At 43.4% G+C, this 72,089-nt stretch overlaps 2 protein-coding genes across 8 annotated transcripts; one reads left to right on the forward strand and one right to left on the reverse strand.

Moving 5' to 3' along the window:
* The first annotated feature begins 4,767 nt into the window (after nucleotides 1-4,767).
* Nucleotides 4,768-7,259, forward strand: LOC117193440. 2 transcript variants are annotated; one of them, XM_033398190.1, is made up of 6 exons: nucleotides 4,768-4,873; nucleotides 4,992-5,083; nucleotides 5,152-5,309; nucleotides 5,372-6,701; nucleotides 6,766-7,039; nucleotides 7,114-7,259. In XM_033398190.1, the coding sequence occupies exons 1-6, from the start codon at nucleotides 4,849-4,851 to the stop codon at nucleotides 7,116-7,118; spliced, it is 1,884 nt and encodes a 627-aa protein (XP_033254081.1). In that variant the 5' UTR covers nucleotides 4,768-4,848; the 3' UTR covers nucleotides 7,119-7,259. The 2 variants fall into 2 exon arrangements, with proteins under 2 accessions (XP_033254081.1, XP_033254082.1); XM_033398191.1 differs by lacking the exon at nucleotides 7,114-7,259 and having other exon boundaries at nucleotides 5,372-6,697; nucleotides 6,766-6,902.
* A 2,340-nt stretch (nucleotides 7,260-9,599) lies between these two features.
* On the reverse strand, nucleotides 9,600-59,717 carry LOC117193439 (putative uncharacterized protein DDB_G0271606). 6 transcript variants are annotated; one of them, XM_033398189.1, is made up of 6 exons: nucleotides 59,364-59,717; nucleotides 19,770-21,492; nucleotides 11,012-11,215; nucleotides 10,419-10,952; nucleotides 9,799-9,852; nucleotides 9,600-9,708 (listed from the first exon to the last, which is right to left on the reverse strand). In XM_033398189.1, exons 2-6 carry the CDS (start codon nucleotides 21,460-21,462, stop codon nucleotides 9,680-9,682), a joined length of 2,514 nt encoding a protein of 837 aa, XP_033254080.1. In that variant the 5' UTR covers nucleotides 21,463-21,492; nucleotides 59,364-59,717; the 3' UTR covers nucleotides 9,600-9,679. The 6 variants fall into 6 exon arrangements, with proteins under 6 accessions (XP_033254080.1, XP_033254077.1, XP_033254078.1 ...); XM_033398186.1 differs by lacking the exons at nucleotides 9,600-9,708; nucleotides 9,799-9,852 and having other exon boundaries at nucleotides 9,961-10,952; nucleotides 59,524-59,716; XM_033398187.1 differs by lacking the exons at nucleotides 9,600-9,708; nucleotides 9,799-9,852 and having other exon boundaries at nucleotides 9,961-10,952; nucleotides 59,499-59,716.
* Nucleotides 59,718-72,089: the final 12,372 nt, after the last annotated feature.

Raw genomic sequence — 72,089 nt, forward strand, 5'->3', positions numbered from 1 at the left:
CACCATTAAACAACCGGGAGCTGTCATGTAATGTGTTCACGTTAATATTTTTCTCTGCACGCGGTCTTGTTATGTCTGCATAGGAGAACCCACTCCTCACATTGGCATTTGAGATGACTTGCGATCCGACTGGGTGATTTTTATTTTTGCTACTGGCAGGCATTCCATCTTCTGGTAGTCTGGCTGTCGGCTTAAGCTTCTTGCTGAGTTCAATTCGGACTGAACAACTTTTATAGCTAGATAGGTGATCTTCGCCGCAGTTTGCACAAATGGATTTGTTACTAAGACTTAGTTCGCACGATTTTGATCCAGTATAGTGGTCGCCAGAGCATTTTCCACAGACTGGCTTTTTAAGGCAGTAGTTTCGCGTATGTCCAAAATCTTGGCATCTAAAGCACTGCACCAATTCTTTACTGTGCTTTGCCTTAATTACTGTTACTCTGTGCCTTCCAATTTGAGTAATCTTAAGTGCCTCTGCAATATTTGGTGTTTTCTTTAGGTTCACGTAGAACATACTCTGTCTTGTTTTTAAGTTATTTATTTCATGATCATCCTCTTCATTTATTTCAATATTACGCCAGTTTGGCTTCCTGGGGCAGTAGATGTTCATGACTGTGAAACCCTTGTCGGTGAAAGTGTGCTCAATTAAGTGTTTTGGTACATTTGGATGGATATCTCGAATAATCAATCTGTACGGCGTATCCTCTCTCAACTGATGGTGCCAGAATTCACAGTTTTGCTTCGTCAGCATATCAATAACTGTTCGAAAAGCTTGGGAATTTTTTGCATATATCCGCGAAACTCCAAATCTGGATGTGCGAACATTGTAGAGCTGCAACTGTTTTTTCATAGCATTCATCGGACCTAAAACCCCGTTTTTTAAATCTTGGGTCTAGTACGGTGCTCTCTGCATACAAAATATTATTTTCCAAATCGCCAAAACGTACGGTCAACTGCTCTTTGAGTTTTTCTTGGAATAGCTTTGGCTATGGATTGATGCAGCAATGTGGCCATTATAATAACATTTGATAAGGTGACATTTTTCTCTGCTGAAATTTCAGTTGTTATTTCAGAAAATGGCTTCAGCACTGGCAATACACCATCAATAATTTCCCATTCTGCCTGGGTCAGTACTAGTTCAGGGCGTAGAAGGGAAATGACCACCATAACTCCATCTTTTAAAATAGACAAGCGCTGAAACATTTTGTATGTTGAGTTCCAACGTGTAGGCACATCTTGTGTCAGCTTAAGGTCGGGAAGATTTAATTGGCTATTAATTTCTTTGAGCTTCTTGAATCCGGATGAGCTGCGATTAAAAAATTCTACAATTGCCCCTGCTTTGACCCTTACACTGTCAATTGGTCCCAGTGCTTTCTGTACAAGGATGTTCAAAGTGTGGGCAAAGCATGGAATATGGCGCCAATTTCCCAATTTTATCGCTGATACGATATTGGCAGCATTGTCTGATGCAATTGCAGTAATTTTATCTTCAATTTTCCAATCAGCTGCAACACTCTGAAGAAAAGAGCAAAGATTGAGGCTTGTGTGCGCTTCACAAGCTAGCATATGCGAAGATAGTTCCATATTCGTCTTGTCTATGAAGTGTGCGGTTACAGCTATGTAACTCTCATTGGTGAGCGATGTCCATCCATCAGTTGTGAGACAAACTCCAGATGCAGATGCTATCTTCTCTTTCACATTGGCAATTAACTCACTGTGTATATTTGGAAGTAGCACAATAGACAGCGTTTTACGTGTGGGCAACTTATATCCAGGGCAATTTGATACGTCCTCTATCAGCTTCTTAAAATCCGGCCCCTCCACGATCCGGAGAGCATAATGGCCTTTGGAAATCATTCGCACTAACTGTTTGTCTAATTGCTCACTTTTACACGCTGTCGGTGGCTTCTGAACAAATGCAGCTATTTCTTGCTGCGATGTTGTGGCGGCAGAATAACTGGCTTCAGTACTTCCTTGTCGTTCAATTTCATCGAGAGAAGCTGGGTGTTTCAACTTCAACTTCCGTGTTAAATTGCTCTGTGAACCTCCGGCTATACTCAAATCCGACTTGCAGTACTTGCACTTTGCCTTTTTGTCATCTATAGCATCGAAGTGATTCCATAAAGCACTAATTTTACGTTTAAGCGACATTTCAAAAAAGTTTAAATTTCTTTTCAACTTTCTTGCCAGAGTCCGCCACAACAAAATGTGAAAAGAGCTGCCATACCAACTCGAAAATAGCGAACAAAACGAAATGAGCAAAACAAAAAGAGCTGCCATACCAGCTCAAACATAGCGAACATGAGGAACAAAAACGAACGATGAACAAAAAAGAACGACAGATGAACAAAAAAGAACGATGAACAAAAAAGAACGAACGGAAAAGAACGATGAACAAAAAAGAACGATGAACGAAAAAGAACGAATAAGATGAACTTATTCAGTTCGTTCACATCCATGAATAGTTCATTTTTGTTCGTTCGTTCATGAACGACCCAACACTACTGTTAAGGGTTAATCAACATCAACATATACCGTCTCACTCACACTCACTATACCATGTGCTCTTCACTCGCACTTATTGCTAGCATACGTTAAGGGACTAACTTTTGCCGACGAGACCACCTTGTATAATTGCATCATGCCGTAGGGCAGCGTGGTCGCTGATGTCTTTGGCGCGGCACAGTGGACTCAGCCGAAATAGTCAAAAAATTATATGAGTGCTTTAGATAAATTTAATGTACGCATCTAATAGAGAATTTTCCAATCGAATTTTCAAGATAGTTTTAGTTTAGGAGATATAAGCACTCAAAGTTTAACATTTTTTCAGTGAGCAAATATTTATGGAACTCATATTCACTAACTAATTTAGCAAGCTGAGACGGCCAATTGTCCCACTGTGCCGCTCCAAAGACATCGGCGATCCGCGACCACCGCTTCGACGGTGCTGAGGCTCGAGAGTCCAGAATTATTTCGTTGCTGGTGAAGACATTGCCGAACAGACGAAACCGATGGGTAGCGGGGTCGCGGTAGAGACGAAGTACAGGCGAAAAGGGAATTGAAACATATAAATGAAAATAAAAAATAAGCAAAATATAATAAACTTATACAAGATAAATTTTTATATTAATAAATTCAACGTATTGAGTTTTCTTGCGGACGAAGTCCGTGTTCTTTATTTGACGAATAATTAAAGACTACTTTTCAATATATTTTGAGGCCCTATTCTTACTGTGGGTTCGCGACCGCGGAATGTTGCAGCGATGCAACGACAGCAGTTCAGCCGTGGCGAGGTATTTCTCGGAATCCCTCGCCGTTGGCGGATATCGTCCAGACGCTGATCCAGCAGTTTTGGCGATCTGGAGCGGCTCGTGTCGGTTGCTGGTGTTGTGGCAACTTTGTCGTTAACTTACATACATTTTATAAAATGAAATAAAAAATCCTACTACCGCAAAATTTTTGAGCTTCTTCTCGTGTGATTTTGCATTTTGATTCCCTATCATCCTATCTGTTAACCATTTACAATTTTTTCTAATCAAAATCAATACCAACTCATTAAGCAGATGATTTCGGTGTACAAAGCACGGATCGGAAAATTTAAACCAGTCTGCATATTTATCTATTTTTGACGTTAAAATTATAAATTTTTGGACTATGCTTCTTTTTAAATTGAATTTGTGAGACTTTGTCTCGAAATGCCGACTAAATATATCAAAATAAAATATACGAATGTAATAAACTTTAATATTTATGTACATATGTATGTACATAAGATATTTTATAATTGAATTAGAAAATTTATGGGTATTGTCCATGAGAGTATTCAAGGTGCGACCGGCATCTAAATTTTGCTTTGCAGATTCCCGTCGGAAAGCGCGCGATTGACAATTGATTTGAAATATATCTAAAACCAATTCCATTTATATTTATGCATATTTATTTAAGTATATATATATTTTTTCTTATATTGTATATTTAGATACATCATTGTTTTAGTTATAATAAACAAAAAAGTCGAGAACCGACGGCGTTTGCATAATTTTTATAATTTATAATAAACCTGTTTAAAATAAGGAAATAAATGTGTAAATATATTATTGTAAGATTTTATATTTTGTGGTATAAATCAAACAAATAACAGCTTTTATTTCATTTCCCGCGCCCTAGTGTACCATACCCCCACCCCCTGCCCATTCTTCATTTATTTTGTGGCGGTAGGTCAGTCCATCAAAAGAACCAAAACAAGAACCAAACTCAAATTTCAGTTCTAGCGGCCAGCAATACTAAACACACACACGCAAAGTACGTGAGAATGCATGTGCACCCATACACTAAAACATGCTGGTGGCAAAACAGAACCAGACCTGAGAGAGTTCAATAAATCTGAAAAAGCATACAATCACATATTTTTGTCGAAACATATTGCGTGTGTACTAACACATGCAAAGATGTTCTATCTGCGCTCTCTCTCTCATGATGACGTCACTCTGGGGTACTGAACGCGCTAGCCAGTGTGTGACGCTTTCGTTGTATGAACTGGCACATCTACATATATACTGTATGGTTAGTGCTTTACGTTAACACTTAAACGTAAACAAAACAAGGCACAATTTAATAAAGTAAATGAAAATATTTGAATCTCTATTCATTTTTGGTGGTGGTCCTGGGCCGTTTTTGCTGATGTCAATACCCTATTTTCCCTCCCATTATGTAGCAAATATGTAGTTACCGTGTAGTTGTAGAAGCCAGGTAATGTTAAATGTAAACTTATACAAACTAACATTGATTCAAATAAATCGAGTCTCGGACTAACTTTTTGTATAAAATTGGACTAAAATCTGTGAAAATATGGCCCATTTTGTCATCAATCCATGTAAGTCGTAGAAAGTATGCAGTTATCCGATGCAAGTCCGCACAAACGCACTCCTATTCATTGTTGCCAAATTCTTGCACACATTGCACGCACTTCGGTTTTGCCATTGTCATTGCAGCGGAACAGAACTATTACTTCAAGAATGGTATTGCCTACACAGAAGACCACATTCCAGTGCTGAAGCTGTATTTATACAAGATCCCACCGGATGTAAGTGTCCGCGTCCCCCTTTTGTCAAGCTTTACTCTGAAATAATACACTGTCCTGTCTCATCGCAGCTAAATCAATCTACGCTGCATTCGCACTTTTCAAACAATGGACGCGTTTTGCAAATGAATCTCTTTCGTGGTGGTGGTAGACGTGCTACTGGCAGATCAAATCGCTTTTCCCACCAGACTGGCTGTGTGTTTTATGAGAATCCCAAGGATGCAGCAAAGTGAGTATGCCAGCCGCACTACTGTGAGTGTGAGAACATCCACTGATATTCTGCATTTTTAGAGCCTTGCACAGCCGGATACACCATGTAAACGGTCGGCGATTCAATGTGCAGGCCAGCGATAGCTGGCATCAGCCAGATGCCTACGGAACGGACGACCAGGAGGAAGCAAATCAACTGTGTCCTTTCATTTTGAATGTCAACGATCTCTGCTTAGAGATGATTATGAAGCATCTCCCAATGCACGACCAGACGGTCTTCGCTCGGACATGCCTTCGCTTCCGCGCTATCTATCAGCAGGCCACGGCCAGACTGCACAAATCAATTGATTTGTACGATTTTGAGAATATGACTGTCTGGGACCTCCGAGAATTTTTCAATTTGTCCGGTCCTTATGTTCAGCACATTACCGGCGTGATTCCGCCGATGCGCTTTCAGCGCTTGTGCGACTTTCTTTCGACCAATTGTTTGAATTTAAAGTCCTTGAAGCTGCACAGCAGCCCGTTGACTTCGCGAAATATGCACAAGATCTTCGCCAAGATGACCAAGCTGGAGGAGCTGGAGCTGCCGCAGAATCAGCTGACTGATGAGTGCAACTCGGCCCTCAGGAACTGTCGGACTCTGCAGGTGCTCAATATTGCCGGCAACCCAATTACCGGTGTAACACTACACGAGCTCTCCCCTTCCATCCAAACTCTCACTCTGTCCGGATGCCCTCGTTTTCAAGGCCAATGTCTGTCCAAGATTTGCAAGGTGTTAACCAACCTAAAAACCCTAAACGTGAAGAGAGTTGACACAATGAATTCTCACGTCTTTGAAACGATGATCAAGGAGAACTCTGGCGCTTCTTTGGAGGTGCTTTGTATAAGCGCCTTCCCAAGGGAGACATACGAGTACGTGGCCCAGCTGCCAAGCCTCAAGAGCTTGAGCATCTATATCGGATTGCCAGGCCGCACTATACGCTCCGAACTCTTTCAGGAACTGGCCGAGCATAAGGCCGAACAGCTGGAGTGCCTAGAGGTTTATGGGGGCTCCAGTATGTCCGCCGAATTGCTTGTCCAAATTTCCAAACTAAGAGGTCTGCGCAGTCTTGTCCTACCCCAAGTGTTTGCTATGACAGACAGTTCACTCTCAGTGTTTTCGAGCCTCAAAAAACTAGAGCAGATAAACCTAAAGTGCAACAGACTGCATGACTCCTCGATTTTGTTTGTGTTCGAATCTTGCCCCAAGCTGCATAGCCTAGGCCTAGAGGATTGCGAAGGAATAAGCGAGAAATTGGTACATGGAATCATAAAAAAACTGCGCTTGGACATTTCGAGGAAGGAGAATCAACGAAACTTGCCAGTACAGCTCTGTGTGTCGGGCACTCAAGTCAACAGTCTCATCGAGTATGTGAGTTCAGTTCTGGACGATATTGTGGACTCGTTATTTTACTGATAATCTTTTCGTGAAATAGCATCCTGATGTCGCCCCCAAGGATATCATCGAGATGAAGCACTTTTGCTTTTGGAACTATGATGGCATGTATCCAAACTTTCCCAACCTTGTCTTCGACGACTTTGACTTCGAGCCGGACGATCTAGAGGATGATTTGGACAGCGATGATGAGTCCGACTACTACGGCGATGACATGTTCGATTTCGGTTTCCTAAGTGCTGACGACGACGAAGACTCTGATTTCGAGATTGGCCACCATGGCCACCATCACCCATGGCCCTTCATGTCTTTAGGTATGTGATATACAAGAAAAATGCTGATTTTTATGCCATCTGATACTTTAATATTACTTCTCCCCACCGTTTAGATTAATCTGCCGCATCGTTTCATCGATTATTTGATTATTTTTAACTCACATTTATTAACCCAGAAAAAATTTGTAGTTTCCCACTGTTGAATTACAAAATGGATTATGTACAAATAAAGAAGTTCGGAATGGATGAGCCTCTAAAAGAAAGCCTATTTATTTAAGATCCTACAGAAGATCAGATGAAAATCATTTCTGCTTTAATTATAGTATATTTTCATTTATTTCATAATTTTTAGGTGTGTGTTTAAAATTCACTTCTAGACGCATTTCATATTACAATTTTAATTTGTTATTTGTTTGTTGAAAACCTAAAAATCATCGTTGTTCACTTTGTGTTTGTTGTATTGTACGATCTGCCTTGGCATTTTTCAGTTTATTTGCATTAATTAAGCGCTAATTGGTGTTTCTTTTTATACCCGATACTCAAAATGAGTATTGGGGTATATTAGATTTGTGGTAAAAGTGGATGTGTGTAACGTCCAGAAGGAATCGTTTCCGACCCCATAAAGTATATATATTCTTGATCAGCATCAATAGCCGAGTCGATTGAGCCATGTCTGTCTGTCCGTCTGTCCGTCCGTCCGTCTGTCCGTCCCCTTCAGCGCCTAATGCTCAAAGACTATAAGAGCTAGAGTAACAATGTTTTGGATCCAGACTTCTGTGATATGTCACTGCTACAAAAATATTTCAAAACTTCTCCCCGCCCACTTCCGCTCCCACAAAGGACGAAAATCTGTGGCATCCACATTTTTAAAGATACGATAAAACCAAAAACGCAGAATCGTAGAGGATATCTTCTACAGTGCAAAATCTGAACCAGATCGTATAATGATTATAGCCAGAATCAAGAAAACAATTTCATTCTTTCTCGCTCTGTCTCTCTCTAACACAAAGGTTTCATGGTCGGTTTTGTCAATTGCAAAATATGAGTTCAAGGATCTCAGAACCTATAAGAGCCAGAGCAACCAAATTTGGTATCCACACTCCTGTGATATCGGACCTTGACCGTTTTGTGTCCAAATTTCGCCCCACCCCCTTCCGCCCCCGCAAAGGACGAAAATCTGGGGCATCCACAAATCTCAAAGACTATTAAGGCTAGAGTAACCAAATTTGGTATCCGCACTTCTGTTAGATGTCACTATAAAACGTATATCTCAGAATTTCGCCCCACCCCCTTCCGCCCCCACAAAGGACGAAAATCTGTTGCATCCACAATATTGAGGATACAAGAAAACTAAAAAGGCAGAATCATAGATAATGATCATATCTATCAAGTTGCTGAATCTGGATCAGATCAGATCATTTTTATAGCCAATAGGAACAAATCAATTTGCAGTGGCTACGCAGCGCCCGACGTCACGCTCAGACTGATTTTCTGTCTCTCTCGCACGCACTCTTTGTCGTGTCGTTTAATATTAGCGGCGTCTGCCGAAAGAGAGCCATACTGACTTAGTATCGGGGATAACCGTAGAGTTGCGGTGTCCGCAGCAACTCACAACGTTCCCCGTCGTTATATATACCAATTCAGTATATTTCTCCTGTTTTTGCCTGATGTCCATACCCCATTCTGTAGCCAATTCAAAATTACGACTCATGTTGTCTTTGCAGGAGAGAGCTGGCTTGAAATCAGTGATGACAACTGATGGGCTAGAGTACAGCGCCTAAGAGATTTGTTTTATTTGCTATTTTAATAGATTGATAAAATTGATAAAATATACCAAGATATTATTTTAGACTGTCGAAAATATTCAAATGGTGCGGATATTTTCTTCTGTTGACTCAGTTTCCGTTATATTTATCACTGTATACAGTATATATACTGTATTGTTAGTGATCAGATATACCCGCGACTTTTGACTATACATATCGATAAGCAAGATAAATATCGGCGGTAAAATATTATTTTACTAATAATATATGTAATTATTTTGAAAATAAATAGAACAATCAAAACGATCGATCGTTCAAAATACCATTTTTTAAATCAAGCATTCATTCAAAACATGAGGAAAAATCTATGGTTTTCCAGTTGAAGCGAGCAAGTCAAAGAAATGGTTGAAAATAATAAATAAATAAAAGCATCAACTCTTTTTCCAATATTTCCAAATCACGAAACAAGTTTTTTCAACTTGCATTTTAATTTCGTTAAATATGCGGCCTTTGATAAGCTTACAAAAGATTATTAGCTTGTTGGGTGTTTCTGTGTTTTTTGTTTTCTTATAGAAAACCCCAACTGAGTTATTTTTCTCCAGGTAATTACCTACCAAATGTACATGTATTCCATTTCGAAAATTATTTCCTAGTTTCAGATGCGACACGTTACTAAAAGTCTTTTCTTATAGAATCAAGGTATGATAATGGCCTAGCTAGTATAGAAATACAGATAATTGCTGCCAGCAGCATTTGACTAAATATTCTGTATTGTATTATATACAAATTTTTTTACCAATAAGTTACCAAAAGAGCAAATTAGATAATAAAATATACGTAGAGTAGATTGACGAACTACAAATAAATATCTCTGGATTTGTCTGGGTGATTATGGTGAGCGTTTGGCCAATTGTCATGATAGTATCCAGGAGTGTATAATACCTGCACAAGAGAGAGAGAGAGAGAGAGAGGATTCAGTTCACTCTAAAATTCTGGGATCTCGTGGGTTCTACTCCACCAAGTTCTACTCACGATTTTCGCCTGGCGAGAGCGTTATATGTATATCCTCACGACTCAGCACTGGGGCTAAAAGTAGAGAGTGGGCCACAAAATAAAATATACATACATACATATATTCTGCGCTCAACCAACGAGCGTGAACAACATGTGAAGCGACATGTAAGGCGAAGCGTGTTTAAATATTTAAATAACGTTCTTTATTGATCAAGTTGCTAAAAATAATAAACTTTGTTTCGTTTCATTGCTTAGAGCTATGCAACTGTTGCTGTTAAATCTATCGTTAACGTAATGCTGTTGCTGAGGCACTTGCAATATAAATAAATCATAAATTGAAGGGGCTGGCTAGGACATGTCTTTCAGGTTGAGAGCCCCAATTTATCGAGCCGGGCCCAGGGCCAGGGCCACACGATACTAATTTAAATGCTATCACAGTATCAAAGTCCACCATTATCAGCGGGACACATTCAGGCTGTTGGGTAAGCAATCAAAAGCGAGCGCATGCATGTTAGGAGAACTTTGCATTCCGTTTCTGGATGGGTTATGTATGCAAGGCATATGGCTCCCAGTGGAGGTGCCAGCAGCTCCACCAGCAGCTCCAGGGCAACTTCCGCTAGGTACAATGCGTATCATACCCGGCTGGATCCTAACGTTCTCACAGGCCTCGCAAATATTCAATTGCGGATGATTGCGGAATGTACACATATTGCAGGCCCACATGTCAAGTGGCTCCTCATCCTCGTCCACGTCCGAGTCTGATAGGTATTGGCACTGCATCTGCTGTTGTTGCTGCTGCGCCTGCTGCTGCTGTTGCAGTTGAAATTGTTGGAGCTTCTGCTGTCGCTGCTGCTGCAGATATTGCTGGAACTGGTAGTACTGGGCATACGTAGGCGGCGGCTCCTGTTGCAGCTGGAGTTGCTGCTGCTGCTGGGGCGTCAGGCACGCCGACGTCGGAGCACTGCTGTGGTGCTGCACAAAATCAGGGCCCGGCTGGGCCGTTGTATGGGCCGGCACAGAGTGCAGACGCAACGAGCTGGGCGGCGCCTGGGAGCGACCAGCCTGTCGTTGGCGTGGGAATGGCTGTGGCTGCTGCTGGTTATTGTTGGCTGGGGCCGAGTGCTGACGATTCATGGAATTTGGCGCAGGATTAGACCCATTCGCTTGCGGTTCCACAAAATAAATATTGATTAGTATTAGCTTTGTCTAGGGAACCGCACTCGGGACTCACCGTTGATCAAATTGAGCAGCCGCTGGCAGTCCTCAGTCAGTTTCTTGATATCTCTATCCAGTCTTTCAGATTCGCCCACCGGTACGGGCTCGGTCAGTATGTTGATCTCCTGCTCCAGGACCAGCAGTCGCTTCTTGTTGTCCCGCAAAACATTGTCCAGCTTATCGCGCCGCTGCTTCTGCCGCTCAATGGTCGCTGCTCGAGCTGAAAGCAAGAATGAAAAAATAGAAAAAAAGTGTTTAAAAAATGGTTAATCGATCAATTATGGAATTGCCTGGCAACAAAAATTGTGTTTGCGATTTCGCAATGCCGAATGTTGGCCGAAAGTTATTTTTACTGGCCAATACCTCACATTTTATTACTCTGTTTTGCAGCTAAAAATACTCTCGTGCCTCTGCTTGCCCTGCCTGCCGCAGGGAAGGAGAAGGTTCGGAAGATCGAAAGATAAATTTAGTGAAAATGCGTAAGCAGAGCATGGGAAGAGCCACAGCACAACCGAAAATCAATCTAATAATAATTTATGACTACGAAAGAAAATCGGTAACAAAAAAATTATGTATATTATTTTGCTCAATATAACGGAATTAACGAAAGGTATGCGACGAATATGCATTATTTTTCTAATAAAATTTGTTTTGGAAAAAGTTTAAAATTTAGTAGCGTATATGTAAATAATCATAATATCATTCTTTAATAAAATGGAAATAATTCACACATCTCTACAAAGCTGTATTTAAATATTATTTCGAGCGCAAGTATAAATTGGAGAGGGGGTAGAGTGGGTGGGGCTTGTCATTGATTGATAGCATCAAAGACTATACAATACCAAGATGTTGCATGAGCGACCAAAAAGCTGTTCTATGGCGGGGCCTAACATTAGGACCCAAAAGGCACGAGGGAGCGCGCGGGGTTTCAATTCCCTTTTCGCCTGTACCATGATGCAATTATTACTTGCTGTTATACCCATTTTCTATGTGAAAAATGTACAATTATTTTTGTTTGTTATTAAAAAAATTGATATTGAATTTCTTTATGCCTTTTTGTTTTGTACTTATTAACAGCTACCCAAATAAAAATATAAAATAAATCAAGAAAACACGTGTTGAAAAAAAAGTCATTCAAAGCAATGCACATATAGCCATTTTACTAAGGTATAGGGAAGAAAAAGTTGAAAAGCGAAACTATTCCAACTTTGAACTTAGAAATTGAACTGGAAAATAATTCTGTTGAATTTATTGAGCCCGAAATTGATGCAGAAAAAGAAGTATCTATTTGCGAAAAATGTAAAAAAAATTCTTGTATAAAAAGAAATGCAACAGGCTTCTGGCAGAAATAAAAAAGTTAAAAAAAGAACTTAAATCTAAACGAGGGGGAACGTTGTGAGTTGCTGCGGACACCGCAACTCTACAGTTATACCCGATACTAAGTCAGTATGGCTCTCCTCCGGCAGACGCCGCTAATATTAATCGACACGACAAAGAGTGCGTGCGAGAGAGACAGAAAATCAGTCTGAGCGTGACGTCGGGCGCTGCGTAGCCACTGCAAATTGATTTGTTCCTATTGGCTATAAAAATGATCTGATCTGATCCAGATTCAGCAATCTGATAGATATGGTCGTTATCTATGATTCTGCGTTTTTAGTTTTCTCGAATGTGCAATATTGTGGATACAACAGATTTTCGTCCTTTGTGGGGGCGGAAGGGGGTGGGGCGAAATTCTGAGATATACGTTTTATAGTGGAATCTAACAGAAGTGCGGATACCAAATTTGGTTACTCTAGCCTTAATAGTCTCTGAGATTTGTGGATGCCCCAGATTTTCGTCCTTTGCGGGGGCGGAAGGGGGTGTGGCGAAATTTGGACACGAAACGGTCAAGGTCCGATATCACAGGAGTGTGGATACCAAATTTGGTTGCTCTGGCTCTTATAGGTTCTGAGATCCTTGAACTCATATTTTGCAATTGGCAAAACCGACCATGAAACCTGTGTGTTAGAGAGAGACAGAGCGAGAAAGAATGAAATTGTTTTCTTGATTCTGGCTATAATAATTATACGATCTGGTTGAGATCTTACATTCTAAAACATATAGTCATCCTCTTCGATTCTGCGTTTTTGGTTTTATCGTATCTTTAAAAATGTGGATGCCACAGATTTTCGTCCTTTGTGGGGGCGGAAGTGGGCGGGGCGAAGTTTTGAAATATTTTTGTAGCAGTGACATATCACAGAAGTCTGGATACAAAACATCGTTGCTCTAGCTCTTATAGTCTTTGAGCACTAGGCGCTGAAGGGGACGGACAGACGGACGGACGGACAGACGGACAGACAGACATGGCTCAATCGACTCGGCTATTGATGCTGATCAAGAATATATATACTTTATGGGGTCGGAAACGATTCCTTCTGGACGTTACACACATCCACTTTTACCACAAATCTAATATACCCCAATACTCATTTTGAGTATCGGGTATAAAAAATCGGACCATCCAAATTCAAGTCGAGCATCAATGTGCTGAGTCATTCCAGATGGTTTTTCTGGCACACTGGTTTGATAGCCATTTGTTTTAAAATATTATTTGATTCTAATTTTGTTCAAATTTCTTATTATGGAGTTTTCTGTTGTATGTGCCAAAAAATCATGCAATAAGCAGATCACCCACGATCAGCCGATTATCCCCTGCTGGCTCTGCGACAGCGTAGTGCACGCAAAATGCGCTGGATTTTCTGGCCTTGTGAGTGATGCCATTTCAAAACGTAATGGTTTGCACTACAGTTGCGAGGCATGCCGTGCGGTGGAGAAAGACATGGTGGCTTTCATGAGGCAGACGCGGAAGGGCTTTAAGGAGCTGACCGTTGGCTTTAAAAAGCAATACGATCGGCTCCTAGCCATGGAGTCTCAATTTGGCAGTCTGCAACTGCTGATTGAGTCTCCGAGGCGTAAAAAGGTCACTCCGCGGGATCTGCAAGTGCCAACCGTCACTCAGCCGTGCGCCGCCGAAAAACTGACTCCGAGCACTCCAAGGGTGCAGCAGTTGATCTCGTTTGCCACTCCAAGGGCAACGACAGCTGCTGGCGATGCAGATTCGGTAGCCGAATTCATCGCCTCGGAGAATGTGCAGCCAAGTACGTCTGCAGCGTCCGTGTCCGTGGTGTCCGCAAGTTCGCTAGTTGTCCCGTCCATCCCGATCCCACCAGTAAATAGACTTTCCGGACCTCCGGATATTGCCACCACAGGTACTAGGCCTGTGGTGCCCAAACCACTGGTGGGAGTCCCACCAAAATGACAAGTTGTTGTTTCACGGCTGGCCCCTGACCTCACATCTAATGATGTAATTGCTTTCATTCAAAGCAAAATAAAAGCCGTGGGTTTAAAGGTGGAGAAATTCAACTTCTCTTATGCCAGGGAGATAGCCTCGTTTAAGATAAGCATCTCCCCAACTCAATTTGACACCATTTGCTCCGCCAAATTTTGGCCGGAGCATTTGGTGGGGAAGGAGTTTAAGGCTAAGAAGAAGAATAGGCCCCCCATATCCCTTACAAATCTTTCCAGTGTGCCACCCTCAACCTCAACTTCCTCTTCCTCAACTTCCCGTCTTGCTTCCACTTTTCCAAAAAACTAACTTCTCTTTTAGTAACCTATCAGAATGTAAGAGGCTTGCGTAGTAAGCTCAGCATTCTTTTCCGGGATAGTGTTGCATTTGCTTCTCACGTTATTGTGTTTACTGAAACCTGGTTAAAGCCGGACATTCTTAGTTCCGAGGTTTTACAGTACACAACTTTTAGAAAGGACCGTTCGTCTCGACGTGCAGGGGGGGGTTCTAATTGCAGTGGACTCTTACTTCACGTCGGAACACTTCACAGTCCAAGTTCAACAGGAACTGGAATTCCTGTGTGTAAAACTGATTCTTCCCGCTTTCGCTATATTCATTACTTGCTCGTATATCCCACCTTCATCGGATATTTCAATTTATGAGCAGCACTTGTCCGCTTTAACCGCTGTTTCTTCCTCGCTATCTGATAAAGATCGTATGATAGTTCTTGGTGACTTTCACTTGCCAGGAACTGTTTGGTCTTCGGTAAACGAGTCTAGTATCCTAGTGCCCATGTCACGACATGACTTTGTTGACGGATTGCTTGACCTGTCCCTGTCTCAAGTCCACCATGTGAAAAATTCCTTGGGTCGATTGATTGATCTGTGCTTTGTATCGGATCCGACCATAGTGTTGTTAACCCGAGCCCTTCCGCTCACTATACCTGATGACGCCTACCACCCTACTTTCGAGGTGTCGCTAGATATAGGACCAACTGTATTGGATCGGTCGAGTAGGCTACCCGAACGTGTCCGCTGCTTTCGTAAAGCCGAGTTTGTGAAGCTTAATAACCTCATTAGGGATTTTGATTGGTCCGCTTTGTACTTGTGCACTGATGTCATAAAAGGCACAAACATTTTTTACAATGCTCTTGGCACATTTTTCGATTCATGTGTCCCGCTTTCTTGTCCGACTAGATCTGGAAAACCCCCTTGGTTTACCAAAGAGTTATCCAGTCTAAAAAACTTAAAATCAAGACTTTATAAAAAATTTCAAAAAGTGGGTTCTCCTACTTCTCACTCTCGCTATGTAATAGCTCGGTCAAACTTTTCAGTTCTTAATGCTCAATGCTATAAGAACTACCTATCTCGATGCAGGATACGTTTTTCTCAGGACCCTAAACAGTTTAACTGCTTTGTAAACAGTAAGCGTAGAACGTCCACACACCCATCCTCGCTATCATTTTGTAATATGTCGGCAAATAATGATCAGGCAATTGCCGATCTTTTTGCCCAATTTTTCCAAACCACCTATTCTGAGGAAAGCTACTCTGGTCATCCGTACCCATACGGTTTACCGGGGTCGAACGGCATTTTCAGTCCCTTGTTAAATGAATGTTCCCTACTTCATGATCTTCGACTAGTTAAGCCGGTGTTTCCACCGGGTCCAGACGATTCCAGGTTGTGTACTCAGGTACTGCGCCGAGGCTCTGTGTGGACCTTTGCTTAAACTATTCACCCTGTCCATTGATTCTTCTTGCTTCCCCCCGATCTGGAAGGAATCGTTTATAATTCCTCTCCATAAAAAAGGTAGCAAGTCTGATGCAAAAAATTATAGAGGTATAGCAAAGTTATCCGCTATTACTAAAATGTTTGAGAAGGTCTTAACTCCGCACTTGCAACATCTCTGCAAGTCACTTATATCTCCAACTCAGCATGGATTTATAAGGCGGCGATCAACTACCACGAACTTGTTAGAGTTTACCTCTTTCATTATTAAAGGCTTTCAAGGTAACTTACAGACGGATGTTATTTACACCGACTTTAGTAAAGCATTCGACTCTGTAAACCATTCCCTTTTAGAGCATAAACTTGACCTTTTAGGGTTTCCGCCCAACCTCCTGAGATGGATTTCTAGCAATCTTTGTTCCAGGTCTCAAAGAGTCCTCTTAAAAAACTCCCTCTCTTTACCAGGTTTCTTCGGGAGTACCACAGGGCAGCCATCTAGGCCCCTTACTCTTTACACTCTTTATTAATGACTTGCCTTCAGTATTAACATACTCTCGAGTACTTATGTATGCGGATGATGTTAAACTCTGTGTCCAGTACATCTCATTTCATTCTCGCTTGCAGTCCGATCTCAATAACTTTCAGTCATGGTGTTGTGCAAACCTGTTACACCTTAATGCCTCGAAATGCAAAGTTATGACATTTCATCGTTCTAGCCCTTTGTTGGCTCCCTATACCCTATTTGGTGGTTCTCTTGAGAGAATTACCCTGGTGGATGATCTGGGTGTTATGTTGGACCCCAAGCTAAAGTTTTCCGAACACATTTCTATCATGGTAAATAAGACCATGGGCGTGCTTGGGTTTATAAAGAGGTGGTCAAAGGAATTTGACGACCCCTATATAACAAAGACTCTCTATACCTCGCTTGTTCGTCCGATCTTAGAATACGGCTCCTGTGTATGATGCCCTCAGTACAAAGTACACCAGGACCGTAGAGAATCAGTACAGAAAAACTTTTTACTCTTTGCTCTGCGGGGCCTTAACTGGGATGCGGGTGTAAGACTCCCATCTTACTCTAGTAGACTACTATTAGTAAACCTCCCATCCTTAGTTAACCGTAGAAAAATGTTTGGTGTGATATTTATGCACACTTTGATCAGGGGTGACATAGACAGCCCTGATCTGTTGAGCCGCATAAGCTTCACGATTCCTATTAGACTGACTAGAAATTTTATACCGTTGTTCCTTCCCCTTTGTAGATCGAATTATTCCTTGCATGAACCGTTTAGGGTCTTATGCTCGGATTATAATTCCCTCTACCATGTTATATCCACCACTAATTCTCTTCCTCTTATTAAATTAATAATCCTTACACACCTTTCTAGTAATTAGTAATTGTAGTGGTATTTGTATTTTGATTGCATGCTTAGTTTCTTAGTAAGTTTAGTGCTAATTTTCCTCGAATGTTAGTCTAATATCTATCTTTCTTGCATGTTCGCGTTCGGTTCGACTACGCACCGCTCGTCATGCGGCAGCGCCCCTCGGTCGGTTGCGCGGGAAGAGGGCTGCGTTTTGCCTGGGATCCGCGCGTAACAGCCTTCTGCTGGTTTCACACCCACCACTTGACGGTGCAGTAACTGCATCGCCTCTTGAAAGATGGAGTCATTGCATGTCAACGTCCAAGATAAAACGAGGTGGAACGTTGTGAGTTGCTGCGGACACCGCAACTCTACAGTTATACCCGATACTAAGTCAGTATGGCTCTCCTCCGGCAGACGCCGCTAATATTAAACGACACGACAAAGAGTGCGTGCGAGAGAGACAGAAAATCAGTCTGAGCGTGACGTCGGGCGCTGCGTAGCCACTGAAAATTGATTTCTTGCTTTTGGCTACAAAAATGATCCGATCTGATCCAGATTCAGCAATCTGATAGATGTGGTCGTTATCTATTATTTTGCGTTCTTAGTTTTCTCGAATCTGCAATATTGTGGACAGATTTTCGTCCTTTGTGTGGGCGGAAGGGGGGGGGCGAAATTCTGAGATATACGTTTTATAGTGAGATCTAACAGAAGTGCGGATACCAAATTTGGTTACTATAGCCTTAATAGTCTCTGAGATTTGTGGATGCCTCAGATTTTCGTCCTTTGCGGGGGCGGAAGGGGGTGTGGCGAAATTTGGACACGAAACGGTCAAGGTCCGATATCACAGGAGTGTGGATACCAAATTTGGTTGCTCTGGCTCTTATAGGTTCTGAGATCCTTGAACTCATATTTTGCAATTGGCAAAACCGATCATGAAACCTGTGTGTTAGAGAGAGACAGAGCGAGAAAGAATGAAATTGTTTTTTTTATTCTGGCTATAATAATTATACGATCTGATTGAGATTTTACGATCTAGAACATATAGTCATCCTCTACGATTCTGCGTTTTTGGTTTTATCGTATCTTTAAAAATGTAGATGCCACAGATTTTCGTCCTTTGTGGGGGCGGAAGTGGGCGGGGCGAAGTTTTGAAATATTTTTGTAGCAGTGACATATCACAGAAGTCTGGATCCAAAACATCGTTGCTCTAGATCTTATAGTCTTTGAGCACTAGGCGCTGAAGGGGACGGACAGACGGACGGACGGACGGACGGACAGACGGACAGACGGACAGACGGACAGACAGACAGGGCTCAATCGACTCGGCTATTTATGCTGATCCAGAATATATATACTTTATGGGGTCGGAAACGATTCCTTCTGGACGTTACACACATCCACTTTTACCACAAATCTAATATACCCCAATACTCATTTTGAGTATCGGGTATAAAAACACAGCCGGCCAAAGCAGAAGCGAGAAAAAAGACATTTCAATCTATAAAGTTCCGAGCGCGTGGGCGTCCTACAAGCGTACACATATGTATATCTGCATACATCGTATGTGTATGTGTGGGGGAATATATAGTAGGGGGATCGGATCGGATCGGTTCTTGTGTGTGTATCGTATATTCAGCAAAAAAGGTAAATCAAATGCAACAAAGTTGCACAGAAAATTGCACACAGTGATAGGGGAAGGGAAGGACAGAAAGACTGATTCAAGGCTCAATTAAACTGCTGCGAAATTGATTATATTCTCTCACCTGATAAGCGAATACTGACTACCGTCTGCTGCCTACCATCTACTGTCTACTGTCTTCAGTGTTCAATTCTATTCTATTTTATTCCGTGACGTCAATACCTTAATACCTTAGCACACGCGGAGTTTCAGTTCTCTTTGGCTGCTCTGCTCGTCTGCGTATCGTCTTCGCTAGATCCCTACCCTTGTACTTAAGCTGGCAATCTGTTAGCTTTTGGTAAGACGTTTGCTGAGAAATTTCTACGAATAAATGCTCTGCGCTCTTTTTGGCAGAGAGCGAGCTCGCGCTAATTTTATTTTGGGGCGTAATTCCAATTTCCTTATCAATTGTAAACAATACTGCGGCGGACCTCCACCGATAACCGAACACATCGAAAAACACCGACAGAAACTACGACGTCGTCTGGGTGGCTCGATAAGGCCGTAAAGCACATTGGAACCCATGTCGGTACATGTGTAGGAATAAAGTGGAAAAGCACTTGACATCGGACATGTGCCACACGGAAATGAAATGATGGAAATTACAATGCAATGCCCAGAGATAGCCTTCGACTGAACTAGTGCTTCTCTAGGGTTTTCCTGGGGTTGATCGTGAAACCCACCTTCAGGATCGCACTCTTCGAGGACCCCCGCATAGAGGGGCATGCTGACGGGGCTGCTGTCGTTGCTGCTGTTGCCGCTGTTGTCGTTGCCGCTGCTGGTGTCCGCGGCATGGTTCGTGTTGTAGTTGGAGGCGACAACGTGGTTCTGAGCCTGCGTGGGATAGGGGAATACTTCCGGCATGTCACAGTCCGACGGTGAAAGTCCATCGGTGGAGAGAAGCGACGCCGCCGCCGCTGCCAACGGGGGCTGGCGTGGCGGAGGAACTGCTGGCTGCTGCGGCTCACACGCGGTGGCGACGTACGGTGCCTGGGGACGGATGCAGCCCGCGCTAAAGACACTACCCTCGTCGGTGACCGTCAGCTGGAAATTCTTGTGCGTCCCCCGGCGGGCGTCGAAACTAACGCTCGAGTAGGTGATGCCTCTGCCCTGGTCACTGGGCGCCGGGCCGGCGGTGATGTCGATCGCGGACTGGGCGCCGCCGGTCGGCTGGCGCAGCGTGAGATTGAGCGAGGTGAAGCTCTTGCGACCCGGCGAGACGGCAGAGCCTGGGGAGCCGGGCAGCGTCGGTGGCGTCAACGCTGGCGAGAGGGCACTGCTGAGGAAATCGCGTGCATACGGCAGTTCCGGCTGCAGATTGATGACTGAACGGTGTCGGACCGGAGAGGCCTGTTGAGACGTTGTTGCTGTCGCTGCCGTTGCTGCCGCTACTGCTGCTCTTGTTGCTGACGTCGGCGATGATAAGGAGACGGCGTTGAGTGAGAATTCCGATTCGCTGGAGCTCATGGGGCTGGTGAGACAGGAGGAATCGTTGGAGAAGCTCGGCTTTGGGGCCAGCGGCGGGCCCGGTGGCGGCGGCAGGGGTGGCGCCCGACGCAGCGGCTTGTTCAGCGACGTGGGCGTCAGCTGCGGTGGCTGCAGGTCGCGCTGCTGCCGCAGCTGTCGCTGTTGGATCCTCTGCTGCAGCTGGGCGTTCAGTTGGCGCTGCAGATTGAGCGTGGTTGGTCGCTGCCGGGGCTGGGGACTCGGACTGTGAGTGGGGCTGGGGCTGGCATCGCCATTGCCATTGCCATTCCCATTCCCATTCTGGCTCGGACTCTGACTCAGTTCTGGGGGCTGTGCGGGTGCCACTCTTGACGGCTTTAGTGGGGTGGGAGGCCTGGCCTGCCTCTGTTGCTGCTGTTGTTGCTGTTGCTGCTGTTGCAACACCTTGGTCGGGTAGCTCTGGACAGGTATCGGATGCAAAGCCAGTTCCTTCTTCAACATCTGTATACAGTTCTCGCGCTGATGGCAATTCTCGCTGACGCACTGCGTCACAATGGCATCGGGTATCGTGGGGAACTCCTGCTTCATCTCGTGGAACAGGTGCATGATACTAATGTTCGTGCAGTGGCAGGACGTGCTCTGCTTGCGGCCTGCCTCTGGCTCTGCTTCTGCTGCTGCCTCTGCTGCTGCTGCTGGCTGTGAGTGCTCCAGAAGCTCCAGCTGCTCATAGCTGCCGCAGCGACTCCTCTGACTTGTCGATGGAGCGGCGTCCTTCTTCCTCAGAAAGTGCTGATGGATTGCCTCGGTTATATTGTTGCTGCTGCTCCTTCCTCTGGTATTTCCTTCTGCTGGAAGGCTACTGCTGGTGATGCTGGTGCCATTCAATTGGTAACTGTTTGATCCGGGCGGCATTGGTGGTGTAGCCGCCATTTTAGGCCATCATTTGTCACAGCTGCAGACCTTCAGAAGGAAAGAGAGAAGGGGGAATCAGTCAGGTAATGCCACTTATTTAATTAGTATCTGCCCCCGCACTCGGGTGCGAGTGTTGCATGCGGTGCGGGTGAATCCATGGCCCGATTTAGAACATTAACTAAGAGGCTTTAAAATGTATTGTTTTTAAAAAACAGAAACAGCCAAGAGAAAGAGAGGGAGAGGGCGACGGCGAGGGCGAGAGAGGGAGATCTCTTGGGTATGTTTAAAAATATTTATGACACAACGATTGCCTATATCTCTGTTGCTCTCTCTCGACTGCCGACTGTCGGCCATTGTCAAGGATGGCAGTGATAAATAATCCGTTTCCCTATATAGTACACAGAAACCATCTACCAGATATATATATATACATACATACATATGTACATATGTATATGGTATTGGGCGCCTCTTCAGGTTCAGGTATAGATGAAAGCATATCTTTAATACGAGGAGTACTCGTAAATGTATCTGTATCAACTTCCACTTACATTTTGTCGATGAAAACTGATAAATAGGGTTCCCAACGCGATCGATAATCTGTCAATTTGCTCATATATTTGTTCACAAGCTTGTGAAATATGGTTTTGGATTTTCTTTAAAAGTAAGGCAAATTATTCTTTTAGGTATAGGTATTTTATATTAATTTGTGTGATTTGTCTTGTTTTATTGCACTTTTTTTGTTGCTAATTTTTCAAAGTTTGAACTTAAACTTTAACATATTTCAAATTATTTTCTTCTATTCGTTTTTCTCGATCGCTTTTTCACACACACACAAATTTAAACACTCTTGATAAATTGTATTTCCATTTCCTATGTTTTTTCTTTGACTTTAATCGAGAAAATCTCACGCAGTTTTCCACACAACAATATATCTTTCTTTCGATCAAATTTTGTGCTCGTTTCGAACGCCTTAAATGCCAGCGATAAACTGAAAAAACAAATTTTCGAGAATAAAACGACCGAAAATGCTGCGAGGAAAATGAGCAGAAAACACATAGATACTCGTGCACTGGTACATCGTCTCTGCTATCTGTATATCTGTGTGTGAAAATGTTTGGGAGAGCGCTCTAGCGTAAGCAACAAATCACGAGAGAAAACGGAAAACAGAAAACGGGAAACCAAAGCATACCCAATTGGATACCCTCACAGATCGCTGCCACTCGATACTAACTAACGGGACTGAACGAACCGAGTATCGTCGTTTTTTTTACGTCGGTGTTGCATCCGAATATCTTGGATTGCCGATTCAGGAGTCATGTGACGACTGAGGCAATGATTCGGAAAGCATTCAGTATGCAGCTGCGATCTTATGAATTCTACTGTGAATTCTAGTACGCACTCTAAGACAAGAAACCAATTCAGAACGATCTTTCATATGGTAGCTACATGATATAGTCATTCGATACGGTCTTTTTATGGCTGTTTTGTTCAATATCCCCAAATCAAATCGAATTGTGGTTAGAATTAAGTCAAGGCATACCCGCCTTGTGATCGTAGACAGTACTAAACGAGGGGGAACGTTGTGAGTTGCTGCGGACACCGCAACTCTACGGTTATACCCGATACTAAGTCAGTATGGCTCTCCTCCGGCAGACGCCGCTAATACTAAACGACACGACAAAGAGTGCGTGCGAGGGAGACAGAAAATCAGTCTGAGCGTGACGTCGGGCGCTGCGTAGCCACTGCAAATTGATTTGTTCCTATTGGCTATAAAAATGATCTGATCTGATCCAGATTCAGCAATCTGATAGATATGGTCATTATCTATGATTCTGCGTTTTTAGTTTTCTCGAATGTGCAATATTGTGGATGCAACAGATTTTCGTCCTTTGCGGGGGCGGAAGGTCCGATATCACAGGAGTGTGGATACCAAATTTGGTTACTCTGGCTCTTATAGGTTCTGAGATCCTTGAACTCATATTTTGCAATTGGCAAAACCGACCATGAAACCTGTGTGTTAGAGAGAGACAGAGCGAGAAAGAATGAAATTGTTTTCTTGATTCTGGCTATAATAATTATACGATCTGATTGAGATTTTACGATCTAGAACATATAGTCATCCTCTACGATTCTGCGTTTTTGGTTTTATCGTATCTTTAAAAATGTAGATGCCACAGATTTTCGTCCTTTGTGGGGGCGGAAGTGGGCGGGGAGAAGTTTTGAAATATTTTTGTAGCAGTGACATATCACAGAAGTCTGGATCCAAAACATCGTTGCTCTAGCTCTTATAGTCTTTGAGCACTAGGCGCTGAAGGGGACGGACAGACGGACGGACGGACAGACGGACGGACGGACAGACGGACAGACAGACATGGCTCAATCGACTCGGCTATTGATGCTGATCAAGAATATATATACTTTATGGGGTCGGAAACGATTCCTTCTGGACGTTACACACATCCACTTTTACCACAAATCTAATATACCCCAATACTCATTTTGAGTATCGGGTATAAAAACAGAAGAGCAACCGCAGCGAATCAATTAAATCATTCAATATTTTTGCAGCACAAATTTTAATTTTGTTTTATTGTATACATGTAAAGGACAGTGTATCAAGCAGTTAGCACTATCCCATCTAAATTAACATTTGAACTTAAGATACCATCGATAAGACCTAACCGATATAACCAGACTTAACCGATGTTTAAAAGACCTAACCGATAAGGGGTTATCGATACGGGAGTCGGTTGTTGGAAGTAGAAGCAGAAAGTTGAACAAAAAGTCGGAAGAACAGACTCATTAATTGCACATCTTAAATCATACACTTTGTACTCTTTTTCGAAAAACACTATTAATAAACGATACATTATTATTAATCTTACATTTGGGGGCTCGTCCGCGTCGAATACAGAGCTCGGAGTGTGTGAAAAAGAAAAACAGAAGAAAGCAGAAGCTGATGCAAGAAGAGGATTGTTGAAAAGTTGTTAAAGTTGTTGTTTGTAGCTACATAAAGTTGTAAAGTTTTTGTTGGTGGCTATAAACATTAAGTTGAACAATCCAAATTCTGTGAGCCTAACAGTAGACACGGAGTTTAATAAAAGATCGGTCGTTTAATTCGGTTGGAAAATTGTGAAATTCATTGTCGCGCCGCAGCGTCGCCTTGTCCGTGCGCAGTACGTACACAAGCAGAAAAAACACGCACAGACACGTTGTGTGTGATACACACTTATAAACAAAAAAGACAAGCACTCGTCGGGTACACAGACACAGCAAACACCGCCGCCGTTGTACTGGAAAGAGAGAGAGAAGGAAGAAGCTTTACCAGGAACGTCGCGCCCGAGTGCAAACGAGATGGAAGATTTAGAAAATGCAGAAAACAATACTGATGACCAGATTGATCAAATGATAAAGTTGCTAAGTTTGAAAGTGCTTTGCGATGAGCAACGAGAAATGAAGATCGCTCCAGATAATTTTACAAAAGTTGTGAGCGATTGTGATGGAAAATCGGTTCCCATAGAAAAATGGTTTGAGATATTCGAAAAAAATGCCGACGCTTACTGAAAAGCAAAAGTATGTGCAGGCCAGAGGAAAAATGACCGGTGCAGCTAACCTTTTCCTTGAAGCTGAATGCGTGTGCACCTATGAGGAACTCAAGAACGTATTATTGGATGAATTCACATGTAGCTATAACAGTGCAGACATTCATAAGCTGCTGCAAGAAAGAAAGAGGAAGAGTAGTGAGTCGATGCACGAGTACTTGCTGCAGATGAGAAAAATAGCAGCAGTCGGACATGTTGAACACGCGGCTGTTATAAGCCATATTGTGAACGGTCTGGACATAAGAAACGAGTATAAGTATGCCATGTATCGCTGTAAGACCTTCAGGGCCTTGAAAGAAGAGTTCGATATCTATGATCGTTTGAACATATCGGAGAAGAAGGGCAATAACGAACAGCATAAAACGAGTTTCAAGCAGCAAAGTGGGCAAAGCGGTAAAAAAGAATATTGCTATAACTGTGGATCAGGAGAACACAAACGCAAAGACTGCAAAGCCGAAACAAAGTGTTTTAAGTGCAATCAGAATGGTCACATTTCGCGTAACTGTCCTTATGAAGCTGATAAAGTTGATAAAGTTCGCGTCATTTTGAATCGCAGTCGCATGAAAAAAATTCAAATAAACGGCATTGTTGTTGACTGTCTTGTGGATACAGGGTCAGATGTAACCATAATCAAAGAGAGTATGTTGAAGACCATGAAAAACGTTAAACTTTTGAAGTGCACAACTATGTTGCGCGGTCTGGGTCAGATATCAACAAAGCCTGTTGGATACTTTAATGCAGAAGTTACCGTGGATAAGTTGCTGACCACACAGAAGTTTTTAGTAGTCCCCAGTAGCCAGATTGATTTCGACGCACTTTTGGGGCATGATTTCATTAAAAAGTTCCGTTTCGTCGCTGATATGCAAGGATACACGTTTTTGAAGCATGACGCAGATCCTGTGCCAACAGATGAGCATGCTCTTATATATCACTGTTTTATCACTCTCTCGCTATCACCTCAACTTCAATAACTGTTCTTTCTCTCTCGCTCTTTAAACTTTCTGAGCAATAGCGCTCTCTGCTTAGTAGCTCTCGCTATAACCGCTCTCCACTCTGCTCTCTTTTTTTTTACCAATTCCGCTTTGAGCGTTGTCTGGCACATTGGTCTGATACCAATTTGTTTTGCAAATAATAGTATATATGTAGGAAACGAAGGAAAGAGAGAGATAGAGCAGGATAGAGCAGTAATCGGCTCTGAGAGAGCCGATAGCAAGAGAGAGAGATCAGTCAGTTGTCAGTTCAGCCACGCATCAGACGTACACGCATATAATTAGTCACAAACATACTTGTAAAACTTGGAGCTGTTATAATTTTAAGTCCAACATACTTATTAAATAAATGTTACTCGTTGCCATCAAGCAACTTAAACTACTACAAATTGGGGGCTCGTCCGAAAATAAGCCCAAGACAACAACATTTGCAAGTGAGATTTGTGCGTGTATTTGGAAATTTTGGCGAACACGAGGCTAGAGCTACAAGGAGACAAGCGGCACAGAGACGACAATCTGAGCGCGTTCGTTCCAAAGAGAGCAGAAGCGACAAAACGACGGCAGACGGCAGCAAACACAGCAAGAATCAAAACCTTCGTTGTTGTTGTTGTGCATTGCGTCTGAGAGGCTAGAGCTACAAGGAGACAAGCGGCACAGAGACGACAATCTGAGTGCGTTCGTTCCAAAGGAAGCAGAAGCGACAAAACGACGGCAGCAAACAGCAAGAATCAAAGAACATTGATTGTTGTTGTGTTGCACTGCGTCGGACGGAGACTAAAACTACAAGAAAAGACAAGCAGCAGTTCATTTTGTAACAGCAGAAGCAGCGACGATTCGGGAAGCGACAACGAGTTATCGGCGAACGGCGAGAGCAAGGCAAGGCAACAAAGAGAGGACGGCAACAGCGACATCGACAGGCAAGCGAGATCTGGATGTGGTGGTGTGTGTGCGTCAAATTTGGAGTCTGGAAAGCTCTGCGCAGAAGCGAGAGTTAACAAGGGTAAACCCATAGTAAGGTGAGCGTTAACAGAGAAGCGATCGTTAACAGTGACGACTTTAAAGGCGTTTTCGAAATCGATGTTAACTGGAAAATTGTTAACAGGCCAGCAGTAATAAGGTTGTTTAAGTTGATTTAATTACATTTTCTTAGATATAAGCTAATATCAATTATTTTGTATTTAAATCGTCACGATGCAAGTTGAAGAGATAATGACACTGAGAGTCGCAGATTTGCGAGAGAAGTTAAGAGAGCTTGCGTTGCAGACGACGGGACGAAAGCGCGATTTGCAAGATAGACTATTAATACATCACGGCTTTCCAGTTGAGGATGAAGAAGAGTCAGAGGATGAGTCCGTAGTAACAGCAGTGGATGATACCGTAGCAGTTCAACCAGGTACGCGACAGGCAGAGTATAAATCTTGGTTTACGCTAAAAGACGTGGAAGGTAGTGTGTCACAATTTTCTGGTTCTAATAACCCCGACATCAATCAATGGATAGAGGAATTAGAAGAATGCGCAGCTACTGTTCAATGGAGTCAATTACAATTATTCATTTATGCCAAGCAGTTGTTAGTTGGTGCAGCAAAATCTTTCGTTCGTAGTTTGCGTGATATTCGTAACTGGAATTCGTTGAAGGCAGCTCTGTTGGATGAGTTTAGTGTTAAACTGTCGTCCGTAGAAGTACATAGAATGTTGCAAAAGCGCCAGCAGAAAAAAGGAGAGTCGTTGCATGAGTTTTTGTATGCGTTAATGGAGATAGCCAAGCCAATTAAACTAGATGATGAGAGTTTAATCGAATATTTTGTGGATGGTATACCAGACGCTAGGGCAAGTAAGGCAATGCTGTACCAAGCTAGAAACTTAAAGGAGCTTAAATTTCAGATCGATGTTTACCAGAAAGCTAGAGGCGGATCCAAGCCGATGAGTAAGAATTGGCCGCTGAGTAATAAAAGTGAGAGTTCGGTGAAAGGGTCGATGGCAGAGAATTTTAGGAAATGTTTTAAGTGTGGAGACAAATCGCATTTGAGGAAAGATTGTCCCAAAAATGATTTTTGTTGTTTCAAATGTGGCCAACCAGGACACCGTGCTGCAAGCTGTAATGTCAAGGTCGAAACCAGACAAGAAAAGAGATCGAATACGAACATTATTCGAGATAAGAAAGTCGTCAATAAGCCGTCAGGTATTTTCACTCCATCAGGTTTGGAATTAAAGGATATTAAGTACGCGAATTTGGTATTCCAAGGTTTGATTGATACTGGAGCAGATTTGTGTTTAATTCGCAGGAGGGTATTTTTGAAATTTGGAAATCTTGAACTGATCGGCCAGGAGAAATGTTTAACAGGTATTGGAGATAGTCAAGTTGTAACTTTTGGTAGCTTTTCGATACCAGTGAAAATCGATGAGATTGGAATGGAGGTAGAATTTCATGTCATTCCAGATGAGGATATTGGTTTTGAAGCCATTTTAGGAAGGACTATTCTGGATCATGTGGACATGCAAGTTTCTAAGACAGGAACAAGATTTGTTCGTAGAGTTTGTGGCGAGGATAAAGATAAGAAACTTGATCAGGTAGCATCGTCCTCATGCGTGGAATTGTTTAATGAATATAAAGGCATTTGCATGTCAAGTATTGACGAAGTTGAGAAGGAGTTTTCAATTGATGTTGGTCATCTCAGTGAAGTACATGCTAGAGAGGTTAGGGGTATGGTAGGAAAGTACCAACCTCAGAGAAATGTAGATGCGCCGATAAAAATGAAAATTGTATTAGTGGATGAGATACCAGTTTTCCAGCATCCGAGACGATTACCGTTGTGTGAACAGGAAATCGTGGACAAGCAAGTGGAAGAGTGGCTGGCTCAGAAGATTATAAAGCCAAGTACATCGGAGTATGCATCACCAGTAGTGTTGGTACCGAAAAAGAACGGTAGCAAGAGACTATGTTGTGATTACCGAAAGCTGAATGAGAAAATAGTTCGCGATAACTTTCCAATGTCACATATGGATACAGTGTTGGAGAAACTGCAGGGTGCAAAGTATTTCACCACGTTGGATTTAACGAATGGTTTTTTCCATGTGCCTGTAGAAGTCGAGTCTCAAAAATATACGTCTTTTGTGACTCAGAATGGTCAGTTCGAATTTTTATATGTACCATTTGGAATTTCAAATTCTCCAGCGGTGTTTACCAGATTTATAATGGCTGTGTTGAGAGATTTGGTAAAGAATAATGAAGCAGCAGTCTATATGGATGACGTTATTATTTGTAGTCAAGATATAGAAGAGGGTTTGTTAAAGTTGAGAAAAGTACTGAAGATAGCGGAAATGAATGGGCTACGTATAAATTGGAGAAAGTGTCAGCTGTTACGACAAAAGGTTAATTTCTGGGGTATATAATAAAAAAGAATACGATAAGACCAAGTGATGAGAAGACGAGGGCAGTCGAAAAGTTCCCAGTGCCAGTTGATAAAAAAACAGTGCAGCGTTTCATAGGATTGACTTCTTATTTCCGAAAGTTTATTGAGGGTTATGCTGTTATTGCAAAACCATTGACAGATCTGCTGCGGAAGGATGTTAAATTTGAATTTAAGGAGATACATCAGGTTGCGTTTGAACAACTAAAGGTAGCATTGATTAGTAGACCTGTTTTAGAAATGTACAACCCGAAGTTGGAGACAGAAATCCATACTGATGCATCAAAATGGGGGTATGGAGCCGTGTTACTGCAAAAGAGTTTGGAAGACAGCCAATTCCATCCAGTTCAATATATGAGCCGTAGGACTAAGCCATGTGAAGAGAAATATCCTGCTTATGACCTTGAGGTTCTGGCAATTATCGAAGCTTTAGCGAAATGGCGTGTATACGTTTTGGGTATAAAGTTCAAAATTGTCACAGATTGTAATGCATTTACAATGACGATCAAAAAGAAAGACGTTCCTTTGAGAGTAGCACGTTGGGCCATGTACCTACAAGATTTTAATTATGTTATAGAACATCGCTCAGGAACGAAGATGAGGCACGTTGACGCGTTGAGTCGTGTATCTTGTTTTATGGTGACCGAAAGTATAGCTCATCGTTTGAAAGAAGCTCAGCTAACCGACGATTGGGTTAAGGCTGTTAAAAGTATTGTGGAGGACAAGGAATATGAGGATTATTATATTCAGAATCAGATTTTGTTTAAGGATCCGGATAAGGAGCTCATCGTAGTACCAGCTCAGTTGGAAAATGAGATTATATCAATAGCACATAAGCAAGGACATTTTTCAGTTAAAAAGACACAAGATATCATTGAAAAGTCGAATTATATTCCGAAGTTAAAAGACAAAGTATGGCGCGTAATAAATAGTTGTGTCGAGTGTATCATTGTCAATGAAAAGACAGGAAAACGTGAGGGTTATTTGCAACCAATAGACAAGGGTGATAGGCCGTTACAAACGTATCACATTGATCACGTTGGACCAATGGAAATGACTAAAAAACAGTACAATTATATACTGGTTGTCGTTGATGGATTTTCTAAGTTTGTTTGGTTATATTCTACACGTAGTACAGGTGTTGAAGAGGTCGTTAAGTGTTTGGAAATTCAGGGGACTAGTTTTGGTAATCCGAACAGAATAGTGACGGATAGGGGTGCAGCGTTTATGTCCAATTTGTTTCGTGAATATTGTGAGAGAGAGAAAATACAGCATTTAATGATTGCCACAGGCGTTCCACGTGGGAATGGTCAAGTCGAAAGGATGCACAAGATAGTGGTGCCTATGTTGTCGAAATTGTGTCAGGGTAATTCCGGTAGTTGGTATAAGCATCTAGGAAAAGTACAGCAAATGATCAACAGTGTTGAGCCGCGAAGTACCAAGGTAACACCTTTCAAGATATTGACTGGGCTAGACATGCGTATAGGAATGGATCCAAAAATAAAAGAAATATTGGAAGAATCACTTATCGAAGAGTTGAACAAGGACCGCGAAAAAATTAGAAAGGAAGTAGTTGAAAACATTGCACGGTTACAGCAGGAAAACAAGAAGAGTTTTGACTTAAAAAGGAAACTAGATAGACAGTATGAGGTTAATGAGCTAGTAGCTATCAAGCGTACTCAGTATGGTACTGGATTAAAGCTAAAAGGAAAGTATCTAGGGCCGTATAAGGTGGTTAGGGTAAAGAATCATGGAAGGTACGAAGTCGAGAAGATTGGGGATACTGAGGGTCCCTATAAGACCTCTACAGTTTCAGAATATATGAAACCTTGGCTAGACCCATCCGAGGCGAATGGTCCGTCAGGACAGCCGAATGTAGGAAACGAAGGAAAGAGAGAGACACGAAGCGGTCGTGTTTTCGTCGTGTCGTCGGGATAGAGCAGTAATCGGCTCTGAGAGAGCCGATAGCAAGAGAGAGAGATCAGTCAGTTGTCAGTTCAGCCACGCATCAGACGTACAGGCATATAATTAGTCACAAACATACTTGTAAAACTTGGAGCTGTTATAATTTTAAGTCCAACATACTTATTAAATAAATGTTACTCGTTGCCATCAAGCAACTTAAACTACTACATATATATAAATAAATAATAAAATAAAATGGAATACGCTGTGGTCTGTGCCAAAAAAAGCTGTAAGAAGCAGATCACCCACGATCAGCCGAATGTCCCCTGCTGGCTCTGCGACAGCGTAGTGCACGCAAAATGCGCTGGATTTTCTGGCCTCGTGAGTGATGCTATAGCCAAACGTAATGGCTTGCATTACAGTTGCTAGGCATGCCGTGCGGTGGAGAAAGACATGGTGGCTTTCATGAGGCAGACGCGGAGTGGCTTTAAGGAGCTGACCGTTGGTTTTAAAAAGCAATACGATCGGCTCCTAGCCATGGAGGCTCAGTTTAGCGGTTTAAAACGGCTGAATGAGTCTCCGAGGCGCAAAAAGGTCACTCCGCGGGATCTGCAATTGCCAACCGTCACTCAGCCGTGCGCCGCCGAAAAACTGACTCCGACCACTCCAAGTGTGCAGCAGTTGATCTCGTTTGCCACTCCAAGGGCAACGACAGCTGCTGGCGACGCAGATTCGGTAGCCGAATTCATCGCCTCGGAGAATGTGCAGCCAAGTACGTCTGCAGCGTCCGTGTCCGTGGTGTCCGCAAGTCCGCTAGTTGTCCCGTCTATACCGATCCCACCAGTAAATAGACGTTCCGGACCTCCGGATATTGCCACCACAGGTACTAGGCCTGTGGTGACTAAACCACTGGTGGGAGTCCCACCAAAACGACAAGTTTTTGTTTCACGGCTGGCCCCTGACCTCACATCTAATGATGTAATTGCTTTTATTCAAAGCAAAATAAAAGCCGTGGGTTTAAAGGTGGAGAAATTTAACTTCTCTTATGCCAGGGAGATAGCCTCGTTTAAGATAAGCATCTCCCCAACTCGATTTGACACCATTTGCTCCGCCAAATTTTGGCCGGAGCATTTGGTGGTGAAGGAGTTTAAGGCTAAGAAGAAGAATAGGCCCCCCATATCCCTTCCAAACCTTTCCAGTGTGCCACCCTCAACCTCAACCTCAACTTCCTCTTCCTCAACTTCCCGTCTTGCTTCCACCTTTCCAAAAAACTAACTTCTCTTTTAGTAACCTATTAGAATGTAAGAGGCTTGCGTAGTAAGCTCAGCATTCTTTTCCGGGATAGTGTTGCATTTGCTTCCCACGTTATTGTGTTTACTGAAACCTGGTTAAAGCCGGACATTCTTAGTTCCGAGGTTTTGGCAGGTCGGTACACAACTTTTAGAAAGGACCGTTCGTCTCGACGGGCAGGGGGGGTTCTAATTGCAGTGGACTCTTACTTCACGTCGGAACACTTCACAGTCCAAGTTCAACAGGAACTGGAATTCCTGTGTGTAAAACTGATTCTTCCCGCTTTCGCTATATTCATTACTTGCTCGTATATCCCACCTTCTTCGGATATGTCAATATATGAGCAGCACTTGTCCGCTTTAACCGCTGTTTCTGCCTCGCTATCTGATAAAGATCGTATGATAGTTCTTGGTGACTTCAACTTGCCAGGAACTGTTTGGTCTTCGGTAAACGAGTTTAGTATCCTAGTGCCCATGTCACGACATGACTTTGTTGACGGCTTGCTTGACCTATCCCTGTCTCAAGTCAACCATGTGAAAAATTCCTTGGGTCGATTGCTTGATCTGTGCTTTGTATTGGATCCGACCATAGTGTTGTTAACCCGAGACCTTCCGCTCACTATACCTGAAGACGCCTACCACCCTACTTTCGAGGTGTCGCTAGATATAGGACCAACTGTATTGGATCGGTCGAGTAGGCTGCCCGAACGTGTCCGCTGCTTTCGTAAAGCCGAGTTTGCGAAGCTTAATAACCTCATTAGGGATTTTGATTGGTCCGCTTTGTACTTGTGCACTGATATCATAAAAGGCACAAACATTTTTTACAATGCTCTTGGCACATTTTTCGATTCTTGTGTCCCGCTTTCTTGTCCGACTAGATCTGGAAAACCCCCTTGGTTTACCAAAGAGTTATCCAGTCTAAAAAACTTAAAATCAAGACTTTATAAAAAATTTCAAGAAGTGGGTTCTCCTACTTCTCACTCTCGCTATGTATTAGCTCGGTCAAACTTTTCAGTTCTTAATGCTCAATGCTATAAGAACTACCTATCTCGATGCAGGATACGTTTTTCTCAGGACCCTAAACAGTTTTACAGCTTCGTAAACAGTAAGCGTAGAACGTCCGCACACCCATCCTCGCTATCATTTTGTAATTCGTCGGCAAATAATGATCAGGCAATTGCCGATCTTTTTGCCCAATTCTTCCAAACCACCTATTCTGAGGAAAGCTACTCTGGTCATCCGTACCCATACGGTTTACCGAGGTCGAACGGCATTTTCAGTCCCTTGTTAAATGAATGTTCCCTACTTCATGATCTTCGACTAGTTAAGCCGGTGTTTTCACCGGGTCCAGACGGGGTTCCATGTTGTGTACTCAGGTACTGCGCCGAGGCTCTGTTTGGACCTTTGCTTAAACTATTCACCCTGTCCATTGATTCTTCTTGCTTCCCCCCGATCTGGAAGGAATCGTTTATAATTCCTCTCCATAAAAAAGGTAGCAAGTCTGATGGAAAAAAATTATAGAGGTATAGCAAAGTTATCCGCTATTCCTAAAATGTTTGAGAGGGTTTTAACTCCGCACTTGCAGCATCTCTGCAAGTCACTTATATCTCCAACTCAGCATGGATTTATAAGGCGGCGATCAACCACCACGAACTTGTTAGAGTTTACCTCTTTCATTATTAAAGGCTTTCAATGTAACTTACAGACGGATGTTATTTACACCGACTTTAGTAAAGCATTCGACTCTGTAAACCATTCCCTTTTAGCGCATAAACTTGACCTTTTAGGGTTTCCGCCCAACCTCCTGAGATGGATTTCTAGCTATCTTTGTTCTAGGTCTCAAAGAGTCCTCTTCAAAAACTCCCTCTCTTTCCCAGTAAAGGTTTCTTCGGGAGTACCACAAGGCAGCCATCTAGGCCCCTTACTCTTCACACTCTTTATTAATGACTTACCTTCAGTATTAACATACTCTCGAGTACTTATGTATGCGGATGATGTTAAACATACAAGGACATTTCATTTCATTCTCGCTTGCAATCCGATCTCAATATCTTTCAGTCATGGTGTTGTGCAAACTTGTTACACCTTAATGCCTCGAAATGCAAAGTTATGACATTTCATCGTTCTAGCCCTTTGTTGGCTCCCTACACCCTATTTGGTGGTTCTCTTGAGAGAATTACCCTGGTGGATGATCTGGGTGTTATGTTAGACCCCAAGTTAAAGTTTTCCGAACACATTTCTACCATGGTAAATAAGGCCATGGGCGTGCTTGGGTTTATAAAGAGGTGGTCAAAGGAATTTGACGACCCCTATATAACAAAGACTCTCTATACCTCGCTTGTTCGTCCGATCTTAGAATACGGCTCCTGTGTATGGTGCCCTCAGTACAAAGTACACCAGGACCGTATAGAATCAGTACAGAAAAACTTTTTACTCTTTGCTCTGCGGGGCCTTAACTGGGATGCGGGTGTAAGACTCCCATCTTACTCTAGTAGACTACTATTAGTAAGCCTCCCATCCTTAGTTAACCGTAGAAAAATGCTTGGTGTGATATTTATGCACAACTTGATCAGGGGTGACATAGACAGCCCTGATCTGTTGAGCCGCATAAACTTCACGATTCCTATTAGACTGACTAGAAATTTTATACCGTTGTTCCTTCCACTTTGTAGATCGAATTATTCCTTGCATGAACCGTTTAGGGTCTTATGCTCGGATTATAATTCCCTCTACCATATTATAGCCACCACTAATTCTCTTCCTCTTATTAAATTATTAATCCTTACACACCTTTCTATTAATTAGTAACTGTAGTGGTATTTGTACTTTAATTGCATGCTTAGTTTCTTAGTAAGTTTAGTACTAATTTTCCTCGAATGTTAGTCTAATATCTATCTTTCTTGCATGTTCGCGTTTGGTTCGGCTACGCACCGCGCGTCATGCGGCAGCGCCCCTCGGTCGGTTGGGCGGGAGGAGGGCTGCGTTTTGCCTGGGATCCGCGCGTAACAGCCTTCTGCTGGTGTCACTCGGGCCACTTGACGGTGCAGTAACTGCATCGCCTCTTGAAAGATGCAGTCATTGCATGTCAACGTCCACACAATATAATGTAACTGAAGAGTCATCCTTTGTAGCTCCGCCGCAATATCGAAAAGACGTTGAACAGATGATAAGAAACAGTTACCAAATGCCCACAGAAGTTGCAAAGCAGTCTCCAATCCAACTGAAGATAGTTCCCGACGGAGTAATCAAGCCGTTTAATCACTCACCGAGTCGTTTATCAACAGACGAAGCCAGTGCCGTAAAGAAGCAAGTCGAAGAATGGATCGAGCAAGGAATCGTGCGCAAGTCGTCTTCAAATGTAGCGAGCAGAGTTGTCGTCGTGAAGAAAAAAGATGGTACAGTAGACTACAGGAAGTTAAACAGCATGGTATTGCTGGACTGCTTCCCAGTCCCGATCATGGAGGAAGTCTTGGAAAAGCTGCAGTCGGCTAAGTGGTTTACCATAATGGACCTTGAAAACGGATTTTTCCATGTGCCTATGGAAGAGCAAAGCAAGTCGTATACGGCCTTCGTCACAAAGGAGGGATTATTCGAGTTTAATAAAGCGCCTTTCGGATTCAAGAACTCGCCAGCTGCGTTCATTCGGTTCGTAAGCTATATTTTTCAAGAATTAATCAACTCTGACATTATGCAGCTTTATATGGACGACATAATTGTTTACGCCGCGTCGCCCGAGGTATGCATGAAGAAGACGAAGTTGGTTCTGGAGACAGCTGCGCTGTTTGGCCTAAAGATCAAGTGGAAGAAATGTAGCTTCATGCAGCCACGCATTAGCTTTCTGGGCCATATCATTGAGGACGGGAGAATCTGGCCCGGCAAAGAGAAGACAGCAGCTGTCAGTCGGTTTGCTACGCCCAAAGACATTAAAGCAGTTCAAGCATTTCTGGGACTCACAGGCTTTTTCAGAAAGTTCATCCCTGGCTATGCACAAGTTGCCCGGCCGCTCACGAATCTACTCAGGAAGGAATCAGTTTTCAACATTGGCGAAGCAGAGCAACAATCGCTACAAACCTTAAAGAATCTGCTTGTAATCGCACCTGTATTACATTTATACTCACGAGAAGCGCCAACGGAACTCCACACGGATGCATCCAAAGAAGGTTTCGGAGCAGTTTTGTTGCAGCAGTTTGATGGCAATTTCCACCCGATTTACTATTGGAGTAAAAAGACTACACAAGCCGAGTCCAAACGTCACAGTTACTATTTTGAGGTCAAAGCTGCATACCTCGCACTCAAGAAGTTTCGTCACTACCTGTTGGGGATCAAATTTGATCTTGCCACTGACTGTGCGGCGTTTAAGCAGACAACAACGAAAGCAGATATACCCAGAGAAGTTTCCCAGTGGATTCTGTATATGGAGGACTTTACATTCAAAGCAGTACACCGCCCAGGGGACAGAATGAGACACGTGGACTGTCTCAGTCGTTTTCCGCAGACATGAATGTTCGTGACGACGGAGCTAACAGCTCGGATAAAGAAAGCACAGCAGGATGACGATTTCATCAAAGCCACAGTTGAGATCCTGAAGCAGCACCCATATCAAGACTACAAGCTTAAAGGAGGTCTTCTCTTCAAATCTGTAAATGGCAATGACGTATTGGTGGTTCCAAGGCTGATGGAAAGGGAAATCATTCAAGGATCGCATGAAGTTGGTCATTTCTCCACAGCGAAGACAATGCACTCAGTTCAGCAGCAATACTGGATTCCGCACCTTGAACGGAAAGTAAATAAGTTGATTACTAATTGTATCAGTTGTATAATTTTCAGCAAAAAGTTGGGCAAACAAGAAGGCTATCTTCATTGCATTGACAAGGGTGACACACCACTATACACGCTGCACGTTGATCATTTGGGACCAATGGATGCGACAGCCAAGCAATACAAGTACATTTTTGCTGTGGTAGATGCATTCTCCAAGTTTGTGTGGCTGTTCCCAACTAAGTCAACAAGTCACGAAGAAGTTGTGAAGAGAGATTGGTCATTTGTGTTTGGTTTTCCCAAGCGCATAGTCAGCGACAGAGGAGCAGCGTTTACATCCAACGCATTCAGCGAGTTTCTCAACGAGAACAAAGTCGAACATGTGTGTACAACGACAGGTGTGGCGAGAGGCAACGGTCAGATTGAGCGGGTGAACCGTTCAATTTTGGGTATCATCGCAAAGCTCTCAGCTCAGGAGTCAACGAAGTGGTACAAGCATGTGCCACAGGTCCAGATGGCGATTAATTCGCATGTGCATTCTACGTTGAAGTCGTCGCCATTCGAGGTCATGTTTGGGACAAAGATGCACAGACAAGCTGAAAGTCGACTATTGGAGGTGCTCAACGAGGAGTTGGTTACGCAGTTTAACAAGAGCGCCAAGAACTGCGTGACCAAGCGAAACAAAACATTGAGAAGGCGCAAGAGGTGTACAAGCGCTATTATGATAAAAAACGACGACCTGAGCACGGCTACAGACTAGGAGACATGGTCGCGATCAAGAGGACGCAGTTCGTCGCAGGACGCAAGTTGGCCAGCAAGTATCTAGGCCCATATGAAGTCACCAAGGTAAAGCGGAACGGTCGCTACGACGTCAGAAAGGTTGCTCAAGTCGAGGGGCCAAATATCACAGCAACGAGCAGTGACAATATGAAGCTATGGCGTTTTGTCTCAGAGAACGATGATATATTATCATCTGGGACAGATGAAGATGAGCAGGAGGGCCGTATGTAAAGGACAGTGTATCAAGCAGTTAGCACTATCCCATCTAAATTAACATTTGAACTTAAGATACCATCGATAAGACCTAACCGATATAACCAGACTTAACCGATGTTTAAAAAACCTAACCGATAAGGGGTTATCGATACGGGAGTCGGTTGTTGGAAGTAGAAGCAGAAAGTTGAACAAAAAATCGGAAGAACAGACTCATTAATTGCACATCTTAAATCATACACTTTGTACTCTTTTTCGAAAAACACTATTAATAAACGATACATTATTATTAATCTTACATACATATGTACATAGGTGGCTGTCTCTCTCTCTCTTTATTTTATAAAAATAAACTTTTGGGTGGGTGTTGCACAAACACAACGAAAACCAAAGAAATTGAATGAAATATTTTATTTATGTATCTGTATATCTGTATCTTTGAATATAGAAAACAATCTGCGCAAAATTAATGATATTTAGTTCTGAGGTGAAAGAGTTATCAGAAAAAGAAGCAAAGACCCAGCAAACGGGAAAAAAGAACCGCCCTCGCAGCGGCATCGGCGGCTCACCTGTTCTCCCAGGAGATGGCGACAAGCAAAAACAAAAAAAACGAGGGGGAACGTTGTGAGTTGCTGCGGACACCGCAACTCTACGGTTATACCCGATACTAAGTCAGTATGGCTCTCCTCCGGCAGACGCCGCTAATATTAAACGACACGACAAAGAGTGCGTGCGAGAGAGACAGAAAATCAGTCTGAGCGTGACGTCGGGCGCTGCGTAGCCACTGCAAATTGATTTGTTCCTATTGGCTATAAAAATGATCTGATCTGATCCAGATTCAGCAATCTGATAGATATGGTCATTATCTATGATTCTGCATTTCTAGTTTTCTCGAATGTGCAATATTGTGGATGCAACAGATTTTCGTCCTTTGTGGGGGCGGAAGGGGGTGGGGCGAAATTCTGAGATATACGTTTTATAGAGAGATCAAACAGAAGTGCGGATACCAATTTTGGTTACTCTAGCTTTAATAGTCTCTGAGATTTGTGGATGCCCCAGATTTTCGTCCTTTGCGGGGGCGGAAGGGGGTGTGGCGAAATTTGGACACGAAATGGTCAAGGTCCGATATCACAGGAGTGTGGATACCAAATTTGGTTGCTATGGCTCTCATAGGTTCTGAGACCCTTGAACTCATATTTTGCAATTGGCAAAACCGACCATGAAACCTGTGTGTTAGAGAGAGACAGAGCGAGAAAGAATGAAATTGTTTTCTTGATTCTGGCTATAATAATTATACGATCTGTTTGAGATCTTACATTCTAAAACATATAGTCATCCTCTACGGTTCTGCGTTTTTGGTTTTATCGTATCTTTAAAAATGTGGATGCCACAGATTTTCGTCCTTTGTGGGGGCGGAAGTGGGCAGGGCGAAGTTTTGAAATACTTTTGTAGCAGTGACATATCACAGAAGTCTGGATCCAAAACATCGTTGCTCTAGCTCTTATAGTCTTTGAGCACTAGGCGCTGAAGGAGACGGACAGACGGACGGACGGACAGACGGACAGACAGACAGGGCTCAATCGACTCGGCTATTGATGCTGATCAAGAATATATATACTTTATGGGGACGGAAACGATTCCTTCTGGACGTTACACACATCCACTTTTACCACAAATCTAATATACCCCAATACTCATTTTGAGTATCGGGTATAAAAACGACGGGAACGTTGTGAGTTGCTGCGGACACCGCAACTCTACAGTTATACCCGATACTAAGTCAGTATGGCTCCCCTCCGACAGACGCCGCTAATATTAAACGACACGACAAAGAGTGCGTGCGAGAGAGACAGAAAATCAGTCTGAGCGTGACGTCACGCGCTGCGTGGCCACTGCAAATTGATTTGTTTCCTTTGGCTATAAAAATGATCTGATCTGATCCAGATTCAGCAATCAGATAGATATGGTCGTTATCTATGATTCTGCGTTTTTAGTTTTCTCGAATTTGCAATATTGTGCATGCAACAGATTTTCGTCCTTTGTGTAGGCGGAAGGGGGTGGGGCGAAATTTTTAGATATACGTTTTATAGTGAGATCTAACAGGAGTGCGGATACTAAATTTGGTTACTCTAGCGTTAATAGTCTTTGAGATTTGTGAATATCCCCAGATTTTCGTCCTTTGCGGGGGCGGAAAGGGGTTTGGCGAAATTTTGAAACAAACTCGTCTCGGTACGATTTATTAGGAGTCTGGATACCAAATTTGGTTGCTCTAGCTTTTATAGTCTCTGAGATCTAGGCGCTAATGTTTTACTCTAAGCAAAGCCGCCTATGCTACGTGTGTGTTAGAGAGAGACAGGGCGAGAAAAAATGAAATTTTTTTCTTGATGCTGGCTATAATAATAATACGATCCAATTCAGATTCCGCAGTCTAAAAGATATGGTCATTCTCTACGATTCTGCGTTCTTGATTTTCTCATATCTTTAAAATTGTGGATGCCACAGATTTTCGTCCTTTGTGGGGGCGGAAGTGGGCGGGGCGAAGTTTTGAAATATTTTTTTAGCAGTGACATATCACAAAAGTCTGGATACAAAACATCGTTGCTCTAGCTCTTATAGTCTTTGAGCACTAGACGCTGAAGGGGACGGACAGACGGACAGACGGACGGACGGACAGACAGACAGGGCTCAATCGACTCGGCTATTGATGCTGATCAAGAATATATATACTTTATGGGAGCGGAAACGATTCCTTCTGGACGTTACACACATCCATTTTCACCACAAATCTAATATACCCCAATACTCATTTTGAGTATCGGGTATAAAAAATGGAAACTAGAAGAAACTCTGACAAAATGAATAAAAACGAGGGGGAACGTTGTGAGTTGCTGCGGACACCGCAACTCTACGGTTATACCCGATACTAAGTCAGTATGGCTCTCCTCCGGCAGACGCCGCTAATATTAAACGACACGACAAAGAGTGCGTGCGGGAGAGACAGAAAATCAGTCTGAGCGTGACGTCGGGCGCTGCGTAGCCACTGAAAATTGATTTCTTGCTTTTGGCTACAAAAATGATCCGATCTGATCCAGATTCAGCAGTCTGATAGATATGGTCATTATCTATGATTCTGCGTTTTTAGTTTTCTCGGATGTGCAATATTGTGGATGCAACAGATTTTCGTCTTTTGTGGGGGCGGAAGGGGGTGGGGCGAAATTCTGAGATATACGTTTTATAGTGAGATCTAACAGAAGTGCGGATACCAAATTTGGTTACTCTAGCCTTAATAGTCAAGGTCAAGGTCAAGGTCCGATATCACAGGAGTGTGGATACCAAATTTGGTTGCTCTGGCTCTTATAGGTTCTGAGATCCTTGAACTCATATTTTGCAATTGACAAAACCGACCATGAAACCTGTGTGTTAGAGAGAGACAGAGCGAGAAAGAATGAAATTGTTTTCTTGATGCTGACTATAATCATTATACGATCTGGTTCAGATTTTGCACTGTAGTAGATATGGTCATCCTCACTGATTCTGCGTTTTTGGTTTTATCGTATCTTTAAAAATGTGGATGCCACAAATTTTCGTCGGAAGTGGGCGGGGCGAAGTTTTGAAATATTTTTGTAGCAGTGACATATCACAGAAGTCTGGATCCAAAACATCGGTGCTCTAGCTCTTGTAGTCTTTGAGCACTAGGCGCTGAAGGGGACGGACGGACGGACGGACGGACAGACGGACAGACAGACAGGGCTCAATCGACTCGGCTATTGATGCTGATCAAGAATATATATACTTTATGGGGTCGGAAACGATTCCTTCTGGACGTTACACACATCCAGTTTTACCACAAATCTAATATACCCCAATACTCATTTTGAGTATCGGGTATAACAAACAAACAATAAGCACAAAACAGAAACAGAAGCAGAAACAGAACCATGTCCGAGGGTGAAAGAGATGCAAATAAATTATAAAATATAGCACTTAATTTGCAAGCGATGGCGCCATTAAAATTGGCCACCAAAGCATAAATAATAAATTATGAATGTATTTCAATTTAGTTGTTGTTTTTTGCTTCCCCTGTTGTTCGTTGTTTTCCAGCTTTTCTTTTCTATACCCTTTAGGATATAGTATGCAGACAGGGTATTACGACTTTCTGTAGATGTTTGTGTCGTGCCTGAGCAGATAGACTTCAGTTCCAATTTGTAGGCAGTTAGTCTGATGACCCGAACCTGTTGCTAATTCGACGAATATCCAAAGAAAAGGCCAGATCCAAGCTTCATCATCACGGGTTCTTTCTTCATCATCAGGCACAAACAGTAGCGGCGTCGGAATGGTTTAAAGAACCCCTCAGGTCTGAGGACACCAGCCCTAGATTAAAAGCCGTGTTTCAATATCAGAGCTATATCGAATCATATCTCATACAAAATCTGATCCAATATCACAGATGTATCTTCCATCGTAACTTCCATAAGAGCAACCGATCTGCAAGGGTATCAAAACTAAAGAGACTCAAAAAATCTACCCATCTTTTCCAGCACATTTTTGTTTATTTTAAAACACAATATTCTTCGACGGAGTGGGATGGCAACATTTTCGAGATCCGTGCGAAATTAAGAAGTCATTAAAGATGAGAAAACCTCAGAGAATTATGAAGAATAATTCCTCTTGAAATGTGTCTTTTCCATAAAATAAAATTCCAACCCTTCCCCGCCTCTCGTCCACTTTTTTTGTTGGTTAGGAATTTTTCGAGGTGTAGAAAAGAGATCAAATTGAATGGAGGGTGTTGGTGGTGCGCGGGAGCAGGAATGAAAATTCATTTTGTGTGCTTTTCCTTCGTGTTTTCTTCGTCTGCCTTTTGTAGCGGGTGGTAGCAGACGCAGCAACAACAAGAGCCATAGAGAAAGGCAGGCGATCGACTGCAGACGTAAACGACCTTCACAATTAGCCAGATACACACACAGATGCAGATACACCCACAGATTCACAGATAAATATATAGAGATACGAGATACAGATGCAGGCAGATAGGAGATATGTATATATACATATACATATATGTATGTATAAATGTTAGAATACAGAATCGGATATCGACGTCAAATATATTGCAATCTTTGCTCTCGCTCTTCTTATCTGTTATAAAGAGTACACGTGTGGAATGATAGGTAATATTATAGATACAGACATCATATGTAATCGTATTCGTACACGCCATTTACCTGTACCTGTGCACGTTGCGTTTCGGTTCCATCAGACAGCTGTTTCGTTCACTTTTTGAGTAACGAGATGAATTATCAAGTTATCAGACTGCAGATTACGGAACATAATTTAGACTATCGGATAATAAAAGGAGTCACAGATGTGTTTTCGGAACCAATTAAGAGGTAAAGAGAAGGTTAAACTTATTCTAGGGCAAAGAAAAATTAAAAAAAAAACAAGATAGAAGTGGAGTGCAACTCTGCTGCAATGCTTCTTCATCTCTGTCTGAAAAACTTTAAACTGTAATTCTCGCAATCGCGAGAGACGGATAGTGACGTTATCTATCGGTAAAGATACGAAAAGCAGCATACATTCCCAGTACGTATTCTTAGAGTTTCAAAACGCACTGTACCCAGCGTTTATGTACTGATGCTTCAGGTAAATCATCATTTGTCTTCTTCCCATTTGGTACTTTGGTTTGTTTTTTTCGTGTGTTTTATTTCGAGGACTCGCAAAAACAAACATAAAAGTTGTTAAGAAATAATAGCAACAATAAAAACGAGGGGGAACGTTGTGAGCTGCTGCGGACACCGCAACTCTACGGTTATACCCGATACTAAGTCAGTATAACTCTCCTCCGGCAGACGCCGCTAATATTAAACGACACGACAAAGAGTGCGTGCGAGAGAGACAGAAAATCAGTCTGAGCGTCACGTCGGGCGCTGCGTAGCCACTGCAAATTGATTTGTTCCTATTGGCTATAAAAATGATCTGATCTGATCCAGATTCAGCAATCTGATAGATATGGTCATTATCTATGATTCTGCGTTTTTAGTTTTCTCGAATGTGCAATATTGTGGATGCAACAGATTTTCGTCCTTTGTGTGGGCGGAAGGGGGTGGGGCGAAATTTTGAGATATACGTTTTATAGTGAGATCTAACAGGAGTGCGGATACCAAATTTGGTTACTCTAGCCTTAATAGTCTCTGAGATTTTTCTATATCCCCAGATTTTCGTCCTTTGCGGGGGCGGAAGGGGGTGTGGCGAAATTTTGAAACAAGCTCGTCTCGGTCCGATATATTAGGAGTGTGGATACCAAATTTGGTTGCTCTTGCTTTTGTAGTCTCTGAGATCTAGGCGCTAATGTTTTACTCTTAGCAAAGCCGCCTATGCTACGTGTGTGTTAGAGAGAGACAGGGCGAGAAAAAATGAAATTGTTTTCTTGATGCTGGCTATAATAATAATACGGATCCAATTCAGATTCCGCAGTCTTAAAGATATGGTCATTCTCTACCATTCTACGTTTTTGGTTTTCTCATATCTTTAAAATTGTGGATGCCACAGATTTTCGTCCTTTGTGGGGGCGGAAGTGGGCGGGGCGAAGTTTTGAAATATTTTTGTAGCAGTGACATATCACAGAAGTCTGGATCCAAAACATCGTTGCTCTAGCTCTTATAGTTTTTGAGCACTAGGCGCTGAAGGGGACGGACAGACAGACAGGGCTCAATCGACTCGGCTATTAATGCTGATCAAGAATATATATACTTTATGGGGTCGGAAACGATTCCTTCTGGACGTTACACACATCCGCTTTTACCACAAATCTAATATACCCCAATACTCATTTTGAGTATCGGGTATAATAAATACAAACACAGAACAACAACAATTTCACATTGTGTGCCGAAAAAAAACAACATAAAACAAACACACAAAAAGGAAACGAGGGGGAACGTTGTGAGTTGCTGCGGACACCGCAACTCTACAGTTATACCCGATACTAAGTCAGTATGGCTCTCCTCCGGCATACGCCGCTAATATTAAACGACACGACAAAGAGTGCGTGCGAGAGACAGAAAATCAGTCTGAGCGTGACGTCAGGAGCTGCGTAGCCAGTGCAAATTGATTTGTTCCTTTTGGCTATAAAAATGATCTGATTTGATCCAGATTCAGCAATCTGATAGATATGGTCATTATCTATGATTCTGCGTTTTTAGTTTTCTCGAATCTGCAATATTGTGGATGCAACAGATTTTCGTCCTTTGTGGGGGCGGAAGAGGGTGGGGCGAAATTTTGAGATATACGTTTTATAGTGACATCTTAAAGGAGTGTGTGTACCAAATTTGGTTACTCTAGCCTTAATAGTGTCTGAGATTTGGGGATGCCTCAGATTTTCGTCCTTTGCGGGGGCGGAAGAGGGTGTGGCGAAATTTTGACACAAAATGGTCAAGGTCCGATATCACAGGAGTGTGGATACCAAATTTGGTTGCTCTGGCTCTTATAGGTTCTGAGATCCTTCAACTCATATTTTGCAATTGGCAAAGCCGACCATGAAACCTGTGTGTTAGAGAGAGACAGAGCGAGAAAGAATGAAATTGTTTTCTTGATTCTGGCTATAATAATTATACGATCTGGTTGAGATTTTACACTCTAGAACATATAGTCATCCTCTACGATTCTGCGTTTTTGGTTTAATCGTATCTTTAAAAATGTGGGTGCCACAGATTTTCGTCCTTTGTGGGGGCGGAAGTGGGCGGGGCGAAGTTTTGAAATATTTTTGTAGCAGTGACAAATCACAGAAGTCTGGATACAAAACATCGTTGCTCTAGCTCTTATAGTCTTTGAGCACTAGGCGCTGAAGGGGACGGACAGACGGACGGACAGACAGACAGGGCTCAATCGACTCTGCTATTGATGCTGATCAAGAATATATATACTTTTTGCTGTCGGAAACGATTCCTTCTGGACGTTACACACATCCACTTTTACCACAAATCTAATATACCCCAATACTCATTTTGAGTATCGGGTATAAAAAGAGAAGTTTCCGGTTGAGAATAGTGGAGGCCGCACGTGCCCTGAAAGAAAACGAGGGGGAACGTTGTGAGTTGCTGCGGACACCGCAACTCTACAGTTATACCCGATACTAAGTCAGTATGGCTCTCCTCCGGCATACGCCGCTAATATTAAACGACACGACAAAGAGTGCGTGCGAGAGAGACAGAAAATCAGTCTGAGCGTGACGTCGGGCGCTGCGTAGCCAGTGCAAATTGATTTGTTCCGTTTGGCTATAAAAATTATCTGATCTGGTCCAGATTCAGCAATCTGATAGATATGGTCGTTATCTATGATTCTGCGTTTTTAGTTTTCTCGAATGTGCACTATTGTGGATGCAACAGATTTTCGTCCTTTGTGGGGGCGGAAGGGGGGGGGGCGAAATTCTGAGATATACGTTTTATAGTGAGATCTAACAGAAGTGCGGATACCAGATTTGGTTACTCTAGCCTTAATAGTCTCTGAGATTTGTGGATGCCCCAGATTTTCGTCCTTTGCGGGGGCGGAAGGGGGTGTGGCGAAATTTGGACACGAAACGGTCAAGGTCCGATATCACAGGAGTGTGGATACCAAATTTGGTTGCTCTGGCTCTTATAGGTTCTGAGATCTTTGAACTCATATTTTGCAATTGGCAAAACCGACCATGAAACCTGTGTGTTAGAGAGAGACAGAGCGAGAAAGAATGAAATTGTTTTCTTGATTCTGGCTATAATAATTATACGATCTGGATGAGATCTTCCATTCTAAAAAATATAGTCATCCTCTACGATTCTGCGTTTTTGGTTTTATCGTATCTTTAAAAATGTGGATGCCACAGATTTTCGTCCTTTGTGGGGCGGAAGTGGGCGGGGCGAAGTTTTGAAATATTTTTGTAGCAGTGACATATCACAGAAGTCTGGATACAAAACATCGTTGCTCTAGCTCTTATAGTCTTTGAGCACTAGGCGCTAAAGGGGACGGACAGACGGACGGACGGACAGACGTACAGACGGACAGACAGACATGGCTCAATCGACTCGGCTGTTGATGCTGATCAAGAATATATATACTTTATGGGGTCGGAAACGATTCCTTCTGGACGTTACACATATCCACTTTTACCACAAATCTAATATACCCCAATACTCATTTTGAGTATCGGGTATAACGAGGGGGAACGTTGTGAGTTGCTGCGGACACCGCAACTCTACGGTTATACCCGATACTAAGTCAGTATGGCTCTCCTCCGGCAGACGCCGCTAATATTAAACGACACGACAAAGAGTGCGTGCGTGCGTCGGGAGCTGCGTAGCCACTGCAAATTGATTTGTTCCCATTGGCTATAAAAATGATCTGATCTGATCCAGATTCAGCAATCTGATAGATATGGTCATTATCTATGATTCTGCGTTTTTAGTTTTCTCGAATGTGCAATATTGTGGATGCAACAGATTTTCGTCCTTTGTGTGGGCGGAAGGGGGTGGGGCGAAATTTTGAGATACACGTTTTATAGTAAGATCTAACAGGATTGCGGATACCAAATTTGGTTACTCTAGCCTTAATATGGAGAGCCTTCGCGGGGCGAAGTTTTGAAATATTTTTGTAGCAGTGACATATCACAGAAGTCTGGATCCAAAACATCGTTGCTCTAGCTCTTATAGTCTTTGAGCACTAGGCGCTGAAGGGGTCGGACAGACGGACAGACGGACGGACGGACAGACAGACAGGGCTCAATCGACTCGGCTATTGATGCTGATCAAGAATATATATACTTTATGGGGTCGGAAACGATTCCTTCTGGACGTTACACACATCCACTTTTACCACAAATCTAATATACCCCAATACTCATTTTGAGTATCGGGTATAAAAACGAGGGGGAACGTTGTGAGTTGCTGCGGACACCGCAACTCTACAGTTATACCCGATACTTAGTCAGTATGGCTCTCCTCCGGCAGACGCCGCTAATATTAAACGACACGACAAAGAGTGCGTGCGAGAGAGACAGAAAATCAGTCTGAGCGTGACGTCGGGCGCTGCGTAGCCAGTGCAAATTGATTTGTTCCGTTTGGCTATAAAAATTATCTGATCTGGTCCAGATTCAGCAATCTGATAGATATGGTCGTTATCTATGATTCTGCGTTTTTGGTTTTCTCGAATGTGCAATATTGTGGATGCAACAGATTTTCGTCCTTTGTGGGGGCGGAAGGGGGTGGGGCGAAATTCTGAGATATACGTTTTATAGTGAGATCTAACAGAAGTGCGGATACCAGATTTGGTTACTCTAGCCTTAATAGTCTCTGAGATTTGTGGATGCCCCAGATTTTCGTCCTTTGCGGGGGCGGAAGGGGGTGTGGCGAAATTTGGACACGAAACGGTCAAGGTCCGATATCACAGGAGTGTGGATACCAAATTTGGTTGCTCTGGCTCTTATAGGTTCTGAGATCTTTGAACTCATATTTTGCAATTGGCAAAACCGACCATGAAACCTGTGTGTTAGAGAGAGACAGAGCGAGAAAGAATGAAATTGTTTTCTTGATTCTGGCTATAATAATTATACGATCTGGATGAGATCTTCCATTCTAAAAAATATAGTCATCCTCTACGATTCCGCGTTTTTGGTTTTATCGTATCTTTAAAAATGTGGATGCCACAGATTTTCGTCCTTTGTGGGGGCGGAAGTGGGCGGGGCGAAGTTTTGAAATATTTTTGTAGCAGTGACATATCACAGAAGTCTGGATACAAAACATCGTTGCTCTAGCTCTTATAGTCTTTGAGCACTAGGCGCTGAAGGGGACGGACAGACGGACAGACGGACGGACGGACAGACAGACAGGGCTCAATCGACTCGGCTATTGATGCTGATCAAGAATATATATACTTTATGGGGTCGGAAACGATTCCTTCTGGACGTTACACACATCCACTTTTACCACAAATCTAATATACCCCAATACTCATTTTGAGTATCGGGTATAATAAATACAAACACAGAACAACAACAATTTCACATTGTGTGCCGAAAAAAAACAACATAAAACAAACACACAAAAAGGAAACGAGGGGGAACGTTGTGAGTTGCTGCGGACACCGCACCTCTACAGTTATACCCGATACTAAGTCAGTATGGCTCTCCTCCGGCATACGCCGCTAATATTAAACGTCACGACAAAGAGTGCGTGCGAGAGACAGAAAATCAGTCTGAGCGTGACGTCAGGAGCTGCGTAGCCAGTGCAAATTGATTTGTTCCTTTTGGCTATAAAAATGATCTGATTTGATCCAGATTCAGCAATCTGATAGATATGGTCATTATCTATGATTCTGCGTTTTTAGTTTTCTCGAATCTGCAATATTGTGGATGCAACAGATTTTCGTCCTTTGTGGGGGCGGAAGAGGGTGGGGCGAAATTTTGAGATATACGTTTTATAGTGACATCTTAAAGGAGTGTGTGTACCAAATTTGGTTACTCTAGCCTTAATAGTGTCTGAGATTTGTGGATGCCTCAGATTTTCGTCCTTTGCGGGGGCGGAAGAGGGTGTGGCGAAATTTTGACACAAAATGGTCAAGGTCCGATATCACAGGAGTGTGGATACCAAATTTGGTTGCTCTGGCTCTTATAGGTTCTGAGATCCTTCAACTCATATTTTGCAATTGGCAAAGCCGACCATGAAACCTGTGTGTTAGAGAGAGACAGAGCGAGAAAGAATGAAATTGTTTTCTTGATTCTGGCTATAATAATTATACGATCTGGTTGAGATTTTACACTCTAGAACATATAGTCATCCTCTACGATTCTGCGTTTTTGGTTTAATCGTATCTTTAAAAATGTGGGTGCCACAGATTTTCGTCCTTTGTGGGGGCGGAAGTGGGCGGGGCGAAGTTTTGAAATATTTTTGTAGCAGTGACAAATCACAGAAGTCTGGATACAAAACATCGTTGCTCTAGCTCTTATAGTCTTTGAGCACTAGGCGCTGAAGGGGACGGACAGACGGACAGACGGACGGACAGACAGACAGGGCTCAATCGACTCTGCTATTGATGCTGATCAAGAATATATATACTTTTTGGTGTCGGAAACGATTCCTTCTGGACGTTACACACATCCACTTTTACCACAAATCTAATATACCCCAATACTCATTTTGAGTATCGGGTATAAAAAGAGAAGTTTCCGGTTGAGAATAGTGGAGGCCGCACGTGCCCTGAAAGAAAACGAGGGGGAACGTTGTGAGTTGCTGCGGACACCGCAACTCTACAGTTATACCCGATACTTAGTCAGTATGGCTCTCCTCCGGCAGACGCCGCTAATATTAAACGACACGACAAAGAGTGCGTGCGAGAGAGACAGAAAATCAGTCTGAGCGTGACGTCGGGCGCTGCGTAGCCAGTGCAAATTGATTTGTTCCGTTTGGCTATAAAAATTATCTGATCTGGTCCAGATTCAGCAATCTGATAGATATGGTCGTTATCTATGATTCTGCGTTTTTAGTTTTCTCGAATGTGCAATATTGTGGATGCAACAGATTTTCGTCCTTTGTGGGGGCGGAAGGGGGTGGGGCGAAATTCTGAGATATACGTTTTATAGTGAGATCTAACAGAAGTGCGGATACCAGATTTGGTTACTCTAGCCTTAATAGTCTCTGAGATTTGTGGATGCCCCAGATTTTCGTCCTTTGCGGGGGCGGAAGGGGGTGTGGCGAAATTTGGACACGAAACGGTCAAGGTCCGATATCACAGGAGTGTGGATACCAAATTTGGTTGCTCTGGCTCTTATAGGTTCTGAGATCTTTGAACTCATATTTTGCAATTGGCAAAACCGACCATGAAACCTGTGTGTTAGAGAGAGACAGAGCGAGAAAGAATGAAATTGTTTTCTTGATTCTGGCTATAATAATTATACGATCTGGATGAGATCTTCCATTCTAAAAAATATAGCCATCCTCTACGATTCTGCGTTTTTGGTTTTATCGTATCTTTAAAAATGTGGATGCCACAGATTTTCGTCCTTTGTGGGGGCGGAAGTGGGCGGGGCGAAGTTTTGAAATATTTTTGTAGCAGTGACATATCACAGAAGTCTGGATACAAAACATCGTTGCTCTAGCTCTTATAGTCTTTGAGCACTAGGCGCTAAAGGGGACGGACAGACGGACGGACGGACAGACGTACAGACGGACAGACAGACATGGCTCAATCGACTCGGCTGTTGATGCTGATCAAGAATATATATACTTTATGGGGTCGGAAACGATTCCTTCTGGACGTTACACATATCCACTTTTACCACAAATCTAATATACCCCAATACTCATTTTGAGTATCGGGTATAACGAGGGGGAACGTTGTGAGTTGCTGCGGACACCGCAACTCTACGGTTATACCCGATACTAAGTCAGTATGGCTCTCCTCCGGCAGACGCCGCTAATATTAAACGACACGACAAAGAGTGCGTGCGAGAGAGACAGAAAATCAGTCTGAGCGTGACGTCGGGCGCTGCGTAGCCACTGCAAATTGATTTGTTCCTATTGGCTATAAAAATGATCTGATCTGATCCAGATTCAGCAATCTGATAGATATGGTCATTATCTATGATTCTGCGTTTTTAGTTTTCTCGAATGTGCAATATTGTGGATGCAACAGATTTTCGTCCTTTGTGTGGGCGGAAGGGGGTGGGGCGAAATTTTGAGATACACGTTTTATAGTAAGATCTAACAGGATTGCGGATACCAAATTTGGTTACTCTTGCCTTAATATGGAGAGCCTTCGCGGGGCGAAGTTTTGAAATATTTTTGTAGCAGTGACATATCACAGAAGTCTGGATCCAAAACATCGTTGCTCTAGCTCTTATAGTCTTTGAGCACTAGGCGCTGAAGGGGACGGACAGACGGACAGACGGACGGACGGACAGACAGACAGGGCTCAATCGACTCGGCTATTGATGCTGATCAAGAATATATATACTTTATGGGGTCGGAAACGATTCCTTCTGGACGTTACACACATCCACTTTTACCACAAATCTAATATACCCCAATACTCATTTTGAGTATCGGGTATAAAAACGAGGGGGAACGTTGTGAGTTGCTGCGGACACCGCAACTCTACGGTTATACCCGATACTAAGTCAGTATGGCTCTCCTCCGGCAGACGCCGCTAATATTAAACGACACGACAAAGAGTGCGTGCGAGAGAGACAGAAAATCAGTCTGAGCGTGACGTCGGGCGCTGCGTAGCCACTGAAAATTGATTTCTTGCTTTTGGCTACAAAAATGATCCGATCTGATCCAGATTCAGCAGTCTGATAGATATGGTCATTATCTATGATTCTGCGTTTTTAGTTTTCTAGGATGTGCAATATTGTGGATGCAACAGATTTTCGTCTTTTGTGGGGGCGGAAGGGGGTGGGGCGAAATTCTGAGATATACGTTTTATAGTGAGATCTAACAAAAGTGCGGATACCAAATTTGGTTACTCTAGCCTTAATAGTCAAGGTCAAGGTCAAGGTCCGATATCACAGGAGTGTGGATACCAAATTTGGTTGCTCTGGCTCTTATAGGTTCTGAGATCCTTGAACTCATATTTTGCAATTGACAAAACCGACCATGAAACCTGTGTGTTAGAGAGAGACAGAGCGAGAAAGAATGAAATTGTTTTCTTGATGCTGACTATAATCATTATACGATCTGGTTCAGATTTTGCACTGTAGTAGATATGGTCATCCTCACTGATTCTGCGTTTTTGGTTTTATCGTATCTTTAAAAATGTGGATGCCACAAATTTTCGTCCTTTGTGGGGGCGGAAGTGGGCGGGGCGAAGTTTTGAAATATTTTTGTAGCAGTGACATATCACAGAAGTCTGGATCCAAAACATCGTTGCTCTAGCTCTTATAGTCTTTGAGCACTAGGCGCTGAAGGGGCCGGACGGACGGACGGACGGACGGACGGACGGACAGACGGACAGACAGACAGGGCTCAATCGACTCGGCTATTGATGCTGATCAAGAATATATATACTTTATGGGGTCGGAAACGATTCCTTCTGGACGTTACAAACATCCAGTTTTACCACAAATCTAATATACCCCAATACTCATTTTGAGTATCGGGTATAATAAATACAAACACAGAACAACAACAATTTCACATTGTGTGCCGAAAAAAAACAACATAAAACAAACACACAAAAAGGAAACGAGGGGGAACGTTGTGAGTTGCTGCGGACACCGCAACTCTACAGTTATACCCGATACTAAGTCAGTATGGCTCTCCTCCGGCAGACGCCGCTAATATTAAACCACACGACAAAGAGTGCGTGCGAGAGAGACAGAAAATCAGTCTGAGCGTGACGTCGGGCGCTGCGTAGCCACTGCAAATTGATTTGTTCCTATTGGCTATAAAAATGATCTGATCTGATCCAGATTCAGCAATCTGATAGATATGGTCATTATCTATGATTCTGCGTTTTTAGTTTTCTCGAATGTGCAATATTGTGGATGCAACAGATTTTCGTCTTTTGTGTGGGCGGAAGGGGGAGGGGCGAAATTTTGAGATACACGTTTTATAGTAAGATCTAACAGGAGTGCGGATACCAAATTTGGTTACTCTAGCCTTAATATGGAGAGCCTTCGCGGGGCGAAGTTTTGAAATATTTTTGTAGCAGTGACATATCACAGAAGTCTGGATCCAAAACATCGTTGCTCTAGCTCTTATAGTCTTTGTGCACTAGGCGCTGAAGGGGACGGACAGACGGACAGACGGACGGACGGACAGACAGACAGGGCTCAATCGACTCGGCTATTGATGCTGATCAAGAATATATATACTTTATGGGGTCGGAAACGATTCCTTCTGGACGTTACACACATCCACTTTTACCACAAATCTAATATACCCCAATACTCATTTTGAGTATCGGGTATAAAAACGAGGGGGAACGTTGTGAGTTGCTGCGGACACCGCAACTCTACAGTTATACCCGATACTTAGTCAGTATGGCTCTCCTCCGGCAGACGCCGCTAATATTAAACGACACGACAAAGAGTGCGTGCGAGAGAGACAGAAAATCAGTCTGAGCGTGACGTCGGGCGCTGCGTAGCCACTGCAAATTGATTTGTTCCTATTGGCTATAAAAATGATCTGATCTGATCCAGATTCAGCAATCTGATAGATATGGTCATTATCTATGATTCTGCGTTTTTAGTTTTCTCGAATGTGCAATATTGTGGATGCAACAGATTTTCGTCCTTTGTGTGGGCGGAAAGGGGTGGGGCGAAATTTTGAGATACACGTTTTATAGTAAGATCTAACAGGAGTGCGGATACCAAATTTGGTTACTCTAGCCTTAATATGGAGAGCCTTCGCGGGGCGAAGTTTTGAAATATTTTTGTAGCAGTGACATATCACAGAAGTCTGGATCCAAAACATCGTTGCTCTAGCTCTTATAGTCTTTGAGCACTAGGCGCTGAAGGGGACGGACAGACGGACAGACGGACGGACGGACAGACAGACAGGGCTCAATCGACTCGGCTATTGATGCTGATCAAGAATATATATACTTTATGGGGTCGGAAACGATTCCTTCTGGACGTTACACACATCCACTTTTACCACAAATCTAATATACCCCAATACTCATTTTGAGTATCGGGTATAAAAACGAGGGGGAACGTTGTGAGTTGCTGCGGACACCGCAACTCTACAGTTATACCCTATACTTAGTCAGTATGGCTCTCCTCCGGCAGACGCCGCTAATATTAAACGACACGACAAAGAGTGCGTGCGAGAGAGACAGAAAATCAGTCTGAGCGTGACGTCGGGCGCTGCGTAGCCAGTGCAAATTGATTTGTTCCTTTTGGATATAAAAATTATCTGATCTGGTCCAGATTCAGCAATCTGATAGATATGGTCGTTATCTATGATTCTGCGTTTTTAGTTTTCTCGAATGTGCAATATTGTGGATGCAACAGATTTTCGTCCTTTGTGGGGGCGGAAGGGGGTGGGGCGAAATTCTGAGATATACGTTTTATAGTGAGATCTAACAGAAGTGCGGATACCAAATTTGGTTACTCTAGCCTTAATAGTCTCTGAGATTTGTGGATGCCCCAGATTTTCGTCCTTTGCGGGGGCGGAAGGGGGTGTGGCGAAATTTGGACACGAAACGGTCAAGGTCCGATATCACAGGAGTGTGGATACCAAATTTGGTTGCTCTGGCTCTTATAGGTTCTGAGATCATTGAACTCATATTTTGCAATTGGCAAAACCGACCATGAAACCTGTGTGTTAGAGAGAGACAGAGCGAGAAAGAATGAAATTGTTTTCTTGATTCTGGCTATAATAATTATACGATCTGGTTGAGATCTTACATTCTAAAACATATAGTCATCTTCTACGATTCTGCGTTTTAGTTTTCTCGTATTGTAGAAATTGTGGATACCACAGATTTTCGCCCTTTGTGGGGGCGGAAGTGGGCGGGGCAAAGTTTTGAAATATTCTTGTAGCAGTGACATATCACAGAAGTCTGGATCCAAAACATCGTTTCTCTAGCTCTTATAGTCTTTGAGCACTAGGCGCTGAAGGGGACGGACAGACGGACAGACGGACGGACGGACAGACGGACAGACAGACATGGCTCAATCGACTCGGCTATTGATGCTGATCAAGAATATATATACTTTATGGGGTCGGAAACGATTCCTTCTGGACGTTACACACATCCACTTTTACCACAAATCTAATATACCCCAATACTCATTTTGAGTATCGGGTATAAAAAGAGAGAGGCAGCGGTGAAGGACGTAGTACATTACAAATTGGAATGATATGGGGGATTTTCCCCCATTTGGTCAAGTGTAGTGGGGTATATATTTAATTAGGGCTGATGGAAAACAGAGCAGCGCAAACTATCAAATACATCGTTCGATATTATTGACACGATATCGATCAAAAATCATCTAAACTGATTATAAACAGGAGTAGAATCTGTCAAAGATCGATTTACGGTTTGACACGGTCATTACAGTATAAATGATTTCCTTTGGGTAACGATCCCCAAATATCATATTTTAAACTGCAATCGACTCATTTCAGGATTTCATTTTAATTTACAGTCCCAGAGGAGGCCACGAATCCCAATGTCCATCAAAGAAATCAATCTGATAACCGAAATCTAAGGGAATTAATCGAACTGTCAGTCCCTCCCACCGAAGGCCAGGTTTTCGTCCCAAAGCGATTTGAGGAGAGGAGGAGTATCAGTGTTGCACATTGACCGGAAATCTTGCTGTCTGGCGTGTCAAAAGTATAAATAATTATAAATAATTTTTTGGGGAAGTGGAAAAAACGAAATTAACGAAAAATTAGATTGCTAACGGAACTACGTACCAAGAAACCTATCTCCTCCTCCACTTCTGAACTTTCGGAACACAAAACATATGGACGGACGACAAAGGGAAAGAAAATGCGTAAAAACAAGAACTAACCGAAAAGTACAACAAATATACCAGAATAACAGAAAAAGAAGAAGCTGCAGTAAACAATAAATAGCGTGGAAAACAGCTTTCACTTTTCTTGTGGAAAAGACAAGAAATATTTGGAATTTAACGCAAACTGAGAGAGAGAGAGAGAGAGAGAGAGAGAGAGAGAGAGAGAGAGAGAGAGAGAGAGAGAGAGAGAGGGAGAGAAGAGAGAACGATGGAAATTGTGAAAATTATAAATTAAATGCAGGGGACAACATGAAATCGGTGGAATGAAGGCAGAAGGCAGCGCAGAAATATATGTAAAAAGAAAAAAAAAAACCAGAGAGAAATGGAACAAAAATAATTTTATTTTGTACAATATTTTTGTGCTCTGCTTTTCTTTTCCTCCCACTCTCCACTGCGCCTTCTTCGTCTCTCTGTTCACCGCCGTTCACTTCCCGTCCCAACCCGTCTGCTTGCCAATAATTTGAAGAGTCGTTTTGCGGAATTTTGTGCAGACGTCAGGCCTTGGGACTGACGTCATTGGCGCGACTTTTAGAATTGGAAATGGAAAAGGAAAAGCCATGGCGGCACTGGGGATGGGGAACGGAACAGGAATGGAACTCCTGCCCTGTCCAATCCGCGTAGTGCAAAAATAAAAGGCAATAATACTATACATACATATATACGGGTTATTTATTTATTTATGACCGATCGCCCCTCTCTCTCATTCTCTCTCTGCGTGATGATGTGCTTCTTCAGAGATCTGCTCTGTTCTGTTCGGAAATATGCAAATAATCAATATGGAGTTATTTTTATGCGAAAAGGTGTTTTCCCTGGAGGGGTTCGGTTCCATTAAAGAGAGGTTTCACTATGCTTATCGCTAGGGGGAGGGGGACATACTGTCATAAAAAGTAAACCCAATTTTATGCAGAAAACTGATAAGATTGATTATACTCGAATTCGCCTTTTTGGTGGGATTTAATGAGTACGGAGTACGGATGGAAATGGAAAGTTTTCGATAGTCAGTCCCCCCAACTTTTGGGAGAGTAGAACCCCAGATTAGCATATTTTTCAGAATTTCATTGTATATGTTGGTACCTCTAGTATATTCGTACTATCAACTCTGTTCATTCCGGGAATTTCCCGCTGAAACAACAAAAACTATACAGATACAGATACAGAGTCTGTTCGCAGCAGCAAAAGTGCAAAAGTTTTGTAAACTTGTTTCCTAATACAAGCCCAAAAGAAAAAAAAAATAAACAAGAGTGAAAGAGAATCTATTTTTATTGATAAGGTGCTACAATCTCAAGAAAGTTATATTTTGGAGTAACGAAGATAAGATATCCTCTGGAAGTGGGGGGCTGGCACCTGAATCTTCATTTCAATCTAACCCCCATACCCGCCTACTATACGATATCATACATACATATGTTTTTTTAAATGTCGAGTTCCATTGAGATTGGATTCTATCTTCCTAGCCGTTTCTATCAAACTTAAGAATCCAATTATAAGCCAATGATGTTTATGAGAGCAATATACTATAATTGCGCTGGGTTTTAACTGTTGGAAATATATGTGAGTTGGGAGCTACAATAGTGCCTAACTGTCAGAGTAAACGGAGAGAAGAGATCGCAATAGAATCAAACTCCACTGGCAATTCTGATCAGGAATAGGTGTGCCCTGAAATGCTTTCTCTGGAAACCACAAAAACATGAAAAATCAATATTTGTACTTTGGGATTAGCAATTAGGATAATGGGGTAGGAGAGGGGAGAATGAGGAAGGGGTGATGAAAATCGAAGCGATATTTGGACTATATTTCCATAAGAACTAAGGCCATGACGATGGATGGTGGATCCCCTCGCTCCAACCATTGAATTGACAACAGTTGTTCTGTTATCAACAGGCGGAAATATACACACTCTCACTCTCGCCCACACTCGCACTCTCGCACACACACACAAACACGCACATGCATGCCAAATACACAGTTAGGTGCACTGAGCAGCAACGGCCAAATGGGCGTGCGAAAGGGACACGTAGATCGTCGAGTCGTCGTCTGTGCCAGTGTTAACGGCACCAGAGAGATAAAAACCAGTGTGGGAGCGAGAGAGAGCGAGTATACGAGAGCAGCGCATAAAGACAGGTGACATTGTCAGCGCGCGACGGCGGCACTACGCAATAGTAGATAAAAAGCAAAAACGTCCAAAAAAGAACGGTAAACGATGGGGAAATCAACCTCACCCCCCTCCTCCAACAGACGCATTCACAACTTGTTGCATATGTGTAAAGGTATTTTTTTTTTCGTATGCGTGTGTGTGTGGATGTTGTTTTTACGCATTTTGTTTTTGGGGAAAAGCAGCAGATCGGGCTCCTCTACCCTTCTACTCCTCCCATAATTGCAATTTACCAGACACTTTTATGTGGATGTGGGTCTGTGCAAGAGATCCTTCTCTCTCTATCTCTCTCTCTTTGTTTAAAAATTTCGATGCCCTTCCGCCCACTCACCAAAGGAATTTAATATGTGGCACGTACAATGAAGTTCCTGGTGCTGATGCCTTTGCAGATTTCGAATCGAATCCGTATTTTAGCATTAAATTGTTATTCTCAATATTTTTGTGTCTTTTGGCTTTGGCCCCCTACCCGTTCACTGTTGTTGTTGGCTTGCCTTTCTATGGCTTCTCCCTTGTTTCGCCTATCGCACTCAATTCCACGCACAGTCCCACTCCAACGCACTCGTTTTTTATATTTAATGTTGCACTAAATTTAATAATTTATTTGGTATTTTTCACGGAGCAGGCGATCGCGATCGCGCGAATGTTGATATATCAATATATCGATATATATTTTTGATAATATATTTGTAGATAGGTGATTTTAGCCGGCAAAAATATTAATATAAATCTTTTGTGGGATTTATTATTTTCTGATTTCAATCGACACTATTTTGTTCACCTACTTTTGATTATACTTTACATTTCATCGAATAAAAGGGTAGCTTCTAAAATATATCGATAGTTTTGTGCGATAAGCGGAACGAATCGGCGCCAAGAACAACATCCCATATATTCTTGCCACAAACATGCGAGTATTATATACCAGGATTATATATACAAAAATATCTATCAGGACAAAAATTATCTACGAAGCTAAAGCATCGTGTTAATGGGATTTGGAAATCATCCATGGTCGGTTCCGTTAGTTTGTCTGTGCCTGCGCAAATGAATGTACCTAGTGGTACTATCGGATAATATCGGATGGTCGACTAAAAACGGTTACATGTAAATTTTCTACTTACGCAAGGAAATATTAAAGGAATTAATTACTAACTGTTATTTATCGGGCTCTTTGTCCTTTGTGACGTTTGAACACCTCATAAATAATAAATAAATATATTTTTTCAGTGCAAGGTGTGACCAGATGTGCGGGCTGTTTGCTTACAAATAAAACTGGTACAAATTTAAATTTGGTAGGGAAGCAAGCGTTAATAAGATTAAATTTGTCTTCCTTAAGCCATTTTCTAGCCGACTGGCCTTTGCTCGTTTGCTTCCTTCGAGATCAGAATATACCATTTGTTATGATCCGCTTCTTTGCCACCCTGGCCTATCGTTCCCAGATAGCTCACGGTGAAGTCAGGGGTGTTTCCGACCCGATAAGCCAGGGGACGGATTGAACAAAACAAAAACAAAACGAGGGGGAACGTTGTGAGTTGCTGCGTACACCGCAACTCTACAGTTATACCCGATACTAAGTCAGTATGGCTCTCCTGCGGCAGACGCCGCTAATATTGAACCACACGACAAAGAGTGCGTGCGAGAGAGACAGAAAATCAGTCTGAGCGTGACGTCGGGCGCTGCGTGGCCACTGCAAATTGATTTCTTGCTTTTGGCTACAAAAATTATCCGATCTGATCCAGATTCAGCAATCTGATAGATATAGTCATTATCTATGATTCTGCGTTTTTAGTTTTTTCGAATGTGCAATATTGTGGATGCAACAGATTTTCGTTCTTTGTGGGGGCGGAAGGGGGTGGGGCGAAATTCTGAGATATACGTTTTATAGTGAGATCTAACAGGAGTGCGGATACCAAATTTGGTTACTCTAGCCTTAATAGTCTCTGAGATTTGTGGATGCCCCAGATTTTCGTCCTTTGCGGGGGTTGAAAGGGGTGTGGCGAAATTTGGACACGAAACGGTCAAGGTCAGATATCACAGGAGTGTGGATACCAAATTTGGTTGCTTTGGCTCTTATAGGTTCTGAGATCCTTGAACTCATATTTTGCAATTGGCGAAGCCGACCATGAAACCTGTGTGTTAGAGAGAGACAGAGCGAGAAAGAATGAAATTGTTTTCTTGATTCTGGCTATAATAATTATACGATCTGGTTGAGATTTTACACTCTAGAACATATAGTCATCCTCTACGATTCTGCATTTTTGGTTTTATCGTATCTTTAATAAAAGATACAGATCCTATAAACATACAAAAAAAACGAATCTAATTTATAGGACAGACTTGTCCTCGTTGGCACTTTCGTCAGCGGGGATAGTTGGTTTCGTTATCCCTAGCAGGGTCCGACCCTTCCATGAGCGCCACCTTTCGAATTCGCGCGTTCCCTTTTCATATTCGGGGTCCCGCTCTTCTTCTCGCTCTCGTCCCACCCAACTACCGTTTTCTATTCACTCATGACTACGTTTCACTTTTATATAATATTCATGTTATATTTTCTTATTTATCTATTTTTATACCCGATACTCAAAATGAGTATTGGGGTATATTAGATTTGTGGTAAAAGTGGATGTGTGTAACGTCCAGAAGGAATCGTTTCCGACCCCAGAAAGTATATATATTCTTGATCAGCATCAATAGCCGAGTCGATTGAGCCCTGTCTGTCTGTCCGTCCGTCCGTCTGTCCGTCTGTCCGTCCCCTTCAGCGCCTAGTGCTCAAAGACTATAAGAGCTAGAGTAACGATGTTTTGGATCCAGACTTCTGTGATATGTCACTGCTACAAAAATATTTCAAAACTTCGCCCCGCCCACTTCCGCCTCCACAAAGGACGAAAATCTGTGGCATCCACAATTTTAAAGATATGAGAAAACCAAAAACGTAGAATTGTAGAGAATGACTATATCTTTTAGACTACAGAATCTGAATTGGATCGTATCATTATTATAGCCAGCATCAAGAAAACAATTTCATTTTTTCTCGCCCTGTCTCTCTCTAACACACACGTAGCATAGGCGGCTTTGCTTAGAGTAAAACATTAGCGCCTAGATCTCAGAGACTACAAAAGCTAGAGCAACCAAATTTGGTATCCATACTCCTAATATATCGGACCGAGACGAGTTTGTTTCAAAATTTCGCCACACCCCCTTCCGCCCACGCAATGGACGAAAATCTGGGAATATTCACAAATCTCAGAGACAGTTAACGCTAGAGTAACCAAATTTGGTATCCTTACTCCTGTTAGATCTTACTATAAAACGTGTATCTCAAAATTTCGCCCCACCCCTTTCCGCCCACACAAAGGACGAAAATCTGTTGCATCCACAATATTGCACATTCGAGAAAACTAAAAACGCAGAATCATAGATAATGACCATATCTATCAGATTGCTGATTAATTTGTTCCTATTGGCTATAAAAATGATCCGATCTGATCCAGATACAGGAATCTGATAGATATGGTCATTATCTATGATTTTGCGTTTTTAGTTTTTTCGTATCTTTAATATTGTGGGTGCAACCGGTTTTCGTCCTTTGTGTGGGCGGAAGGGGGTGAGGCGAAATTTTGAGATAAACGATTTATAGTGAGATCTAACAGGAGTGCGGATACCAAATTTGGTTACTCTAGCGTTAACTGTCTCTGAGATTTGTGAATATTCCCAGATTTTCGTCCATTGCGTGGGCGGAAGGGGGTGTGGCGAAATTTTGAAACAAACTCGTCTCGGTCCGATATATTAGGAGTATGGATACCAAATTTGGTTGCTCTAGCTTTTGTAGTCTCTGAGATCTAGGCGCTAATGTTTTACTCTAAGCAAAGCCGCCTATGCTACGTGTGTGTTAGAGAGAGACAGGGCGAGAAAAAATGAAATTGTTTTCTTGATGATGGCTATAATAATGATACGATCCAATTCAGATTCTGTAGTCTAAAAGATATAGTCATTCTCTCCGATTCTGCGTTTTTGGTTTTCTCGTATCGTTAAAATTTTGGATGCCACAGATTTTCGTCCTTTGTGGGGGCGGAAGTGGGCGGGGCGAAGTTTTAAAATATTTGTGTAGCAGTGACATATCACAGAAGTCTGGATCCAAAACATCGTTGCTCTAGCTCTTATAGTCTTTGAGCACTAGGCGCTGAAGGGGGCGGACAGACGGACAGACGGACGGACGGACAGACGGACAGACGGACGGACGGACAGACGGACAGGCGGACAGACAGACATGCCTCAATCGACTCGGCTATTGATGCTGATCAAGAATATATATACTTTATGGGGTCGGAAACGATTCCTTCTGGGCGTTACACACATCCACTTTTACCACAAATCTAATATACCCCAATACCCATTTTGAGTATCGGGTATAAAAATACACAAACGTGTCTCCAGTCGGTGCTCCGCTGGATTCCTTGGTGCCGGTGCTCCGCTGACGGTTCCTTGGTGCCGGTGCTCCGCTGACGGTTCCTTGGTGCCGGTGCTCCGCTGACGGTTTCTTGCACCAGTTTCTTGCCGCTTCCCCTGATGTTTATGCCTGCCGCTGATGTCTTGGTGGGATCGTCGTCTCCACGATCCCCAATTTTGTTTCCTTTTTATACCCGATACTCAAAATGAGTATTGGGGTATATTAGATTTGTGGTAAAAGTGGATGTGTGTAACGTCCAGAAGGAATCGTTTCCGACCCCATAAAGTATATATATTCTTGATCAGCATCAATAGCAGAGTCGATTGAGCCCTGTCTGTCTGTCCGTCCGTCCGTCCGTCCCCTTCAGCGCCTAGTGCTCAAAGACTATAAGATCTAGAGCAACGATGTTTTGGATCCAGACTTCTGTGATATGTCACTGCTACAAAAATATTTCAAAACTTCGCCCCGCCCACTTCCGTCCCCACAAAGAACGAAATTCTGTGGCATCCACATTTTTAAAGATACGATAAAACCAAAAACGCAGTATCGTAGAGGATGACTAAATGTTCTAGAGTGCAAAATCTCAACCAGATCGTATAATTATTATAGCCAGAATCAAGAAAACAATTTCATTCTTTCTCGCTCTGTCTCTCTCTAACACACAGGTTTAATGGTCGGCTTTGCCAATTGCAAAATATGAGTTCAAGGATCTCAGAACCTTTAAGAGCCAGAGCAACCAAATTTGGTATCCACACTCCTGTGATATCGGACCTTGACCGTTTCGTGTCCAAATTTCGCCACACCCCCTTCCGCCACCGCAAAGGACGAAAATCTGGGGCATCCACAAATCTCAGAGACTATTAAAGCTAGAGTAACCAAATTTGGTATCCGCACTTCTGTTAGATCTCCCTATAAAACGTTTATCTCAGAAGTTCGCCCCACCCCCTTCCGCCCCTACAAAGGACGCAATTCTGTTGCATCCACAATATTGCAGATTCGAGAAAACTAAAAACGCAGAATCATAGATAATGACCATATCTATCAGACTGCTGAATCTGGTTCAGATCGGATCATTTTTATACCCAAAAGGAACAAATCAATTTGCACTGGCTACGCAGCGCCCGACGTCACGCTCAGACGGATTTTCTGTCTCTCTCGCACGCACTCTTTGTCGTGTCGTTTAATATTAGCGGCGTCTGCCGGAGGAGAGCCATACTGACTAAGTATCGGGTATAACTGTAGAGTTGCGGTGTCCGCAGCAACTCACAACGTTCCCCCTCGTTTTCTTTCAGGGCACGTGCGGCCTCCACTATTCTCAACCGGAAACTTCTCTTTTTATACCCGATACTCAAAATGAGTATTGGGGTATATTAGATTTGTGGTAAAAGTGGATGTGTGTAACGTCCAGAAGGAATCGTTTCCGACACCAAAAAGTATATATATTCTTGATCAGCATCAATAGCAGAGTCGATTGAGCCCTGTCTGTCTGTCCGTCCGTCTGTCCGTCTGTCCGTCCCCTTCAGCGCCTAGTGCTCAAAGACTATAAGAGCTAGAGCAACGATGTTTTGTATCCAGACTTCTGTGATTTGTCACTGCTACAAAAATATTTCAAAACTTCGCCCCGCCCACTTCTGCCCCCACAAAGGACGAAAATCTGTGGCACCTACATTTTTAAAGATACGATTAAACCAAAAACGCAGAATCGTAGAGGATGACTATATGTTCTAGAGTGTAAAATCTCAACCAGATCGTATAATTATTATAGCCAGAATCAAGAAAACAATTTCATTCTTTCTCGCTCTGTCTCTCTCTAACACACAGGTTTCATGGTCGGCTTTGCCAATTGCAAAATATGAGTTCAAGGATCTCAGAACCTTTAAGAGCCAGAGCAACCAAATTTGGTATCCACACTCCTGTGATATCGGACCTTGACCGTTTCGGGTCCATAAGCCGCCACACCCCCTTCCGCCCCCGCAAAGGACGAAAATCTGGGGCATCCACAAATCTCAGAGACTATTAAAGCTAGAGTAACCAAATTTGGTATCCGCACTTCTGTTAGATCTCACTATAAAACGTTTATCTCAGAAGTTCGCCCCACCCCCTTCCGCCCCCACAAAGGACGAAAATCTGTTGCATCCACAATATTGCAGATTCGAGAAAATTAAAAACGCAGAATCATAGATAATGACCATATCTATCAGACTGCTGAATCTGGATCAGATCGGATCATTTTTATACCCAAAAGGAACAAATCAATTTGCACTGGCTACGCAGCGCCCGACGTCACGCTCAGACGGATTTTCTGTCTCTCTCGCACGCACTCTTTGTCGTGTCGTTTAATATTAGCGGCGTCTGCCGGAGGAGAGCCATACTGACTAAGTATCGGGTATAACTGTAGAGTTGCGGTGTTCGCAGCAACTCCCACGGTTCCCCTCGTTTTTGCTCCTCCCGTTTCCTTTTCTCCCACGCAACTCTGCCACTGCTTCCCAGGATCCACTATAGATGCCGCTGTCTCTTTCTTTTCCAGCCCTGATACCTATCGGCTCTCTCCAACACCGCCCATAACACCACACTACCGTTTACTCCGAAACGGGAGTGCCAAGCAGGCGCTCCTTTTTTTCCCCTTTTTCAATTAAGGGGCCCCAAACGTAGGCCATCGCCCACACCCTGAGATTAAGAGTCTCTGCCTCCATCGACTGAGATGCCTGGGCTACTGCTTCAGATCCTTTGCGTGAAACACCCCAATGCGTGAACCTTGCAACGTCTCCAGCTCGTACAGACTGTTGCCCATACTCCGGATCACTCGGCACTTGACGTATTTTGGGCTGAGCTTTGCGTTGATGTTGTTTTTAAATTTGCTCAACACGAAATTCCGCTTATATATCTCCTGACCCGGTGAGTACCTAATTTCTCGAGCTTTTCGATTATACCTGTTCTTCGCTCTGTTGTAGGCTTCATGAGAGTTTCCTCGGACCTCATATCGGACTATTTCCATCTTATCACTCCTCGCCAAGGGTGACATTTGTGCATCATTTAGGGCGCCCAGTCTGCGTGCCAGTTTATAATCTCGGCCGCTAGTAAACATGTGCTGCCCAAACAACACAAAGTATGGCGACGTCCCGATGCCCGTGTGTATAGCACTCCTAGCCACACACTGGATCTCCGTCAGCTTCTCGTCCCAGCGCGTGTGATCCTCACTAGCGTACGTCCTTATTGCTGCCAGTGCGGCCGCCTTCGCCTGCGGTGCATAGTTCCCCGACTTCAGCTGCGCTATGCTTCTTCTGTCCAGGAATTAAGAGAATTCAGCTGACACAAATTGTTTTCCATTATCGGCGTGTACTATTTCAAGCACGCCAAACTGCGCGAAGACCTCGGCGTGCAAGAATCGGATCACGGCCGAAGACGTCGCCTTAGGCAAAGCCTTCAACCAGACATATCTGGATATGTGATCGAGGACTATTAGTATGACTACATTGCCACTTCGAGTCCTCGGATATGGACTCAGGAAATCCAGGTACAGTTTTTGAATCGACCTCTCGGTTATGGTTTCGGCCCCCATGAGTGGACGGTGAACCTGTGTTGAATGTTTTGTTTCTTTGCAGGTGTCACAATCAGTCACATATGAATTCACCTGCACGGTCATCCGGGGCCAATAATAGAACTGTCGCAGCCGTCCCAGTGTCCTCGCGATCCCTCCATGCATTGCCACATCGCTGTCGTGAGCCTGTTGGATCAGTGTGCTCGTCAGGGCTTCCGGGATCCATAGCTTCCACGAAAACTCCTCGTCAACGTGAAAGGGACGTGACAGCATATCGGCGACGATATTGTCCTTTCCTTTGCGGTGCTCGATTTCGAAGTCATAAGCCTGGAGAGCCAACGACCACTTGGCTAGCCTCCCATCCAGTGCTTTGAACCGCATGAGCCACTGCAAACTCGCGTTATCTGTTATCAGCCCCTCTTAGCCTCCTCCGTCAGCTTAAATTGCTCTTTTCCTTTCAGACAGTCTGTCAGAGGAGCCGAGAGTGCCGAGAAATTTCGGATAAACCGCCGATACCAGCCAGCTGGCCCCAAAAATCTCCGGATTTGTCTCACGTTCCTTGGCATTGGTACTTTCTCTGGATCTGTCCTAAGTGCGCCGTCGCCTACGATGTACCCTAAATACTTTAAATATTTATAGCCGAATTTCGATTTTTATACCCGATACTCAAAATGAGTATTGGGGTATATTAGATTTGTGGTAAAAGTGGATGTGTGTAACGTCCAGAAGGAATCGTTTCCGACCCCATAAAGTATATATATTCTTGATCAGCATCAATAGCCGAGTCGATTGAGCCATGTCTGTCTGTCCGTCCGTCCGTCTGTCCGTCCCCTTCAGCGCCTAGTGCTCAAAGACAATAAGAGCTAGAGCAACGATGTTTTGGATCCAGACTTCTGTGATATGTCACTGCTACGAAAATATTTCAAAACTTCGCCCCGCCCACTTCCGCTACCACAAAGGACGAAAATCTGTGGCATCCACATTTTTAAAGATACGATAAAACCAAAAACGCAGAATCGTAGAGGATGATCATATCTATTAGGTTGCTGAATCTGGATCAGATCAATCATTTTTATAGCCAAAAGGAACAAATCAATTTGCCCTGGCTCCGCAGCGACCGACGTCACGCTCAGACTGATTTTCTGTCTCTCTCGCACGCACTCTTTGTCGTGGTCGTTTAATATTAGCGGCGTCTGCCGGAGGAGAGCCATACTGACTTAGTATCGGGTATAACTGTAGAGTTGCGGTCTCCGCAGCAACTCACAACGTTCCCCTTCGTTTTTCTTCCAATTGTCAGTTTTGCCTCCTTGAGACACTTGGCTACTTCCTCTAACAGGTGTATATGCTCCTCAAACGTCCGGAATATAACTAGTAGATCGTCTAAGTATACGAAGACATGGCTTCGGAGTCGTTGTGGAATTACTCGATCCATCAACCGACACAGCCGTTGGGCTGCATTGCACAACCCGAAGGGCATCGATTTAAATTGATAGAGTGGTCTGCCCGGCACCGTGAATGCTGTGTACGTCCGACTTTCAGGCTCCAGCTCTATCTGCCAAAATGCGTGCTTTAAATCGATGCTGCTGATGTACACAGTATCCTCTACGCGGCTCAGAATTGACTCGATGCTCTGCAGCGGGTAAGCATCCTTCACGGTTAATTTGTTTAGTTTCCGCGCATCCAGACACAATCGGTTTTTTCCCGGCTTCCGTACCAGCGTCACGCGGTTGCTCCACGGGCTCTCGCTGAATTCGATGACTCCGAGACGCAACATTTCGTCCGCCTCGGCAAACAACAGCTCTTGCACCGCGGGAGATACCGGGTAGAATCGCTCCTTTACGGGTACGGCTCCCTCGATTAATTGAATTTCGTGCCTTTCGAGCGTCGTTCTTCCCAAACCATGTGTGTCGAATGCCCTGAAGTTGTTCTTCACCTGGTCCAGACGTGTCTGCTGCGTATGCGTCAACTCGTGCGGTTCCGTTGGTCTACTCCTAGTCGGCTAATTCCTTGTGTCGTTCTAGGCCTACTATATGCGGAGCCAGACCAAACTTCCGCCAGAAATCGACCCCTAGGTACAGCGGTTGTTTCAGCGAGGGAACACAGGAACAACTCCATAGTCTGCTTCTGGCCTCCATAAGTCATTACGTCGACACATGTCCCAGTATTTTATGAGGAGTGCCGCCCGCTGTTTGTACTGAGAATTTCTTTATGTCTTGAAGTTTCAGCTCCAATTCTCCTATCAGTTCCAGGCCACCTTTCCCCAGAAGGCTCACCGATGCTCACCTGTATCCAGTAGTCCCATCAGCGTCCTCGGGCTCAACTTCACTCGTGCGAATGGCCTGTCATCCTGACGCATTGCCGAGTGGACTGCTGCACACACCTGGAGCCGCCTCCTCTTGCGCCCCTGAAACCTGTCCCGAGCCCGCTGTGCTCTGACTGCTCCCGTTCGGATACTCTCATCGACTTCGTCTCCCATTATCCGATTCCTGGCCTGTTCGTACTGCCGCTGTCTTTCCTTTATCGGCTTGCGCTCGGACCATCTAGCTTCGGGTAATACAGCTTGGTTAACCTTATATATGGTAGTGTAAATATTCTTATTCTTTCCTTAGGGGTATCTAATTTAACGTTGGAGGGCCTATCTATTGGCTGCTTCGCGGCGACGTGGAACTCGACTCCTCTAATTGCGTCGTGCTCCTTTTCGAGTTTCCCGGCCGACATTTAGGGCATTTAGGGAGGATGACCCCGGCCAGCCCGCACTTGTAGCAGAACAGGTTACGCACGGCCGACTCACACTCAAAATAGGTGTGACCCGGCTGAGCGCAATTCCAGCACTTCAGCTGGGTGCGGTCGCCTCCGGATTCCCTCGTCCTATGGACAGCATCCAATGCCTCGGTCTGTTCCTCCGGGTCGTGAGTGCTCGCATCCAATTCATGTACTTTGTGCTCTTCCCTGCGCCTACTACCCCCATGGTCTAGACCGCTCTTTGTCCATCGCGTCGCCAGCAGTTTCTCGGCGTCCGCACACTCTTCTCGCAGCTTCTGTAGATTTGGTATCTGCATTGGATAAATCACCCTCGAAATTGCATCCCTAATATTGATCTTTATGATCTTTATTAGATCATAATCCGAGAATGGATTCAGCAATCTCGACCTCAACACCAACATCTCCTGGATGTACTGGTCAGCCGACTCCCCGTGGCGTTGTCGGCGTTCCCTGAGCTCTTGCTCTCGCTCGAACTCTGTCCGACGAACTTGAAACTGCTGCTGGAGACCATATCTCAGATTCGGCCAGTCCGGCATTCCTACCGTCCGAACATGCATCCAGTACCAATCCCTAGCGTGGCCACTGACCAATGTGTGAAAGGCTTTCAACACCTCCGCCCACGGTACCTGATACGACGTCTGTAGATGCTCCACCCGGAATATGAATTCCGCCACGGGCATCCCCTTTGGATCGCCGTCGAAGCTAAGTCCCCATCTTCGTATCTGCACTTGCTCCTGCCTAGCCTCTCCGAAACTCGGTCGATTCCTGTTAGGGTTTGCTCCTGCGCCCATCCCGTTGAACAGCCACTCCTCCACAGGTTTCTAAAAGGCTTGGGTCCTCTGATCGGCCTCCAATGTTCGGTTGTCCACGAACAAGTGCGTTGGATGTGCTTGCTGGTTCGCTGGTGCTTCCTGTTGACCTCCTCCCAGACTGGTTGCATTTGATCCCCGTTTCCTTCCATTCGCATCACTCGCCGTTCGCTCCGCTTTTAACGAACCCACCACAGCGTTGATCTCTCGCATGAACTCTAGCATGTCTGCTTGCATTGACGATCTCAGCGCTTCCATTTGCTGCCCGAGCGACGCTCGGTAGGTCTCCTGTGCTTGGGCTAAGGCTGCGTTCACGGCTGAGCTTAACTCGGACGGTAACACCAGGTCCTTACGGGTTCGCTGTTGATCTCCTACCGCTCCGGCCTCTGGGTCCTCCTGGTACAACCCCGCATGTACGTTTTCCGCCACTTGCGACGGCCCTTCCGGCCTACTGCCGGCTTTACCGTCCTGGGATCGAGTCGTCGGCATGTTGTACGGCTGGTACCTGCGCTGTGCCTCTGGGCTACGCCTTGTCTTTCCCGACCCTTTAAAAATCTCTGGGTCACTCATCAACCAATTTTCCTAACGTACTCCTTACCTTCGTCTATTCCCGATTTACTTAACTATCTTGGTGATAAATAAATTGGATTGTTTATTATCTGACTACCCTCTTCCACTAAACACCTAGTTCCTGGCTAATTAATCCTCAATACCTTCAATCGTAACGAGAAAACAAATAAATAAATAGTGCAATAAATAAACAAGCGAATAATTAATTCAATGTTTAGATAACCAAATAAATAAATTTAAATACATAAATCGGTTAATTTAAATCAATAAATTGATAAATCTAAATATCTAAATTGATTCAATCAAATAAATAAACCCCTACATCTACAATTAATCGCCTAATTAAATGCAATACTAAATACTTCCTCTCCCAAACAAAAACTCTTTTTCCGATGACTTGCCTAATGCCTACTTCTAAAATTGCTTCCAAACAATGCTAGCGAGGATCGTCAGTCCTCAAAAAAAAAAGATGATTTCCCTTTGGGTTTTCTTGCTTCGGCTTTCCAATAGTCTGCTAAATCACTAACAAGAAAAACATATATTTCCCAAACTGCTTCAGACAAAAATTCACCTTTAATTTGTTTGGTGGGACGAGAGACAACTGCATTTATTGTTTTGCAGGTGAGCGGACCCACTTCTTTTCCCCTTGCTATTTACCTTCGCTTACATTTTCTGAGTGCCAACTCCCTTTGCTGTTTCCTCCCTCAGATCACCGTGGATCCCCCAGAATCGGACAACGACGTTAATGCCTCTGGATATAACCCGGACCACGACTCGACAGATCCTCCGGCACCTCTTCCTCTTTTCACATCCGGACAGCGAGCTCCACGAGTCGGACAACGACGCTACTACCACCTGGTAATACCTGGTCCACAACTCGGGACACACACTTCCTTCCCTTCTACCTCCGATACATAACTACCATGTCCATTT

The sequence above is a fragment of the Drosophila miranda genome (assembly GCF_003369915.1).
Source record: "Drosophila miranda strain MSH22 chromosome Y unlocalized genomic scaffold, D.miranda_PacBio2.1 Contig_Y2_pilon, whole genome shotgun sequence".
In the NCBI taxonomy this organism is placed as follows: Eukaryota; Metazoa; Arthropoda; class Insecta; order Diptera; family Drosophilidae; genus Drosophila; species Drosophila miranda.

Coding starts and splice junctions, on each gene's coding strand:
- LOC117193439 (XM_033398186.1), bottom strand. CDS start 21,462: ATGGCGGCTACACCACCAATGCCGCCCGGATCAAACAGTTACCAATTG. Junction 11,216..19,769: donor CGAAGAGTGCGATCCTGAAG/GTGGGTTTCACG, acceptor TCTTGCTTTCAG/CTCGAGCAGCGACCATTGAG. Junction 10,953..11,011: donor GCTGCTCAATTTGATCAACG/GTGAGTCCCGAG, acceptor TTTATTTTGTGG/AACCGCAAGCGAATGGGTCT.
- LOC117193440 (XM_033398190.1), top strand. CDS start 4,849: ATGGCCCATTTTGTCATCAATCCAT. Junction 5,084..5,151: donor TATACAAGATCCCACCGGAT/GTAAGTGTCCGC, acceptor GTCTCATCGCAG/CTAAATCAATCTACGCTGCA. Junction 5,310..5,371: donor AATCCCAAGGATGCAGCAAA/GTGAGTATGCCA, acceptor CTGCATTTTTAG/AGCCTTGCACAGCCGGATAC.